This window comes from Oncorhynchus kisutch, linkage group LG17 (genome assembly GCF_002021735.2).
Source record: "Oncorhynchus kisutch isolate 150728-3 linkage group LG17, Okis_V2, whole genome shotgun sequence".
In the NCBI taxonomy this organism is placed as follows: domain Eukaryota; kingdom Metazoa; phylum Chordata; class Actinopteri; order Salmoniformes; family Salmonidae; genus Oncorhynchus; species Oncorhynchus kisutch.
In genome coordinates this window covers 57,402,465-57,474,553 of record NC_034190.2, presented here as the reverse complement: position 1 = coordinate 57,474,553, position 72,089 = coordinate 57,402,465, and the positions used below count along the sequence as shown (strand labels likewise).

Sequence of the window (72,089 nt, the reverse complement as noted above, 5' to 3'; positions counted from 1 at the left end):
AGGGAGCACCCCCCTATCCACATCGACGGGACTGTAGTGGAGAGGGTAAAACGTTTTAAGTTCCTCGGCGTACACATCACTGACAAACTGAAATGGTCCAAACACACAGACAGCGTGGTGAAGAAGGCGCAGCAGCGCCTCTTCAACCTCAGGAGGCTGAAGAAATTCGGCTTGTCACCAAAAACACTCACAAACGTTTACAGATGCACAATCGAGAGCGTCCAGTGCATCACCGCCTGGTACGGCAACTGCTCCGCCCATAACCGTAAGGCTCTCCAGAGGGTAGTGAGGTCTGCACAGCGCATCACCGGGGCAAACTACCTGCCCTCCAGGACACCTACACCACCCGATCTCACAGGAAGGCCAAAAAGATTATCAAGGACAACAACCACCTGAGTCACTGCCTGTTCACCCCGCTATCATCCAGAAGGCGAGGTCAGTACAGGTGCATCAAAGCAGGGACCGAGAGACTGAAAAACAGCTTCAATCTCAAGGCCATCAGACTGTCAAACAGCCATTTCTAACATTGAGGGGCTGCTGCCAACATACTGACTCAACTCCAGCCACTTTAATAATGGAAAAATTGATTTAATAAATGTATCACTAGCCACTTTAAACAGTGCCACTTCATATGATGTTTACATACCCTACATTACTCATCTCATATGTATATACTGTGCTCTATACCATCTACTGCATCTTGCCATCTTGATGTAATGTATCACTAGCCACTTTAAACAATGCCACTTTTATATGTTTACATATCCTACATTACTCATCTCATATGTATATACTGTACTCTATACCATCCACCGCATCTTGCCTATGCCGTTCTATACCATCACTCATTCATATATATTTTTATGTACATATTCTTATTCATTCCTTTACACTTGTGTGTATAAGGTAATTGTTGTGAAATTGTTAGGTTAGAATACTCATTGGATATGACTGCATTGTCGGAACTAGAAGCACAAGCATTTCGCTACACTCGCATTAACATCTGCTAACCATGTGTATGTGACAAATACAATTTGATTTGATTTGATTTGACAGCCTATAGGGAGGAGGTCAGAGACCTGGCCGTGTGGTGCCAGTTTATCATCCTCTCCCTCAACGTGATCAAGACAAAGGAGATGATTGTGGACTACAGGAAAAGGAGGACTGAGCTCGCCCCCATTCTCATCGACGGGGCTGTGGTGGAGCAGCTTGAGAGATACAAGTTCCTTGGTAACCACATCACCAACAAACTATCATGGTCCAAACACACCAAGTCAGTCGTGAAGAGGACACGACAAAGCCTATTCCCCCTCTGCAGACTGAAAAGATTTGGCATGGGTCCTGAGATCCTCAAAAAGTTATACATCTGCACCATCGAGAGCTGACTGGTTGCATCACTGCCCGGTTTGGCAACTGCTCGACCTCCGACTGCAAGGCACTACAGAGGGTAATGCGTATGGCCCAGTACATCACTGGGACCAAGCTTCCTGCCATCCAGGACCTGTATACCAGGCGGTGTCAGAGGAAGGCCCTACAAATTGTCAAAGACTCCAGCCACCCTTAGTCATAGACTGTCTCTCTGCTACTGCACATCAAGTGGTACCGGAGCACTGAGTCTAGGTCCAAAAGGCTTCTTAAAAGCTTCTACCCCCCAGCCATAGACTTCTGAACAGCTAATCAAATGGCTTCCCAGACTATTTGCATTGCCTAGTCCCCCCCTTTACACTGCTGCTTCTCTCTTTTTATTATTTATGCATAGTCACTTTAACTCTACCTACATGTACATATTACCTCAATCACCTCGACTAACCGGTGCCCCCGCACATTGACTCTGTACCTGTAACTCCTGTATATATCCTTGCTGCAGTTATTTTTTACTGCTGTTCTTTAATTATTTGTAACTTTAATTTTACTTTTTTTTCTTAACACAAATTTTTCTTAAAACTGCATTGTTGGTTAATGTCTTGTAAGTAAGCATTTCACTGTAACTTACTTACTTACTGACTTTATTGTCCCCATGGGGAAATTGTGTTGCAGTGTCATGTACACATTTAAAGTGGCGTTGAAATACAAAACTAAATTGACAATACAACTTTCATAACAGTTACATACCAGTAAAAAAAAGATAATAATTGTAATAAATAAATAAATTAAATAAATAAATAAGACTAGCCTGTTGGCCTTACGGAGTCGATAGGAACATTAGCCCGAGCTATTTAGGAGGGATATCACACCTGGCACAAATTGTTGTCTAGGTCTTTCCTGCTGAGGGTTTCCCTATACCTGCGATCAGAGGGGAGTAGTTCAAAGTCCAGGTACAGGGGGTGGTTTTGGTCTAAAATGATTTTGTGAGCCTTTACAGAGGGCCCTGACCATAAAGATCTCATCCAGGCCTGACAGTTTGACTCCAAGGATCTTGCTTGCTGTGGTAATAATCCTTCTTAACATATTTCTCTGGCCGACAGTGACATTGCCAAACCAACAAACAATAGAAAAAGTTAAAATACTCTCAGTAAAAGATTTGTAAAACCAAGTCAATATAGTACTGTCTACATGAAAAGATCCCAGCTTTTTGAGAAAGTACAGTCTCTGTTGGCTCTTTTTGTAGATCAGGTCTGTACATTTACTCCACTGAAGCTTATTGTCCAAAAGGACACCCAGATATTTATATTCCTCTACAATTTCTATATTCTGACCTCTGATAGATGTTGCAGAGGTAGGTGTTATACGCTTCCTGAAGTCTATGCACATCTCTTTGGTATTGTTGGTATTGAGGATCAAGTGTGATTCCTCACACCACTCTACAAAGTAATCTAGGACCGGGCCATGATGTTCCTCGTCATCATGCAACAGGCTGATCAAGGCAGTGTCATCAGCGAACTTAACAAGGTGTCTGTCAGTATGGGAACTAGTACAACTATTAGTGTACAAGATGTACAGGAGTGGGGACTAAACATATCCCTGAGGAGAGCCTGTGTTGGTATTGCGTATATCCAACATGTGGGGACCTATTTTGACTCGCTGTGAACGTTGGCTCAGGAAGTCCAACAGCCACAAAACCAGGCCCCATCTAAGGAGAAGTCCCGAATGAGTCACTGTGCCAGTCAGGTTGTAAAATTGGATTTGATTTGGTTGAATTTATTCTTCCACTGTGTTTTCTTATTGTCTCGGCCTTAGGCCTAAATATCAAGGTCGCAAGGCACATGAACGAACAGGTTATAGAGCAAACAACAAAATTATCACAACACAATATGGCCTTTTTTTCTTCCCCAGTGATTTTACCGCACCACGCACCACTACTGCCAGAGGGAGCATGCAATTGGCATGCTGACAATAAAACTGGTTGGCATGCTGACAATAAAGTATGTGACAATACAAAGTATATATACTGAACCAAAATATAAACGCAACATGCAACAATTTCAAGAATTTTACTGAGTTACAGTTCATATAAGAAAATCAGTCAATTGAGATGAATTCATTCGGCCCTAATCTATGGATTTCACATGACTAGCCAGGGGTGCAGCCATGGGTGGGCCTGGGAGGCCATAGGCTCACCCACTGGGGAAACAAGCCCAGCCAAACAGAATGAGTTTTTCCCCACCAAAGGTTTTTTATTACAGACAGAAAAATCCTTCTCAATTTCATCAGCTATCTAGGTGGCTGGTCTCAGACGATCCCACAGGTAAAGAAGCCGAATGTGGAGGTCCTGGGCTGGTGTGGTTACACGTGGTCTGCAGTTCTGAGGCCGGTTGGACATACTGCGGCTTATGGTAGAGAAATGAACATTAACTTCTATGGCAACAGCTCTGGACATTCCTGCAGTCAGCATGCCAATTACATGCTCCCTCAAAACTTGAGACATCTGTGGCATTGTGTTGTGTGACAAAACTACACATTTTAGAGAGGCCTTTATTGTCCCCAGCACATGGTGCACTCATGTAATGATCATGCTCTTTAATCAGCGTCGTGATATGCCACACCTGTCAGGTGGATGCATTATCTTGGCAAAGGAGAAATGCTCACTAACAGGGATGTAAACAAATTTGTGCACAACATTTGAGAGAATCTTTTTGTGCATATGGAACATTTCTGGGATCTTTAATTTCATCTCATGAAACACTTTACATGTTGCATTTCAATTTTAGCTCATTATATACTGTATAAAATATTTGCCCGTTTAAAAAAACAAAAAGCTCTCAAGTTGGTTGTTGATCATTGCTATGCAGTCTTGCCATAGATTTTCAAGCCTATTTAAGTCAAAACTGTAACTAGGCGGCTCAGGAACATTCAATGTCATCTTGATAAGCAACTACAGTGTATATTTGGCCTTGTGATTTACGTTATTGTCCAGCTATAAGGTGAATTTGTCTCCCAGTGTCTGTTGGAAAGCAGACAACCAGGTTCTCCGCTAGGATTATGCCTGTGCTTAGCTTTATTCCATTTATTTGTATCCCAAAAAGATTGGTACTCAGTGATGTGTTGTGTTGGATTTGCCCCAAACATAACGTTTTCTATTCAGGACAAATAGTTCATTTCTTTGCCAGATGTTTTTCCAGTATTACTTTAGTGTCGTATTGCAAACAGGATGCATGTTTTAGAAAATGTGTATTATGTACAGGCTTCCTTCTTTTCACTCTGTCATTTAGGTTAGTATCGTGGAGTAACTACAATGTTGTTGATCCATCCTCAATTTTCTCCTCCTATCACAGTCATTAAATTGGTCTACACGTACAAGTTCTGGCCTGGTTTAGATCTTATCTGTCGGAAAGATATCAGTTTGTCTCTGTGAATGGTTTGTCCTCTGACAAATCAATTGTACATTTCAGTGTTCCTCGAGGTTCCGTTTTAGGACCACTATTGTTTTCACTATATATTTTACCTCTTGGGGATGTCATTCGAAAACATAATGTTAACTTTCACTGCTATGCGGATGACACACAGCTGTACATTTCAATGAAACATGGTGAAGCCCCAAAATTGCCCTCACTAGAAGCCTGTGTTTCAGACATAAGGAAGTGGATGGCTGCAAACTTTCTACTTTTAAACTCTGACAAAACAAAGATGCTTGTTCTAGGTCCCAAGAAACAAAGAGATCTTCTGTTGAATCTGACAATTAATCTTAATGGTTGTACAGTCGTCTCAAATAAAACTGTGAAGGACCTTGGCGTTACTCTGGACCCTGATCTCTCTTTTGACGAACATATCAAGACTGTTTCAAGGACAGCTTTTTTCCATCTACGTAACATTGCAAAAATCCTAAACTTTCTGTCCAAAAATGATGCAGAAAAATGTATCCATGCTTTTGTTAGTTCCAGATTAGACGACTGCAATGCTCTACTTTCCGGCTACCCGGATAAAGCACTAAATAAACTTCAGTTAGTGCTAAATACGGCTGCTAGAATCCTGACTAGAACCAAAAATGTGATCATATTACTCCAGTGCTAGCCTCCCTACACTGGTTTCCTGTTAAGGATTTGGTCCTGCCGTACATACCTACACGTACGCTACGGTCACAAGACGCAGGCCTCCTAATTGTCCCTAGAATTTCTAAGCAAACAGCTGGAGGCAGGGCTTTCTCCTATAGAGCTCAATTTTTATGGAATGGTCTGCCTATCCATCTGAGAGACGCAGATTCGGTCTCAAGCTTTAAGTCTTTACTGAAGACTCATCGTTTCAGTGGGTCATATGATTGAGTGTAGTCTGGCCCAGGAATGTGATGTTGAACGGAAAGGCTCTGGAGCAACGAACCACCCTTGCGGTCTCTGCCTGGCCGGGTCCCCTCTCTCCACTGGGATTCTCTGCCTTTAACCCTATTACAGGGGCTGAGTCACTGGCTTACTGGTGCTCTTCCATGCCGTCCCTAGGAGGGGTGCGTCACTTGAGTGGGTTGAGTCACTGACGTGATCTTCCTGTCTGGGTTGGCGCCCCCCCTTGGGTTGTGCCGTGGCGGAGATCTTTGTGGGCTATACTCGGGCATTGTCTCAGGATGGTAAGTTGGTGGTTGAAGATATCCCTCTAGTGGTATGGGGGCTGTGCTTTGGAAAAGCGGGTGGGGTTATATCCTTCCTGTTTGGCCCTGTCCGGGGGTATCATTGGATGGGGCCACAGTGTCCCCTGACCCCTCCTGTCTCAGCCTCCAGTATTTATGCTGCAGTGGTCTATGTGTCGGGGGGCTAGGGTCAGTTTGTTATATCTGGAGTACTTCTCCTGTCCTATCTGGTGTCCTGTGTGAATTTAAGTATGCTCTCTCTGATTCTCTCTTTCTCTCTTTCTTTCTCTCTCTCGGAGGACCTGAGCCCTAGGTCCATGCCTCAGGACTACCTGGCATGATGACTACTTGCTGTCCCCAGTCCACCTTGCCGTGCTGCTGCTCCACTTTCAACTGTTCTGCCTGCGGCTATGGAATCCTGACCTGTTCACCGGATGAACAGGTCAGGAGGAGCAGGAGTGGTAGAGATACTCTTAATGATCGGCTATGAAAAGCTATGAAAAGCCAACTGACATTTACTCCTGAGGTGCTGACTTGCTGCACCCTCGACAACTACTGTGATTATTATTATTTGACCATGCTGGTCATTTATGAACATTTGAACATCTTGGCCATGTTCTGTTATAACCTCCACCCCTCATAGCCTGGTTCCTCTCTAGGTTTTGGCCTTTCTAGGGAGTTTTTCCTAGCCACCTTGCTTCTACACCTGTAGTTGATAACTTCACCATGCTCAAAGTGATATTCAGTGTCTGCTTTTTTTAAACCAATAGGTGCCATTCTTTGCGAGGCATTAAAAAACCTCCCTGGTCTTTGTAGTTGAACCTGTGCTTGAAATGTTCTCGACTGAAAGATAATTGTATGTGTGTGGTACAGAGATGGGGTAGTCATTGAAAAATCATGTTAACCACTATAAATGCACACTGAGTCCATGCAACTTAGTATCTGACTTGCTAACCAAACTTATACTCTTGTATTTACTTAGGCTTGACATATCAAAGGGGTTGAATACTTAGACTTAAGACGTTTCATCTTTTCATTTTTTCTAAATTTGTAAAACATCCCACCCCCAAATCCACTTTTGACATTATGGGGCCAGTGTCACAATCTCAATCTAATCCATTTTAAATTCAGGCCGTAACACAACAACATTTTGAAAAAGTCAATGGGTGTGAATACTTACTGAAGGCACTGTAGGTCCATTATTCTTTCTACAGTTTCGATTCGATTTTTTGTCATTGTAAAGTATATTTGAAATGACTAAAGTATAATTATTTTACTTAAACCACCTGTATTAGACAGCTCCCTGAAAATGTGAAACACCCTATGTCAGCTTGATAATGAAGGAAGTTATTTTGTTATTGTCCCGTTCTGACCTTAGTTCGGTAATTATGTCTTTGTTTTAGTATGGTCAGGGCGTGAGTTGGGTGGGTTGTCTATGTTCCTTTTTCTATGTTTTGGGATTTCTGTGTTTGGCCTGGTATGGTTCTCAATCAGAGGCAGCTGTCAATCCTTGTCCCTGATTGAGAACCATACTTAGGTAGCCTGGTTTCACTTTGAGTTGTGTGTGAATGTTTCCTGTTGTAATGTTTGTTTCACATTTCAGGACTGTTTCGGTTTTCATTTGTCATTCACTTTGTTATTTTGTATTCTTTAGTGTTCAGTTTTATATATTAATGGTTAATGTAATACATTTTTACATTTGATTATGTTTACCGGCAAGTTATTACATTAACTGGGTTTATTACACAAACAAAATGTAAAAGTTATTACATTTACCGGCGGTATTTGATTTACTGTTGTTGCCTTTTGACAGGAAATCATTTGACACCTATTCAGATTACTGTAGGTTATCAGGGTTTTAGGGTTTCAATGGCAGGATGATGGGAACTGGGTGCAACAGGAGGCTGGGGTCATCATGGGTACCTATTTCCACCTAGTGGTTAATATAGTCAGATCCATTTGGGGGAGAACATTATCTCCACTGAATGATCATATGAATAGTAGTAGACTCAATCACAAGGAATTTTGCAATTTTATTTGTTAAAAAGCAGCTCAATTCAAATTCCGTGTCCAATTCCATTTTCAGTCTTGCATCTCTAAGACATGTCTCCAATGTGCTTTTTGTCCCCATTCAGAGCCCCTATCAGGGGACAAAGGCAAGGCCTTATGACAACTGATTCACATACACAAAAAAACGTCACTAACTACTAGAAAAAGAGAATACCACACAGTAACTGGTCACATTTGATCCATGATAAGGTGACTGTCTCAATTCCCATTGAAGCTTACAGTTTACATGGAGTTGTATGCTCTGCATGTTTGTGTTTTTCTTAAATGGCTGAGTAGGTGAGCTACTCACTGTTCTGACCTTGCTTGTGGTAAAAAGAGGGGTTGGGGTCAGTTCCATTAAAATTCCAGTCAATTCAGGAAGTAGTAGAATTTGGTTTACTTTCTGAATTGACTGGAAGTGAAAGAGAATTGACCAAAACCCTGGTAAACAGGGGGCACAAGATGTTCAACATGGTGTACTGTTTTAAATGGTATAGTGATGCTGAATAATTCATGGGTATAACACAGTAAACACAGCATTCAATGGTGTTGATAAACTAGAAGACTACAGTATGCCCTCAAAATGAAGGGTGCAATGGGAAAGGGAAGATGAATGCTGTCTGTGGAACCCCCATATATTCCTGTCTCGATCAGTGACTGGTCTCACAATAGTGCCACAATTAGGGGTATCTGTCATTGGGGGACTGTTGCCTTTGCTTTGGGGTCAACTTTTGACCTAATAAGGAAGGTTTTGCTACACAGTACACCTGTGTATCTGGCTACTTACAGTAGGTACAGATGAATGATACAGTACATTCCCACTCAACACTTAATGTCACTATGGGAAACAACTCAAAACCACTGAGCCTGAACTTGAATAGTTTTCATTCACATTGGATATTCAACATACTTCATACACAAATTAGTCGGAAAGTAATTCATAACACATTTCATAGTACATGAGGACCCATACAGTAAGGACATTAAATTAACTTCCTACATAATTGGATATGGTAAATGCATTGGTACAGTAAATCACAAAGAAGGTGATGGTACAAAATAAATATTCACAGAAATGTACATGGTAATCTCGCAGTGCAACCTCCATACATGTCAATGCAACACAACATCACTCTGTTATCTTAGATTTTTCTTCCTCATTCAAGATTTGACACAACAGCCCACAGTAGATGATAATAGATTAGAGGCACATTAAAACACTGTTGCATACGCAGCCTCCTCATGCATTCATTCCCTCTACACAAAACCACACACGTACAGTACACGCACGCACGCACAAATGCAGTAAACCCAGTAAACCCATCCATCCAACTCCCCTCAGCTCTTAAAGGCACTGTGTTGTGGTAAATCTCCATAGCGGAGAAGAGCAGCAGATAGTCCAAGGTGTTCAGATCAGAGTGTCTCCTGACTGGGGGGTATATCATGGTTGAATCAATGAGAGGTAGTGGCCCATCGCTCTCACTGGCATTGCAGCAGACTTTAGCCCTGCGACCTTCTATCATTAAGCGACAGCTCCATGGCAATATATACTCAAGACTGATGTTGGACCAGTTGCACAGTGGGCCTCACAGGCTGCAGGAGAAGAGGGCTACTGTTTGACCTCTCCTTCCACCTCCCAGACCTGGGGGTCTCCTTTCCTTTTCTCCTTCCAGCCGATCAGCAGGATCTGTGTCACAGGTTACATGACAAGTTGTTTATTCCTGAGCTCAAGAAAGGGGAGGATAAGAGAGATAGTGGGAATAAGAGATGAATGAATCAAATATATAGTTTGAATGTATGTGTAAAGATATTGTATTAATATTCATATTATTAAAAACAAAAGTGTCAAGTTTCCTCTTAACTTAAGTCCGCAATCTGGATCTCTGCATGGTCTCTTTGAAGATCCCTTCTCTAGCCTCCGGATTAAAACCCAATTATGAGTGTACCATTATGTGTACCATATTATATACTGGATCTTTAAAAGACACAACTTACACATGACCCTGTAGTTTACCAATAAAATGGGCTGTTGGTGATGTAGGTATACTGGTATTCATATCCCAAAATACATAAATTAACTTACCATAACAAATTGATATAGAAAGTTAACAAAAATAGACAAGATCCTTCAACCATGGAGAGGTAAATACCTGTCTTTATGGAAAAATCACCCTGGCTAACTCTAGTCATATCACAGTTTACTTATAGCACTACCCACACCAGACAACTTGTTTGACAACCATATGAGCCAAAAATAGTTCAATTTATTCGGAATGCTAAGTCAGGCAAGATTAAATGTGACTATTTGTATAATGAAATGAGTTTGGGGGGCTGAAATGCTTCAAAAAGTATTCACACTCCTTGACTTTTTCTACATTTTGTTGTGTTACAGCCTGAATTTAGAATGGATTAAATAGAGATTTTGTGCCTACACACAATACCCCATAATGTCAAAGTGGAATGAAGTTAAGAAATGTTTACAAATTAATTAAAAATGAAAAGCTGAAATGTCTTGAGTCAATAAGTATTCAACGCTTTTGTTATGGCAAGCCAAAATAAGTTCAGGAGTAAAAATGTGCTTAACACGTCACATAATAAATTGCATGGACTCTGTGCAATAATGATTTTTTGTATAAATGACCCCACCTCTGTACCTCACACATACAATTATCTGCAAGGTTCCTTAGTCGAGGAGTGAATTTTAAGCACAGATTTAACCACAAAGACCAGGGAGGTTTTCCATTGGTTCGCAAAGAAGGGTACCTATTGGTAGATGAAAGACATTGAACAGACATTGAATATCCCTTTGAGCATGGTGAAGTTATTAATGACACTTTGTGTGGTGTATCAATACACCCTGTCACTATAAAAAATATAGGCGTCCTTCCTAACTCAGTTGCCAGAGAGGAAGGAAACCGCTTAGGGACTTCACCATTAGGCCAATGGTGATTTTAAAACAGTTACAGAGTTTAATGGCTGTGATAGAAGATAGAGGATGGATCAACAACATTGTAGTTACTCCACAATACTAACATAAATTACATAGTGAAAAGAAGGAAGCTTGTACAGAATAAAACATATTCCAAAACATGCATTTAAACATGCACTAAAGTAATACTGCAAAAGATGTGGCAAAGAATTGCACTTTTTGTCCTGAATACAAAGTTGTATTTGAGGTAAATCCAACACGACACATCACTGAGTACCACTCTTCATATTTTCAAGCAGCATGTTGGTGGCTGCACCATGTTATGGGTATGCTTGTCATTAACAAGAAAAATGTAGTTTTTTAAAAGAAAAATAAACATAAGAGCTAAGCACAGGCAAAATCCAACAGGAAAACTTGGGTCAGTCTGCTTTTCAACAGACACTGGGAGACAAATTCACCTTACAGCAGGACAATTACCAATACTTACCAATACGACATTGAATGGTCCTGAATTACAGTGTTGACTTAAATCAGCATCAACATCTATGGCAAGTCCTGAAAAAGGCTGTCTAGCAATGATCAACAACCAACTTGACATTTAGAAAAAAAGAATAATGGGCAAATATTGTACAATCCGGGTGTGCAAAGCTCTTAGAGACTTACCCAGAAAGACTCACAGCTGTAATCACTGCCACAGGTGATTCTGACATGTATTGACTCAGGGGATTGAATACTTCGCTAATCAAGATATATCAATATTTAATTGTCCTTTTTTTGAAACAATGTTAGAATTTTTATTCCACTTTGACATTACAGAGTATTTTGTAACACAACAAAGTGTGGAAAAGTCAAGGGGTGTGTCACGTTCGTTATAAGGATCGGACCAAGGCGCAGTGTGGTATGCGTACATTCTTATTTATTTAAAGATGGAACACTGAACAAACTCACAAAATAACAAAACGTGAAGCTATACAAACAAGTGCTGACAGGCAACTACACATAGACAAGAACCCACGAACACAAAAGGGAAAATGGCTACCTAAATGTGATCCCCAATCAGAGACAACGATAAACAGCTGTCTCTGATTGGGAACCATATCAGGCCACCATAGACATACAAATACCTAGACCTACAAAACCCCTAGACATACAAAAACTAGCATTCCAACCCTCGTCACACCCTGACATAACCACAATATAAAGAAAACAGAGATATCTACGGTCAGAGCGTGACAGTACCCCCCGCCCCCCCCCCCAAAGGTGCGGACTCCCGGCCGCAAACCTGAACCTATAGGGGAGGGTCCGGGTGGGCATCTGCCCTCGATGGATGGAGCCCCCTCTCCTTACGCTGATCCCTCCGCCTTTGTAGAATCGGACTGTGGATCATCACCGGAGGCCCCGAACTGGGGATCGTCGCCGGAGGCTCCGGACTGGGGATCGTCGCTGGAGGCTCCGGACTGAAGACACGCATCTCAGGGCGAGTGCGGGGAGCAGGCACAGGACGTACTGGACTCTGGAGGCGCACTGGAGGCCTGGTGCGTGGGACCGCTAAAGGTGGCACCGGGCTGAAGACACGCACCTCAGGGCGTGGAAGAAGAAGAGGCACAGGACGTACTGGACTGTGGAGGCGCACTGGAGACCTGATGCGTGGGACCGGTATACGTGGCACCGGGCTGATGACACACACCTCAGGGCGAGTGCGAGGAAGAGGCACAGGACATACTGGACTATGGAAGCGCACTTGAAGGAGAGTGCGAGGAGCAGGAACATGACACACCGGGTTGTGAAGGTACACTGGAGACCTGGTGTGTATAGCCGGCATCAATTGTTCAGGAACTTTAACACAGGTTTCAGGACGAGTACGAGGAACTGACACAGGTGGCATAGGACAGCTAACACGCTCCTCAGGGCAAATGCCGTGCATACTACGCCAAACCAACAGCTCTCTCTCTTCACTCTCCTCCAATTTGATCAACAACTCCTCAAAGGTCTCATACTCTCCCCTCCGTTCACTCTCCTCCAATCTGTCCAATAACTTCCGTTACAGTCTCTGACTCACCCCTCAACTTTGCCGACAGCTCCATGTGCCACCCCCCAAAGAAGATTTTGGGTTTCTGTGGCTTTCGTCGTTGGTATAACTCCACGTAATATCGCCTTCCGCCTTCGCTGCCTCTATCTCCTCCTTAGGAAGGTGATACTCCCCAGCCTGCGTCCAGGGTCCTGCTCCATCCAGGATCTCCTCCCAGGTCCATTCCTCCTGAACACGTTGCTTGGTCCATTTTTGGTGGGTTCTTCTGTCAAGTTCGTTATAAGGATCGGACCAAGGCGCAGCGTGGTATGCGTACATTCTTATTTATTTAAAGAATGAACACTGCACAACCTAACAAAATAACAAAACGAAACGTGAAGCTATACAAATAAGTGCTGACAGGCAACTACACATAGACAAGAACCCACAAACACAAAAGGGAAAATGGCCACCTAAATATGATCCCCAATCAGAGACAATGATAAACAGCTGCCTCTGATTGGGAACCATATCAGGCCACCATAGACATACAAATACCTAGACCTACAAAACCCCTAGACAATACAAAAACTAGCATACCCACCATCGTCACACCCTGACATAACCACAATATAAAGAAAACAGAGATATCTAAGGTCAGAGCATGACAGGGTGTGAATACTTTATGAAGGCACTGTAGGCAGTGCATTCAGAAAGTATTCCTATGCCTTGATTTTTTCCATTTTTTTTTATTTTAGTCTTATTCTAAAATGGATTAAATAAAAACAAATCCTCATTAATCTACACACAATACCCCATAATGACAAATTGAAAACAGATTTTTTTAGAAAAACAGGAATACCTTACTTACATAAGTATTCAGACCCTTTGCTATGACACATGAAATTCAGCTCAGGAGCTTCCTCTTTCCATTGGTCACCCTTGAGATGTTTCTACAACTTGATTGGAGTTGACCTGTGATAAATTCAGTTAATTGGACATGATTTAGAAAGGCACACACCTGTCTATATAAGGTCCCACAGTTGACAGTTCATGTCAGAGCAAAAACCGAGCCATGAGGTCGAAGGAATTGTCCGTAGAGCTCTGAGACAGGATTGTGTCGAGGCAGAGATTTGGGGAAGGGTACCAACACATTTCTGCAGTATTGAAGGTTCCCAAGAAAACTGTGGCCTCCATCATTCTTAAATGAAGGAAGTTTGGAAACACCAAGACTCTTCTTAGAACTGGCCAGCCGGCCAAACTGAGCAATCGGGGGAGAAGGCCAGGGAGGTGACCAATAACCCAATGGTTAGTCTGACACAACTCTAGAGTTCCTCTGTGGAGATGGGAGAACCTTCCAGAAGGACAACCATCTCTGCAACACTCCACCATTCAGGCCTTCATGGTAGAGTGGCCAGACAGACAGCCCACTTGGAGATTGCCAAAATGTACATAAAGACTCTCAGACCATGAGAAACAAGATTCTCTGGTCTGATCAAACCAAGATTGAACTCTTTGGCCTGAATGCCAAGTGTCACTTCTAGAGGAAACCAGGCACCATCCCTACGGTGAAGCATGGTGGTGACAGCATTATGCCGTGGGGATGTTTTTCAGCGGCAGGGACTGGGAGACAAGTCAGGATTGAGGGAAAGAAGAACGGAGCAATGTACAGAGAGATCCTTGATGAAAACCTGCTCCAGAGCGCTCAGGACCTCAGACTGGAGCGAAGGTTCACCTTCCAACAAGACAACGATGCTAAGCACACAGACAAGACAACGCAGGAGTGGCTTCAGGACAAGTCTCTGAATGTCCTTGAGTTTCCCAGCCAGATCCCGCAATTGAACACAGTCTAATATTTCTGGAGACCTGAAAAAAGCTGTGCTGCAACGCTCCCAATCCAACCTGACAGAGCTTAAGAGGATCTGCAGAGAAGAATGGGAGAAACTCCCGAAATACAGGTGTGCCAAGCTTGTAGCGTCATACCCAAGAAGACTTGAGGCTGTAATTGCTGCCAAAGGTGCTTCAACAAAGTACTGAGTAAAGAGTCTGAATACTTAAATAAATGTCATATTTCAGTTTTTTCTTTTAATACATTTGCAAAAATGTCTAAAAACACGTTTTTGCTTTGTCATTATGGGGTATTATGTGTACATTGGTGAGGAAAAAAACAATTTTATCAATTTTAGACTAAGGCTGAAATGTAACAGAATGTGGAAAAAGTAAAGGGGTTTGAAAACTTTCCAGAGGCTCTATACATAGCTACCTCAATTACCTCGTACCCCTGCACATCGCCTCAGTACTGGTACTCACTGTATATAGCCATGTCATTTTTTACTCGTTTGTTATTCATTATTTAAAAATCTTCTTAAAAAAATAAAAATGTCTTTAAATCTGTATTGTTAGAAAAGGGCCCGTAACACTGTTAGTCTAAACCTGTTGTTTACTAAACCTGTGGCTGAAACATCAGTAGATTCATTTAATATTAACCTTACAAATAGCAGTGTTGAGCGATTTGGAAAGCCACAACCAACCAATCAACGATATAAAAATTATCTTAGGAAAAATAATCATCTTTAATTTACAGTCTGTGGATACTATGCAATTAGAAAGGTTCAAAATTCATGTAAGCAAGTTGAGAAATGTATGTCACGTGGAAATCAAAAGAGGGTTGTCTACTGAGATAGGTGGGATGGGCTGAGAGTATCTGAAGGGTGGAATTAAAAAGCTCATGATCGGTAATATTTATTATTGAAAACATAATACGCTGAGTGTACAAAACATTATGAACACCTTCCTAATATTGAGTTGCACCCCCTGTTTCCCCCAGAAGAGCCTCAATTGGTTCACCCCAGACCTGACTGCCCTCGACCAGCACAAAAACATCCTGTGGCGGACTGCAATAGCATCGAATAGTCCCCGTGATATGCAACTGTTCAGGGAAGTCCGGAACCAATACACGCAGTCAGTCAGGAAAGCTAAGGCCAGCTTCTTCAGGCAGAAGTTTGCATCCTGTAGCTCCAACTCCAAAAAGTTCTGGGACACCGTGAAGTCCATGGAGAACAAGAGCACCTCCTCCCAGCTGCCCACTGCACTGAGGCTAGGTAACACGGTCACCACTGATAAATCCATGATTATCGAAAACTTCAATAAGCATTTCTCAACGGCTGGCCATGCCTTCCGCCTGACTACTTCAACCTCGGCCAACAGCTCCGCCCCCCCCGCAGCTCCTTGCCCAAGCCTCTCCAGGTTCTCCTTTAACCAAATCCAGATAGCAGATGTTCTGAAAGAGCTGCAAAACCTGGACCCGTACAAATCAGCTGGGCTTGACAATCTGGACCCTCTATTTCTGAAACTATCTGCCACCATTGTCGCAACCCCTATTACCAGCCTGTTCAACCTCTCTTTCATATCGTCTGAGATCCCCAAGGACTGGAAAGCTGCCGCAGTCATCCCCCTCTTCAAAGGGGGAGACACCCTGGACCCAAACTGTTACAGACCTATATCCATCCTGCCCTGCCTATCTAAGGTCTTCGAAAGCCAAGTCAACAAACAGGTCACTGACCATCTCGAATCCCACCGCACCTTCTCCGCTGTGCAATCTGGTTTCCGAGCCGGTCATGGGTGCACCTCAGCCACACTCAAGGTACTCAACGATATCATAACCGCCATCGATAAAAGACAGTACTGTGCAGCCGTCTTCATCGACCTTGCCAAGGCTTTCGACTCTGTCAATCACCATATTCTTATCGGCAGACTCAGGAGCCTCGGTTTTTCGGATGACTGCCTTGCCTGGTTCACCAGTTACTTTGCAGACAGAGTTCAGTGCGTCAAATCGGAGGGCATGCTGTCTGGTCCTCTGGCAGTCTCTATGGGGGTGCCACAGGGTTCAATTCTCGGGCCGACTCTTTTCTCTGTGTATATCAATGATGTTGCTCTTGCTGCGGGCGATTCCCTGATCCACCTCTACGCAGACGACACCATTCTATATACCTTCGGCCCGTCTTTGGACACTGTGCTATCTAACCTCCAAACAAGCTTCAATGCCATACAACACTCCTTCCGTGGCCTCCAACTGCTCTTAAACGCTAGTAAAACCAAATACATGCTTTTCAACGGGTCGCTGCCTGCACCCGCATGCCCGACTAGCATCACCACCCTGGATGGTTCCGACCTAGAATATGTGGACGTCTATAAGTACCTAGGTGTCTGGCTAGACTGCAAACTCTCCTTCCAGACTCATATCAAACATCTCCAATCGAAAATCAAATCAAGAGTCGGCTTTCTATTCCGCAACAAAGCCTCCTTCACTCACGCCGCCAAGCTTACCCTAGTAAAACTGACTATCCTACCGATCCTCGACTTCGGCGATGTCATCTACAAAATGGCTTCCAACACTCTACTCAGCAAACTGGATGCAGTCTATCACAGTGCCATCCGTTTCGTCACTAAAGCACCTTATACCACCCACCACTGCGACTTGTATGCTCTAGTCGGCTGGCCCTCGCTACATATTCGTCGCCAGACCCACTGGCTCCAGGTCATCTACAAGTCCATGCTAGGTAAAGCTCCGCCTTATCTCAGCTCACTGGTCACGATGGCAACACCCATCCGTGGCACGCGCTCCAGCAGGTGTATCTCACTGATCATCCCTAAAGCCAACACCTCATTTGGCCGCCTTTCGTTCCAGTACTCTGCTGCCTGTGACTGGAACGAATTGCAAAAATCGCTGAAGTTGGAGACTTTTATCTCCCTCACCAACTTCAAACATCAGCTATCTGAGCAGCTAACCGATCGCTGCAGCTGTACATAGTCTATTGGTAAATAGCCCACCCTTTTTCACCTACCTCATCCCCATACTGTTTTTATTTATTTACTTTTCTGCTCTTTTGCACACCAATATCTCTACCTGTACATGACCATCTGATCATTCATCACTCCAGTGTTAATCTGCAAAATTGTAATTATTTGCCTACCTCCTCATGCCTTTTGCACACATTGTATATAGACTCCCCCTTTGGTTTCTACTGTGTTATTGACTTGTTAATTGTTTACTCCATGTGTAACTCTTTGTTGTCTGCTCACACTGCTATGCTTTATCTTGGCCAGGTCGCAGTTGCAAATGAGAACTTGTTCTCAACTAGCTTACCTGGTGTAAATAAAGGTGAAAAAAAAAAGCGTTCCACTGGGATGCTGGCCTATGTTGACTCCAATGCTTCCCACAGTCGTGTCAAGTTGGCTGAATGTCCTTTTGGTGGTGGACCATTTCTTGACACACTCAAACCGATGCACCTGTCACCTACTACCATACCCCATTCAAAGGCACTGAAATATTTTGTCTTGCCCATTCACCCTTGCATATGTGTGAATGGCACACATACACAATCCATGTCTCAGTTGTCTCAAGGCTTAAAAATCTTTCTTTAACCTGTCTCCTCCCCTTCATCTACACTGATTGAATTTTGGATTTAACAGGTTACATCAATAAGGGATCATAGGTTTCATGTGGATTCACCTCGTCAGTCTATGTCATGGAAAGAGAAGGTGATCCTAATGGATGTACCGTTATAAGATCCGTCAATGTAGATTCAAATGGCTACTGATAATGTTCAATATCATAGCTACTAATGGGTCAACATTTAAAAAAAATATATTATCATTATGGTCACAACATCCACTGTTGTTTCTGTCAGTACATTCATTCATACTGTGTTTGGTTTTCTGTAAGTATGTGTATTTGAGCGTGATGTGTCCCTGCGTTTATTTGCCAAGGGTCATAAATGTAATGTCTGCACACAAACCAGACAAGACAGACAGCAGCGCTGCTGAGTTATGACTCAACCAGTATCCATGGAAACTGATCCTTTGTCCTACAATCCTCTCTCCTACATAGTTGGTCTTCTAATCCTGTCTCTTTTTGCGTGACCTTGCTCATTTCTTCAATACTGTTCTATGAAGAACCCGGTGACTATTAAATCCCTCAATGTGTTGGGTACAAAAGCGCCCATGTTTGTCGGCCTAATGTTCTCGGTGCCAGTTTCTGTGTTTTGATCTGTGGAAGAAAAAAACTTGTTTCAGTCATATTCATCGAATCCCCTGGAATTAAAAAAGCGGAAATATTTAGCTGTTCCTATATAGTTGTGGGTTCTGCTGGCTGAGTAAGAGGATGAGAGAATGTGTTTGTTTGAGGAAGACACAAGAGGATACAGAGAGTAAGAGAGATACAGAGAGTAAGAGAGAACTGTGGGACATATGTCACATGCATTTGTCATTTGTTTGGTTATGTGTATATACAGTACCAGTCAAACGTTTAGACAAACCTACTCATTAAAGGGTTAATCTTTATCTTTACTATTTTCTACCATGAAGAATAGTAGTGAAGACATCAACACTATGAAAAACACATGGAATCAGGGAGTAAGCAAATAAGTGTTAAACAAATCAAAATATATTTTATATTTGAGATGATTCAAAGTAGCCACCCTGCTGAAAAACAAATGATAGTCCCACTGAGTGCAAACCAGATGGGATGGCGTATTGCTGCAGAATGCTGTGGTAGCCATGCTGGTTAAGTGTGCCTTGAATTCTAAATATTCCTAGTGTTTTTTGGCACAAGCAAGTCTCTTCTTATTATTGGTGTCCTTTAGTAGTGATTTCTTTGCAGCAATTCAACCATGGCCTGATTCACAGTCTCCTCTGAGCAGTTGATGTTGAGATGTGTATGTCACTTGAACTCTGTGAAAAAATGTATTTGGACTGCAATTTCTGAGGCTGGTAACTCTTATGAACTTATCCTCTGCAGCAGAGGTCACTCCTTTCCTGTGGCGGTCCTCATGAAAGCCAGTTTCATCATAGCCCTTGATGGTTTTTGCGACTGCACTTGAAGAAACTTTCAGTTCTTGAAATGTTCCGTATTGACTGACCTTCATGTATTGATGGACTGTCGTTTCTCTTTGCTTATTTGAGCTGTTCTTGCCATAATATGGACTTGGTCTTTTACCAAATAAAGCCATCTTCTGTATACCACCTCAGCGAATTGCAAAAATCGCTGAAGTTGGAGACTTTTATCTCCCTCACCAACTTCAAACATCTGCTATCTGAGCAGCTAACCGATCGCTGCAGCTGTACATAGTCTATCGGTAAATAGCCCACCCATTTTTACCTACCTCATCCCCATACTGTTTTTATTTATTTACTTTTCTGCTCTTTTGCACACCAATATCTCTACCTGTACATGACCATCTGATCATTTATCACTCCAGTGTTAATCTGCAAAATTGTAATTATTCGCCTACCTCCTCATGCCTTTTGCACACAATGTATATAGACTCCCTTTTTTTTCTACTGTGTTATTGACTTGTTAATTGTTTACTCCATGTGTAACTCTGTGTTGTCTGTTCACACTGCTATGCTTTATCTTGGCCAGGTCGCAGTTGCAAATGAGAACTTGTTCTCAACTAGCCTACCTGGTTAAATAAAGGTGAAATAAAATATAAATACCTTGTCACAACACAAATGATTGGCTCAAAGGCATTAAGGAAAGTAATTCCACAAATTCATTTTTAACAAGGCACACCTGTTAATTGAAATGCATTCCAGGTGACTACCTCATGAAGCTGGTTGAGAGAATGCCAAGAGCGTGCAAAGTTGTCATCAAGGCAAAGGGGGCTACTTATCAAAAAATATCAAATATAACATTTTTTGGTTACTACATGATTCCGTATGTGTTATTTCATAGTTTTGATGTCTTCACTATTATTCTACAATGTAGAAAATAGTAAAAAAATCTATAAAAACCATGTAAAGAGTGGCTGTGTCCAAACGTTTTACTGGTACTGTATGTGGTACATGCGAGAGAGTTTGAAGTGAGCAGACACATCCAATACTTTCAAATACGGATAAAACATCTAAACAAAACAAATGATTCCATTGTTCACCTGTTGTTTAAAAAAAACAGGACATCTTAAGAAACATTTTAATAAAATTCATAGTTTCCATTTCATTTACAAAAGTACCAAAACAAAATCCAAAAGTCTAATTTTACGAAGTGCTAGGGAGTGAGGAGGCATAACAATAAGGAATGTTTGTGATTACACATACTCTGTAATGGCGGTCAAGCCCTGCTCTCCCCAATTGGAGAATGGTGGAGAGCTGATCTGGAGGCATTTGGGTCCATAACAAATGAATACATTTAAAACAAAAACATGAGAAATACAAATGACCAACAAGTTGTAAAGTGTCATTACTGTTACATTAAACAACAAAGACTATATTTTAACACTTTATTGAACAGGGTAGTTTTAGGGGAGATTGTTTATCATGGTAAACTTCTGTGGGTCCATTTTTCAGTGTAAATCATTAACTACAGCATCTTTATACAAATATGTCTGGACAATATCAAATCATGCGGAAAACAACAAATTGAAAGACTATATGAGCAATCTGTGCTTTTAATTTCCATCATAAATAAATGATCTAGATCACAAAACAGAAGAGAGATTGGGGCAATGCTACTTTGGCACACTTGTAGGTTTGGATAAGAGGCTTGTTGTTCTTGTTTTTATGGCAACTCATTCCATTAGTGCATTGTTCCTACAATTTTTTCAACCGGCATACACTGCCAGAATAACTCTCATATAATACCATTGTCTAAATTCATCAGAGCTGATTAGTTTTAAAGTGCAGCAATGTGTCTGGTTGTGAAAAACGGTCTTGGTATTACCCCTTCATACAAAATAGTTGGTGGATAGTGGACAGGATGACATAGCATCATCATCTTCATGGCCTCTTGGGTTTTGTCTTCACTTCTGTTAAATGGCAGCCTGCTACAGGTCATTCAATGTCATACATGTGCTAAAGGCTGTCATAAATAGGTGTGTGCTCTTCCATTTGTTAAAATATATGTGTGTTATGTTTTTCAATAGGTATAGTTATAATAACAGTAAGTGCCTTTAAATACTATTGGTCTATAGTTTTTATATGATATGAAAATTCTGTTTGTCTTTGTATTTCAATTATGTTTCAGTGTAGATTTAAAAAAAAAAGATGTATCTGTGATAGGGCAAGACAACAGGGTTGTTTTACGGGTGTAAATGCCTCTTTCAACACTCATAAGGAATGCTTCATACTCATGGCATGACTTAAGCTATACAAACAGCCCCTATGTCCCATCCTTTAGATCCGACTGGGAAACAAAACAAAATCTTCATTTAAAATTGCGATTTTGGACTGGTTTAAATCCCAAAGGCCATCAGGAGAAACTTCTTAGCTACTTGTCAGATTATCATCTGACCCTATCTGTGACCCTAGTCTTTCATCACATCACATCACACACACCCCAAGTTCAGTGGGCTGGCAGTGGAGGGCAGGCCGATGGGATGAACGTGGGGTCAGTAGGTGAGACATGCCCTGGGGTGATGTGTCTATGTGTTGGGAGTGGCTATGAGACGGGCTGGCAGTGGTGGGGGAAGCAGTGGTACGCCACACACACCAACATACACGTGCGGTGAGATGTGGGGTGATACACACTGTAGTGCAGGGTGGGTGGGGTCTGAAGTCATCATAACCTGGTGTGTACATTGGCGATGATCTCTGGTGGAAGGTCCTTGATGGGGAGGTCCCCCGTCTCACCCCCGCTGTCCCCCGGCCCATGGTCGGTGCTCTCACAGCTGCTCTGGGGCGACTCTGGAGGAGGCTTGTACAGAACACTGGCAAGCAGGAAGAACAGCGTGCCGAGAACCTGACAGAAAGAGGGAGGGAATGAGACATGCACTACAGTTAAAGTAGGGAGAATAGAATTCTCTCTCAGTTAAACAAACATTTGATATGGTTAGAAAATCCTTGAACACAATCCTCCACCTACAACAGGCGTAGATAACAGCACAGACAACTTGTAGGCCTTGAGTTACCTTGTAGATGATGCCAGCGATAAGGGTGTAGCGGCTCATGGCAGAGTTCTGGTAGAGATGGCAGGAGCCCTGCTCTCCACACTGGTCCTCCCACAGCAGGCATGAGATGTCGATCACAGAGCCAAATGCTATCGGGCCTGGGATCCCACCTTCAGGAAGAACATATCACATCATATAATGCTTGTTGTTGGGAATGTCAGGCTACAAGGCCATTAATCAAATCAAATTCAGCAAGAGCATACAGTACCTAGACTTCGCACCACAATCCATTGGATCCCCAGTCCAAAGGACCTCTGGTTGTCTGGAACACACCTGGAGGGGGAGAGCAGTTTAGAGACAGAGTTCACACACAGGTTTCTCTCTCATGCCTTGTTATAACAGGACTATACCACTGAGTTCTCTCTCTCTTTAGTCTGTCTGATCCGTACCCACCTGAGGGTAGCGGTGAGGGCTGGTATACTACACAGGAAGGTGAACGAGATGATGATGAAGAGGAAGGTGAGGAAGGCTGGCATGTGGCTACAGGAGCTGGTGCATTTCCCATCCAATGCCAGGCCCTCCTGCCCCGATGTCACATTCCCACCCACCACACAGCTGCAGCCCGAGTACACCTGCACAGGGACACACCAGACAGAGGAGACAGTCAGTCAAAGTCAACACTTACAGTTGAAGTCGGAGGTTTACATACACTGAGGTTGGAGTCATTAAGACTCGTTTTTCAACCACTCCACAAATGTCCTGTTAACAAACTATAGTTTTGGTAAGTTGGTTAGGACATCTACTTTGTGCATGACACGGATAATTTTTCCAACAATTGTTTACAGACAGATTATTTCACTGTATCACAATACCAGTGGGTCAGAAGTTTACATACACTAAGTTGACTGTGCCTTTAAACAGCTTGGAAAATTCCAGAAAATTATGTCATGGCTTTAGAAGCTTCTGATAGGCTAATTGATATCATTTGAGTCAATTGGAGGTGTATCTGTGGATGTATTTCAAGGCCTACCTTCAAACTCAGTGCCTCTTTGCTTGAAATCATGGGAAAATCAAAAGAAATCAGTCAAGACCTCAGAAAAACAAATTGTAGACCTCCACAAGTCTGGTTCATCCTTGGGAGCAATTTCCAAATGCCTGAAGGTACCATGTTCATCTGTACAAACAATCGTATGCAAGTATAAACACCATGGGACCACGCAGCCGTCATACCACTCAGGAAGGAGATGCGTTCTGTCTCCTAGAGATTAACGTACTTTGGTGCGAAAAGTGCAAATCAATCCCAGAACAACAGCAAAGGACCTTGTGAAGATGCTGGAGGAAACAGGTACAAAAATATCTATATCCAAAGTAAAATGAGTCCTATATCAACATAACCTGAAAGGCAGCTCAGCAAGGAAGAAGCCACTGCTCCAAAACCACCATAAAAAAGCCAGACTACGGTTTGAAACTGCACATGGGGACAAAGATCGTACTCTTTGGAAAAATGTCCTCTGGTCTGGTGAAACAAAAATAGAACCGTTTGGTCATAATGACCATTGTTACGTTTGGAGGAAAAAGGGGGAGGCTTGCAAGCCGAAGTACACCATCCCAACCGTGAAGCATGGGGGTGGCAGCATCATGTAGTGGGGGTGCTTTGCTGCAGGAGGGACTGGTGCACTTCACAAAATAGATGGCATCATGAGATGTGAAAATTATGTGGATATATTGAAGCAACATCAAAACATCAGTCAGGAAGTTAAAGCTTGGTCGCAAATGGGTCTTCCAAATGGACAATGACCCCAAGCATACTTCCAAAGTTGTGGCAAAATGGCTTAAAGACAACAAAGTCAAGGTATTGGAGTGGCCATCACAAAGCCCTGACCTCAATCCTATTTTACAATCTGTGGGCAGAACTGAAAATGCGTGTGCGCACAAGGAGGCCTGCAAACCTGACTCAGTTACACCAGCTCTGTCAGGAGGAATGGGCTAAAATTCACCCAACTTATTGTGGGAAGCTTGTGGAAGGCTACCCTAAATGTTTGACCCAAGTTCAACAATTTAAAGGCAATGCTACCAAATACTAATTGAGTGTATGTAAACTTCTGACCCACTGGGAATGTGATGAAAGAAATAAAAGCTAAAATAAATAATTCTCTCTACTATTATTCTGACATTTCACATTATTAAAAATAAAGTGGTGATCCTAACTGACCTAAAACAGGGAATTGTTACTATGATTAAATGTCAGGAATTGTGAAAAACAGAGTTTCAATGTATTTGGCTACGGTGTAGGTAAACTTCTGACTTCAACTGTATTGTTATGGTCGTTTAGAGATGGAGACCAAGGTGCAGCGTGGAAAGCGTACATCTTACTTTATTTTGATGAACAACAACAACGACGACGACGATAAACGAACGTAACATTCTGCAGGCTACACAGTAACTGTACAAAAACAAGATCCCACAAACTCAGGTGGAAAACAGGCTGCCTAAGTATGTTCCCCAATCAGAGACAACGATAGACAGCTGCCTCTGATTGGGAACCATACCCGGCCAACAAAGAAATAGAACACATAGATTTGCACACCCAAGTCACACTCTGACCTAACCAAATAGAGAATAAAAAAGTCTCTCTAAGGTCAGGGAGTGACATGTATACTGTCTATCATTCATCTTCATTAACTAATGTATCTAATTTAACTAATGTATTTAATGTATCTTCATTCATTCATCTTCTAACACAGACCTGTTACACAGACCCTGCCCATCGGTTTTTACAATTTGACTTCTGACCAAAGTGAGATCTTTGCTGAAGGTTTGGTTCATTACCTGTCTGCCTGTTGAGATCTCTGTGTGGTTGATTGTACTGCATCCTGCATGGCATGGGGAGTAATACATCACACCGTCGGCTCCACAGACCGGGTTATAGAGCTCTCGTAAACAGTGGCAATCTGCATTACACCCCACCGTCAGGTTGCCCCCCAACAAAGAGCTGAAAGAGGGAGAGAGAAATAGAGTTGAAAGGTTATTTTCTATGACATCCATGATTAATATGTGTTGCTCTGTATGCAGTAGTATTTATTCTACTGTGTTATCAATGTTAATTAGCCTGCAAACCAGTCTGTTTAGCTAACGCTTCACTCCTTAAACTCTGTGTCATTGCAAAACTATTCGGCGTTATGTAACCTAAACAGACTTGTACCATGGCTAACTGTTGATCGTTTCGTGGAATGGAACTGGCATAGGACAATAAGGAGCTGGTCTAGTTGTTGACTAGCTAAATATATTCATTTCCTTGAGGGGGAATGTCTTGTCTTTCACATTGTGCAGAGACATGCAGCTGACAAACTAAAAGTTTTAGACTGTAAAATACTTGTCAAACAGCATACCCTCCTCTCCTCCCCTGGTGGGTTGTACAATCCCTCTGCTTCCTCTCTGTTTATTAGTATTCCACAGCCAGAGGGCATCAACTAATGTGTAATCAACTCAGTGTTAATGTGTGCTGCTTTAATGTTGAGTCATTTGTGTTGTTTACTGTGGGCTACTCTGTATGCTTTTTTTTGTTTCTTAAGATTTTCACAATTCAGTTGAGCTTGTCCTGATTTTCATCTAAATATCCTTACCATATGATAATGTAACATTACAGAAATAATGTCAAACAATCCTTATAAAGGACACCGATGGTCTGTCTGTTCATTGCGCCTAGTCTGGGTTTACCTGTTGCGGAGGTTGTTGGCTTGCTCATAGTACTGTTCATTGTACTTCTTGTTGTACTGATGACCCGGTGGCAGGTTGCTGCGGTAGGGAGCGGTCACCCCGGCCATAGGGACATTGGGACAGTGGATGAGGAAGATGAATATGGCCAGTAGACTGACGAGGGCACACACCATGCAGAAACGGATGATGCCACGGCAACGTAGGTTCAGCTTCTTCACGATGTAGCCGCCCAGGAAGGTGCCACCTCCGCCCGCGGGCACCACCATGTAGCCTGGTGGGAGGAAAGGGAAGGTTAATACCCATGTGTATGTGAGGGACGAGGATGGATGAGGATGGAAGAGGATGGAAGCATAACTAGCTAAATGGTAATAGTGTGACTAAAAGAAGAGAGGTAGATGAGGTAGGGTCCTAATATAGTGGAGGGGGTAGGTGGTGTTTCAAATATACAATGTGCTATAAGTGCAAGTTTGTGTATGGGGTAATGTTAGTTGTCTGGTTCAGTAGTCTCTCACCGAACCATGTGGCTGCCTCAGATGCACTCAAGCTGAACTGAGACTCCAGGAACTTTGGGCCAAAGGTGGACATGCCAGCGATGAGGGTGGCCTCTGTGGCCCCCGCCAGACACAGGAAGAGGAAGGGAGGGTTCTTCAGCAGGAGCAACACTGACCTGGAAAGAGAGAGAGTGAGTGAGAGAGAGCGCAAGAGAGTTCTCTTTAGTAAGACCTTATCTTCTTAATTAAAGGTCCATCCCTGACCCTGGAAAAGATAGCCACAGTGAAAATAAATACTTTACTACCATGTTATACGATGTAATCACTGTCCTGTTTCCTCTCAGTAATCCCCTGTTGCCATGGAGAACCAGCTGGCTTTCTGAGCTCAAGTGGGGTACAGGACACATAATAAACACTGTAGCTATGCATGGAGGGATTACACTATTGTATGTATGTCGTATATCTGTGTGAGAGTTATGAAGTAAGAGTGTAGGGCTTTCTGGTGGTCCCTCTAGTGTCCTAGAGTGTATGGTCACCTACCTAGGCATGTCCTTCACTGACTTCCCAAACTGAGGGTCTGATGCACTGGCCTGACTGCCATCTTTCAGCTGGTGAGCCTCAGATACACGCATGGCCACATACTTCTGAGAGCCTAGAGAGAGAAGGGGGAAAATAGAGATATTCATGTTGATGGCAAAGATTGGGGTATTTGCTGATCTGATTGTTTAGTGCTCTGTGGTGCTGGTGAAGTGACAATAAATTGGTAAGTAACCTGGTAGTTGGCGTGGGTAGCCCAGGATGGGCAGGGCGATGACCAGCGCTGCTGCCCCTCCTGCAAGGAAGCCAATCCACCAGGCCCCCACCCACAGAGGGTTCTCTGGAGTCAGCTCCGTTCTACACACAGGGAAGGGGCACAGAAGAAGGAATGAAGAAGATGAGAAAGAGACAAAAGAGGGAGAAAGGGTGTGCTAGGGGCAATAATTAAGTTGAGAGCTTTTTGGGGGGGGGGGGGTTTGAGCAAAGGTTACACTACAAATGGCCACTAGATGGCACTATTCTTTATCTGTAGAAAGATTTTGCTCTGCTGCCATCTCCAATTTTAAGGTGAACCATTTTTGTACAGTCTATGGGTCTAACTGATCTAGAAACGGTAAGTACAGCTACCTTAAGTGGCTAACTCCCTGAGGTTAGTCCAGGTGTATGGTAGGTGGAGACAGAACAACTGAGGTACTCACGTCATGTGAACCTCTGTGTAGATGTTGAGAAAGTGTCCTCCTAGAAGGTACCCTGCTGCTGGACCCACGATGGCTGCTGTATAGAAGATCCCTGAGGAAACAGAGACGAGAGGAGAGCTGCATGCATCAGTTAGGGACTTCCTACTTCCTTTCAACGGAGTAAAAATACCTAAAATGTTCCTGCTTTGATGGTTTGGTTTTCATCTGTGTTGTTTAAATGTGATAGATAAGCTCGCAGAAACAGAACACGTTCACTGAATCCTCGCTGGGGTCAACAAGGTGGAGATTGTCTTCGATTGCCTCTGTTGCCTTTGAAATTAGGAGAGCGGGGGAGAGTTCCAATTCAAGGGCATATTATTCATGTCTGTGGTGAAACTGCTGAATGGAAAGATGGGAAGTCTAAGGGAACCTGAAAAGGTCAAAATTGTAGGCCTCATTCTGGGTGTGACATTGATCCTCCTTGATGGTAGGTGAATAGGGAACGTCAGATGTGGCGGGGGTTTCTGTGGCTTGTCTGCTGAACCTCAGGTGGAGACATAACGTCGCACACATCCAATTTCAACAACTTTCAACTACAATCGAGCTCAATCAACAGGGATGTAAAAGTCTGTTATTGTCTTAGAGTTAAATACTGCCTTTCCGAGCCATTAGATATGACCCTAACTTTCACATCTAAGACCTCGTTTTCTTACTGAGTCTTTCTCCAATATGTGAATTCTCAAAGGTCTAATCTATTCACCTATTACATCAGCGAAGCAGGCTCTGCTCTCATCCTGACTAGTTTTCTGTCATTATAACTTGTCTGACAAGTCTCACAGCATCCTGGTTACTGCTTCTGTGCAGCGTGGGTCATTCTGTGGACACACCTAATGGAGAAGTGACCACAGGGTTATAGATCACACAGGATATCAGTCATCACAGCAGCCACAAATACTGGCAGCACACTTCAAGAGTCGCATGAAGCAAGTCTAGACCCCTCAAACTCAACCCCACTGCATTTTTTCATTGTTCCCCTATAGTCAGGGACTGATTTAGACCTGTGACACCAGGTGGGTGCAATTAATTATCAGGTTGAACAGAAAACCAGCAGGCTACGGACATCATAGGGTAAGAGTTGAGTACCCCTGGTTTAGGCCATAAGCAAATCAAGTAAGTCATCTACAGTTCACAGTTCCTTTGATAGTACATTTAGTGTTTTTAGTTACGTTAAAATCAAATATTGTAACATTATTAAACACAACTAAAACTATTCTCTGATGGATAACAAATATATGCACCAGATAAAATCTGAAAAGTACACTTGAGAAAATACACGTTCCAAAAAAGATTAGATAGAACAATGGTCCTACAGTCAGTGCTTAGTGACTCACCAATGTACACTGGAGCATAGCTGGACTTGACATTCTCATCCAGGTAGGTGACCCCCAGAGTGTACAGGGGAGTGGCTCCCACCCCGTGCAGGAACTGGCCCAGCATGAAGACAAAGCGGTAGCTGGACAGGCCCCCACCCTCGCTATCATGGCAAGGGCTGGTACGGTTCCCTGTGCACACCCCTGTCCGCTCAGGAATGCTGACATGGTATGGGGGAGTGGTGAAGTGTGGCAGGGCGAACACCAGAGAACCTAGCGCCATGACTAGCACCCCCCAGCCCAGCCAACGAGGCTTGTGCCCCGTCCCACCAAAGTAACTGACAAAGGCCAGGCACACACAGGCAGCGATGTCGTAGGAGCTGGCGATGAGCCCGGCCTGGTAGCTACGCAGGTCAAAGCGCCTCTCTATGGAGGTCACCACGGTGTTGATGAAGCCGTTGATGATCATGCCCTGGAGGAAGGAAGCCACACAGAGGAAGAACAGCACCCAGCGAGGGGTGTTGAAGGTCTGGATGGATCGGGGCGTCAGGGCCCCCCAGCCACACAGCCCTTCTGAGTCCGTGGGGATGAATTTGAGGCCTAGGGGGGTCTCTGCGGGCACATCAACCCCATAAAGCTGTCCAGGCAGAGGGGCAGAAGCCCTGGTGAGGATGAGGTGGCAAGCAGGGCCTTCTCCAGCTGGGCTGCCGGGGCCTGAGCCCACTGGGCTATCCTCGTGAGAGTTCAAGGGGCTGGGTGTATCCAGGGATGGGTCCATGGGGCCATTCTGGAGGTCCAGGAGCTCCTGCTTGGAGCTGAAGGAGGTGTCGGCATTAAGTAGGATGGGCATGGCTCCAGGGAGAGGCTCTCTGAGAGGGAGAGAGGGGCCTGGGAGACAGGGTAGTATTTTGGGGGAGGGAGAGACTGTTAAAAGATAAGGATGCTGTTCTCCTGTAGGCTACTGTCTGTACCCACTATGTGCCTATGCCATGGAGCTGTCAAAGTCTCTGCATGTGGAAAGCACAGCTCTGCAGGAGGGCCACTATACCGGGGAATGGACAGGATGTGCCATTCTGGAGCCTCTGGGAAACTTCATCCTAAAGAGAGGAGAGAACAGGACATATTTTGAAAATATGAAAATGTTGGGATAAAAAAAAATCATGATTCTAATATAGCACATTAATTTAAGCAAATTCCTTTGTCTAGTGCCTGCTGACAGGGGACATCTGTCTCTGGTTGGGTTTAGCCAGGTCTCATGGTTTAGCCAGGTCTCTATTATCCTCGTGTGATGGTGCCCAGGGCATTGGAGCGGTCCATAGGACCAGAACAAAACACTAACGGAATAAGCTCTGCATGGTAGCTTTAGCACAACTATCACTGCTTTCTCTTATCTGTCCAGACCCACATGTTTCCCCCCAAAAACACAGCCCAGTCGGCTAAAATTGGTTGAATCAATGCTTTTTCCACATCATTTCAACACATTTTTGTATGTTGCCATTGAATCATCATAGAAAACTGATTGAATTTGCCAAAAGTCTTCAACATATGAGTAATGGAGCTGCATTGGATAGCATTCATTGTACAGGCTACTGACCAATTCTGCTATTTTTAGTGGTTTTTCTGTGCTGATATTAATTGCTTTGGTACATAATGTATCCGCTATGACCGAAAAGAGCTTCTGGACATCAAAACAGTGATCACTAACCTCGATTTGGATGAAGAATTCTACTTCAACGAGTCGGAGGAGCAGGACATACTGCTCACCCTGGAAAGGCCCTAATCCCAGAAACACAGAAAAGGAAACAATTGCATAAGAGAGACCAACTTACGGGCACCCTGACGAAACTACATCGGTGAGTACATAAACCGCCTCTACCCTCCATTCTATTGGCGAATGCATAATCACTGGACAACAACGGGACAGTGGTGGAACAAGGGCATGGATAATATACATCAAGCTATTTTATCTATTCATCGGCAGGACAGAACGGCAATGTCAGGTAAGCTCAAGGGAGGTGGTGTGTGTCTCTATGTTATTCCAATGGCATTGAGGAGTTTACCACATCAGTCACCGGCTTCATTAATAAGCACAACAATGACTTTGTCCCAATAGTGACCTTACGTACATATCCCAACCAGAAGCAATGGATTACAGGAAACATCCTCACTGAACTAAAGGCTAGAGCTTCTGCTTCCAAGGAGCACCACGCTAATCGAGACACTGATAAGAAATTCGCGATGCCCTCAGGACAGGCAAAGCAGGACTAAGATCGAATACAGGACCAATCCTACTACACCGGCTCTGATGCTTGTCGGATCTGGCAGAGCTTGCTATCACAGATTACAAAGGGAAGAAAAAAATAACGGTAATATCTTAAGTTTCACTGAGATGTCCTTGAATAACGAAACAGATAATATAGAGCTGGGTGGTGAAGTCTGGTAAGACGAGGGGCGGGTCTGTGTCTATTTGTCAATAACTGCTGGTGCGCAATGTCAAATATTTTAAATATTAAAGTCTCGAGGTATTGCTCGACTGAGGTGGAATACCTCATGAAAATATCTTGTTACTTTTCTTTAATTTTTTAAAAACTTTAGTTTATTTAGTAAATATTTTCTTAACTCTTCTTGAACTGCACTGTTGGTTAAGGGCTTGTAATTTACATTTCACCTTAAGGTCTACACCAGTTGTATTTGGCGAATGTGACAAAAAGTTTGATTTGATTTGAAACACTGCTCTATTACACTCAGCACTGCTCTGCCCACCTGGACAAGAGGAACACCTATGTGAGAATTCTGTTCATTAGCTACATCTCAGCGTTCAACACCATAGTGCCCCCCAAGCTCATCACTAAGCAAAGGACTTCCTGACAGGCCCCCCACAGGTGGTGAGGGTAGGCAACAACACATCCGCCATGCTGACCCTCAACATGGGGGCCCCTCAGAGGTACTGTTTAGTCCCCTCCTGTACTCCCAGGTTTACCTATGACTGCACGGCCTTGAAGGATTCCATCATTAAGTTTGCCGATGATGGTGGTTGACCTGATCACCAATGACGATGAGGAGGAGGAGGAGACTGTCAGAGAACAGACAGTGTGATGCCAGAAAAACAACTTCTCCCTCAACAAGGCAAAGGAGTTGAGTGTGAACTAAAGGAAACGGAGGGGAGCACGCCCCCATTCACATCGATAGGGCTGTAGTGGAGCGGGTCGGGAGCTTCAAGTTCCTCAGTGTCCACATCACTAAGGATCTATCAAATGACTATAGGATCTAAAATTACTCAAGTAAAAGTGAAAGTCACCCAGTAAAATAGTACTTGAGAAAAAGTTTTTAAAAGTATTTGGTTTTAAATATACTTTAGTATCAAAAGTAAAAGTAGAAATAATGTAAAAAGCAAACCAGACGGCACTATTTTATTTTTTGTCTTTAGGAAAATAGTAAAGAAAAAGTAAAAGTACAGATAACCCAAACAACTACTGAAGTAGTACTTTTAAAATATTTTTGACTTAAGTTCTTTACACCACTGGTCCACACACACCAACACAATTGTGAAGAGGGCACAACAGCGCCTCTCCCCCTTCAGGAGGCTGAAAAGATTTGGCATGGGCCCTCAGATCCTTAAAAAGTTAAGTAACTTTAAGTAACTGCACCTTTGAGAGCATATTGACTGGCTCCATCACCGCTTGGTATGGCAACAGCTTGCCATCCGACCCCAAGGTGCGACAGAAGGTAGTGCGTACAGCCCTGTACATCAATGGGGCCGAGCTCCCTGCCATTCATGACCTCTTTTTATTGTCAATTTCATGGTATCCAATTGGTAGTTACAGTTGTCTGCTCACACTGCTATGCTTTATCTTGGCCAGGTCGCAGTTGCAAATGAGAACTTGTTCTCAACTAGCCTACCTGGTTAAATAAAGGTGTTCTCAACTAGCCTACCTGGTTAAATAAAGGTGTTCTCAACTAGCCTACCTGGTTAAATAAAGGTGAAATAAAATAAAAAAATAAAAAGTCTTGTCTCATCGCTGCAACTCCCATACAGACTTGGGAGAGGTGAAGGTTGAGAGCCACGCGTCCTCCGAAACACAACCCAACCAAGCCGCACTGCTTCTTGACACAATGCCCACTTAACCCGGAAGCCAGGAAACACCGGAGGAGTGCTGTGCACCTGGCGACCGTGTCAGCGTGCACTACGCCTGGCCCGCCACAGGAGTCACTAGTGCACGATGGGACAAGGACATCCCATTGGCCAAACCCTCCCCTAACCCGGACGACGCAGGGCCAATTCTGCGCTAGCACTGCGATACTGCGCCACTCGGGAGGCCATCCAGGACCTCTATTCCAGGCGGTGTCAGAGGAAGCCCCTAAAAATTGTCAAAGACTCCAGCCAACCAAGTCATAGACTGTTCTCTCTGTTACCGCACAGTAAGCAGTGCCGATGCACTGGAACCAACAGGACCCTGTCTGGAACCAAGTCTGGAACCAACAAGACCCTGAATAGCTTCTACCTCCCAAGCCATAAGACTTCTAAATACTATGTTTAATAGTTAACCAAATAGCTACGCGGACTATCTGCATAGACTCTTTTTGCACTATATTTTTTGACTTGCCACATATGCTGCTTCTGTTTATTAACTGTCACTTTACTCCTAGTTATATGTACATCATCGACCTCAATTACCTCGTACCCCTGCACATTGACTCAATACTGGTATCCCTTGTATATAGCCAAGTTATCTTTACTCATTGTGTATCTACTATTACATTTAATATTACGTGTCTTACTTTTTGATTATTTCTCTATTTTCTTTCTCTCTGCATTGTTGGGATGGGCCCATATGTAAGCATTTCACTGTTAGTCTACACCTTTTGTTTACAAAGCATGAGAAAAATACAATTTGATTTGATTTCTAAAGGGAATTTAATATTTTTTCACCTAACTTTGAACCTAAATCCAATGACAGATGCAATTTTTTGCTGATTTCATGTTGAAATTCACATTAGTTGACAACTCAAACGTGTAAATCAAAATCCCACATTTTACATGAAGACATATCTAGGGTTGCAACCCGTTCATCTATCAGTTTGGTTGCCAGATTCGCGACCCAGTCATTTAGTCTTTTTGTTCTGTATCTATGGACGCGACCCAGTCGTTCGTTCTAAATGTTCCATTGCCATACTGGCTGGCAACGTTCTTATCCCTTGCTTGCTAGCTAGCCAACTAACTTACAGTAACGTCAAACAGTGCAGCCAGAATAACAGCAAGGTAGCTGCATTTGCGTTTGTTTAATCAGTTTTCTAGTGACATTTATTTGGATAGATCCATAACAATGAGCTAATGATGAACGATTTCGCCTGGCATAGAAAATGTACTCTGTCGTCAGGACACCATTGTTCAGAGGAGCTAGCAAACAGCATATCTAACACAATCACTTCAAATTGAATCTGGAAAGACCGCAAACTAGCTGCATTTCGTTTTCTATTGACATTTCGTTGTATATATATCCATAAAAATGACCCCAGCTGATTCATTATTTCGACTGGCTGAGAAACGTTGCCTGCCTGTCTGTCTCGTCCCGACTCCTGAAACGTTCATTACTATGGGACATCTGGAGATGGAATTTCAATATTGAAATAGACAGCTAGGTTTATACAAATCTCTGCTTTTGACAATCAAAAAGAAATGGGAGATAATGTCAAGATGCTTTTTATAGTGGAGATCAAGTTTATAAATTGCCTGGCTGGGCTGAGGATGCAGTGGATTGAGCAGTGAGATGGATCAGAGTAAATAGGCATTTCAACGTCATAGCTTTTGCCGGTGGTAACTTGTGGAATATATACCAGAATGAATGCGATAAGCATCCAGGATTAGATCCACCTGGGATTAAAGTGCATTATAAACTGGGTGGTTCAAGCCCGGAATGCTGATTGGCTATATCAGACCGTATACCACGGGTATGACAAAATATTTATTTGTACTGTTCTAATTACGTTAGTAGTGGAAGTTACGAATGTAACTATGGTTCCACGAATACCTGAAAGACCGTCAGTACAGTTGAAATGATGGATTATATCCCTCGCATTCCGCACAGGTCAAGTAATAATAACAACAAAGTCACGGAGGTGACGTGACAGCATGGGAGGACCTGCCCCCCCCAGTTCATATAAAACTGTACGTCAAACCACGCACTGTCTCAGAGGATCTTCTCGACCAAAAGATTCAGAGTGACAGGAAAGTACTGACGGTCTTCCAGGTATTTGTAGAACCATAGTTACATTCTAAACTTCCATTCTACTTCATACCTTTCAGACCCTCAGTACGGTTGGAAGTACGGATGAATCATACCAACAAGGGCACAAGGAATAGCACTACTAATGCACCAGTGCCACTGGAAGAATGGCAGAGCCCATGGTGTGGAAGGATGTGACGTTGACCTTGTAAAATCTTGAGAACATGCAGGGCGACGACCAGATAGCAGCAGCGCATATCTCATTCAGGGGGACGCCTCCCAGGACACTTCTGGTTGAAGCCCAGGACACTTCTGGTAGAGCGATATATCACAGCTTCTGGGACAGGGAGCCCTACCTTGTAGGCCTGAGCGATGACATCCACAACCCACTGTGAAAGCCTCTGCTTGGATAATGCAAGGCCTATTGACTTCCCACCAAAGCACAGAAACAGCTGCTCTGACTTTCTGTAGTGTTCCGAGGCTTGTATATAGTGTATTATGGAACGGACTGGACACAAGAGATTTGATCGCTCCTCCTCCGCATTCTGGAAAGGAGAGGGGCAGTAGGCCACCAGTTCAATGGCTTGATTGATGTGAAGGGGTGATAAACCCCTTAGGCAAAAAGGCTGGATTAGGCCATAAGGTCACACCTAGGTCATCTGCCTTCCATCGTAGGCAGACCGGGCTCATAGAGAGCTCACACACACATTTTGTTGTTGAAATAGCTAAGAAAAAGGCAATTTTCAGAGAGAACCATTTCATGCCCGGCTCCTCCATATGCTTGAAAGGAGGTTTCATCCGATAATAGCAGGATCGCAGCCAATCCGTAGAGGGTCTGGCTCTTCAGAGGCCACACCCATAGCTGAAGTTTCTCTTTGCTGGGATGCCATATCCTGCATTCCAACTGTGAAAGCAGGTCCTGTCTGCGAGGCAGCTGCCATGGCACTCCCTCCAGAAGACTGAGGAGGGTTGGAAAACAGGGTCTCGCTGGCCATCTGGGGGCTACAAGCAGCAGCCTATGCTGAGCCTTGGAGACCCAGTGCAGCATTGCTAAGATCGCGGGGGGGGGGGGGGGTTCTCAGAGGTAAAGCATACAGAAGGCCCTGGCCATGTGTGGGCTAAGGCATCCATGCCCTGGAGAACCAGAGGGAGCAGTAGGATGTTTTCGCTATGGCGAACAGGTCCACATGTGCTGTTCCAAACCTCTGCCATATCATCACTACTTGCGACAAAAGGTCTGCCACCTCGTCCACCTGGCCTGGGACATGAATGGCTCATAGGAAGGCCAGATGTGGTAGGGCCCATATCAAGAGTTGTTGGGCCACCTGTAGGGACCATACATTCCCCCTTGATGGTTGATGTGGAACACCGTTGATGTACAATGCCTTGCAAAAGCATTCATCCCCCTTGGCGTTTTTCCTATTTTGTTGCATTACAACCTGTTATTTTATTGAATTTTTATTTGGATTTCATGTAATGGACATACACAAAATAGTCCAAATTGGTGAAGTGAAATGAAAAAAAAAAAACTCTAAAATAAAAAACGGAAAAATGGTACGTGCATATTTATTCACCCCTTTGCTATGAAGCCCCTAAATAAGCTTTGGTGCAACCAATTAACTTCAGAAGTCACATAGTCAGTTAAATAAAGTCCAGCTGTGTGCAATCTAAGAGTCACATGATCTGTCACATGATCTCAGTATGTATACACCTTTTCTGAAAGGCCCCAGAGTCTGCAACACCACTAAGAAAGGGCAGCACCAAGCAAGACCAAGGAGCTCTCCAAACAGGTCAGGGACAAAGTTGTGGAGAAGTACAGATCAGGGTTGGGTTATAAAAAATTATCTGAAACTTTGAACATCCCACACAGAGCACCATTAAATCCATTATTAAAAAATTTAAAGAATATGGCACCACAACAAACCTGCCAAGAGAGGGCCGCGCACCAAAACTCACTGACCAGGCAAGGAGGGCATTGATCAGAGAGACAACAAAGAGACCAAAGATAACCCTGAAGGAGCTGCAAAGCTCCACAGTGGAGATTGGAGTATCTGTCCATAGGACCACTTTACGCCATACACTCCACAGAGATGGGCTTTATGGAAGAGTGGCCAGAAAAAAGCCATTGCTTAAAGAACAAAATAAGCAAACACATTTGGTGTTGGCCAAAAGGCATGTGGGAGACTCCCCAAACATATGGAAGATGGTACTCTGGTCAGATGAGACTAAAATGTAGTTTTTTGGCCATCAAGGAAAATGCTATGTCTGGTGCAAACCCAACACCCTCATCACCCCGAGAACCCCATCCCCACAGGGGAGCATGGTGTTGGCAGCATCATGCTTTGCTGATATTGTTCATCGGCAGGGACTGGGAAAATGGTCAAAATTGAAGGAATGATGGATACCACTAAATACAGGGAAATTATTGAGGGAAACCTTTTTCAGTCTTACAGAGATTTGAGACCGGGACGGAGGTTCACCTTCCAGCATGACAATGACCCTAAGCATATTGCTAAAGCAACACTCAAGGGGTTTAAGGGGAAACATTTAAATGTCTTGAAATGGCCTCAAGCCAATTGAGAATCTGTGGTGTGACTTAAAGATTGCTTTACACCAGCAGAACCCAACCAACTTGAAGGAGCTGGAGCAGCTTTGCCTTAAAGAATGGGCAAAAATCCCTGTGGCTAGCGACATACACCAAGAGACTTGCAGCTGTAATTGCTGCAAAAGGTGGCTCTACAAAGTATTGACTTTGGGGGGTGAATAGTTATGCACGCTCAAGTTTTCAGTATATATTTTTTTTCTGTTTGTTTCGCAATAAAAAACATTTTGTATCTTCAAAGTGGTAGGCATGTTGTGTAAATCAAATGATACAATCCTCCCCCCCCCAAAATATATATTTTAATTCCAGGTTATAAGGCAACAAAATAGGAAAAATGCAAAGGGTGTGAATACTTTCGCAAGCCACTGTATTGTCTGATTGTATCAGGACATGTTTGTGTTTGAGAACAGTCAAAAAGTGACTCAGAGCTAGGTAAACTGTGCTGCCACACTGCTCCCCAGCTTGTTAGCAAAGCGTCGGTCGTCACTACCTACTGCCTTGCCGGAATTGATCCGAGAGGGACACCTGTAGATAGGATAGGCTCTCTTCCTCTACGTCTGTAGAGTAGAGTAGCACACCCTTATCACCTGTATTTTGGTGTTTCTGTCCCACTTGGGGTCCAAGCGGAGGTCGTTGAACCACCCTTGTTGTGGACATAAAGACAGCTTGCCGAACGGTGTCACCGCAGAGGCCTCCGTGAGCATGCCCATCTGTTGTTGGAAAGTTTGTACCTTCACCAATGCAATCAATTGAAATTGTTGCAGAAGAAGAAGAATGCTGTCCACGAGCTGAGGTGTTATACATGCCCTCATTGTGTGAGAGTTCAGAGCCATGCCAGTAACTTGGTTCAGAGTCAGTGCTGTTCCCTCAGCTGCACACTCGCGAAAGGGGGCCCAGATGAGACAGTCGTTGAGGTAAGGAAGGATCTTGATCCCTTGTAGGTGGAGGGAGCTCAAGGCTGCGCTCACGCATCTTGTGAAGACACGAGGAGCCAGGGAGAGACCGAAGGGTAATACTGGACACTGGTATCCCTGGCCCTGGAATGCGAACCGCAGAAAACGCCTGTGTTCCGGTAACACCGGAATGTGAATGGGACGTGAACCATTGCCGGGTAGTACTTTTTGGAAAACATTGAACCTTTTTAAATCCAGAACTGGACAGAAGCCTGCATCTTTCTTCGGAACCAGGAAATAGGTTGAGTAAAAGCCATCTTGCTGTTCTGATGCTTATAATCTTGTGATTGCACCCTTACCAAGGAGGGATGTGATCTTCTGGTTGAGGGTGCAAGCTTTCAGGAGTCATTCTGATCCCTGAGAATGGTGGGGGTCGGCGTCAGAAATGCAGCCTGTACCCCTGTGAGAGGGTCATCACCACCCATGGGTCTGAGGAATGGGATGCCCAGTAGGTCAGGTGCTGCTGGGAAAATCGGCCTACGACCGAGCCCTGCCATTCAGTTTCTGCCTCCACGCCTGTTTGTGTGGTTAGGGTGGCACTGACAACGACCACGGCCTGGCCTCTTGGGGGTTGGGGGGTGGCTGCATCGCCGTCTGGGGCTGGCGAGCACCAGTGTTAGGCTGGTGGTAGGACCAAGGGTGTGTGTACGGCTGGGCCAAGTGAGAACGGCGAGGTTCACATGCATCACGCCTCCCTCTGCCACGACTGTGATGCCTGGTTTCTGGCCTGGGGGTCCCACAGTGGTGTAGCCTAAGTCATCTGTTTTCTACGTTCGATGGACGCTCAGCCGCAGGTCCGAAAAGCAGTCCGGGGAACACTGGGAGCTTTCTCAGCGTTTGTCTCAGAGTCATCAGACATTGGGGCTTAGGCGAGCCAGACCTGGCGACGAGTCACAACAAGGGTGGACATCAGTCTGCTTAGCTCTCTGGTCATGAACGCAGACGCATGAGATGTCATGTCATGACGCTTGAAGAGATGTAACATTGCAAAAATCAGAAACTTTCTGTCCAAAAATGATGCAGAAAAATTTATCCATGCTTTTGTCACTTCTAGGTTAGACTACTGCAATGCTCTACTTTCCGGCTACCCGGATAAAGCACTAAATAAACTTCAGTTAGTGCTAAATACGGCTGCTAGAATCCTGACTAGAACCAATTTTTTAAATCATATTACTCCAGTGCAGCCTCCCTACACTGGCTTCCTGTCAAAGCAAGGGCTGATTTCAAGGTTTTACTGCTAACCTACAAAGCATTACATGGGCTTGCTCCTACCTATCTCTCTGATTTGGTCCTGCCGTACATACCTACACGTACGCTACGGTCACAAGACGCAGGCCTCCTAATTGTCCCTAGAATTTCTAAGCAAACAGCTGGAGGCAGGGCTTTCTCCTATAGAGCTCCATTTTATGGAACCGTCTGCCTACCCATGTCAGAGACGCAAACTCGGTCTCAACCTTTAAGTCTTTACTGAAGACTCATCTCTTCAGTGGGTCATATGATTGAGTGTAGTCTGGCCCAGGAGGTGAACGGAAAGGCTCTGGAGCAACGAACCGCCCTTGCTGTCTCTGCCTGGCCGGTTCCCCTCTTTCCACTGGGATTCTCTGCCTCTAACCCTATTACAGGGGCTGAGTCACTGGCTTACTGGGGCTCTCTCATACCGTCGCTGGAAGGGGCGCGTCACCTGAGTGGGTTGATTCACTGATGTGGTCATCCTGTCTGGGTTGGCGCCCCCCCTTGGGTTGTGCCGTGTCGGAGATCTTTGTGGGCTATACTCAGCCTAGTCTCTGGATGGTAAGTTGGTGGTTGAAGATATCCCTCTAGTGGTGTGGGGGCTGTGCTTTGGCAAAGTGGGTGGGGTTATATCCTTCCTGTTTGGCCCTGTCCGGGGGTGTCTTCGGATGGGGCCACAGTGTCTCCTGACCCCTCCTGTCTCAGCCTCCAGTATTTATGCTGCAGTAGTTTATGTGTTGGGGGGCTAGGGTCAGTTTGCTATATCTGGAGTACTTCTCCTGTCCTATTCGGTGTCCTGTGTGAATTTAAGTGTGCTCTCTCTAATTCTTTCTTTCTCTCTTTCTTTCTCTCTCTCGGAGGACCTGAGCCCTAGGACCATGCCCCAGGACTACCTGACATGATGACTCCTTGCTGTCCCCAGTCCACCTGGCTGTGCTGCTGCTCCAGTTTCAACTGTTCTGCCTTATTATTATTCGACCATGCTGGTCATTTATGAACATTTGAACATCTTGGCCATGTTCTGTTATAATCTCCACCCGGCACAGCCAGAAGAGGACTGGCCACCCCACATAGCCTGGTTCCTCTCTAGGTTTCTTCCTAGGTTTTGGCCTTTCTAGGGAGTTTTTCCTAGCCACCGTGCTTCTACACCTGCATTGCTTGCTGTTTGGGGTTTTAGGCTGGGTTTCTGTACAGCACTTTGAGATATCAGCTGATGTACGAAGGGCTATATAAATAAATTTGATTTGATTTGATTTGAACAGCGACAATAATCTGGCGGAAGCTGTACAGCCGCCTTAACAATCATTTTGAGTGAGCCTAGCTATGACCACAGGGGCTGGAGCAGGAGAGGTAACATGTTTAAATGTAGGCTTATTTATCCGAAAAACACACAAAGGGAAGTTTAGGGAAGTTACCCATTTGAGTTTTAAATAATCGAAGGATGACTAGTGCCCGGTGGCCTCGATAACAAGCACAGCAGTGGAGGATATCTTGACATGGTTAGCACCGGACTACTGTGGTCAGCACGAGACAAGGAAGCCCGATATCCTTCAATAAAAGGGAGCTGTCACACAGACTTGGAGGGCGAGTTTCGTGCTCGGACCCAGAGGTCACAGGCTGTTGGTGACAGACTGACAGTACACACAACTCACACAGAGTTTAGCTTACCCTCCTGAGACCTGGGAAGATGCAACCAAAAAAAAGGGAGCAGCAGAGCAGTCAACTTGTGCGATACGGCTAAGCTAACATTGCGAGAAGAAATAAGAAACAGAGTGTGGTCTGATGTCCTCCCATGCTGTCACGTCACCGAAGTCACTTTGTTGTTACTAATACTTGACCTACGCGGAGCGCGAGTGTTACGGATACAGGTATCCTGTGGGTGTGGGTGTGTGTATGTATCCTGTGTTCTTTTCTCTCCTTCTCCCCTCACAGGTGAAAATCATCACTCCCCAATCAGTCACCAAACAATCATCAATCAGAAGACACACCTCCTCCTGTTTCCTACCCAATCACAGTTCCTTTCCCTTGGTTTAAAAACCCTGTCAGTTGTTTGCTCTAGAGCTCAATCTCTCTGTAAATGCCATATGTCTGTAGATCGCTCTGTTTCACCCTCTCCTGCTAGGTTTCTCTATCGCTCTTTATGTATTGAGCTCTCTTTTGTTTGAGCACCTCCATATCACTTCATCCTCACCTGTGAGTATTGTTTTTGGTTATTGTGTTTGTTTGCTGGTGGGAAAAGGGGGAACCAAGACAAGTCGCCCATGGGCATACACTACCCGTGGGTTAAACTTTGTTAAAAACACTAGTTAGAACTGGGCGGACCACCCACTGTGTTTTTGGTTAGCTGTTGTTGAAATAGGCTAGTCTAGTTTAAGAGTGTTTTGGATGCTTATTGTTTCTTTCCTTGGGTCCAGCTCAACACCCCCCCCCCCCCCATTACTGTGCGTTTTCTAATAAACCATGTGTTTTGACGGTAATTTAGTTGTCAGTGGTTATTTCGTTCTCAATTTGACTTTTTCGCTATTATAATTTGCATGAGTTATGTTACGGGTCTCGTTACCATCTCCCCTAGACTGTTCCGGGTCTCGTTACCATCTCCCCTAGACTGTTACGGGTCTCGTTACCATCCCCCCTAGACTGTTACGGGTCTCGTTACCATCCCCCCCTAGACTGTTACGGGTCTCGTTACCATCCCCCCCTAGACTGTTACGGGTCTCGTTACCATCCCCCCTAGACTGTTACGGGTCTCGTTACCATCCCCCCCTAGACTGTTACGGGTCTCGTTACCATCCCCCCCTAGACTGTTACGGGTCTCGTTACCATCCCCCCTAGACTGTTACGGGTCTCGTTACCATCTCCCCTAGACTGTTCCGGGTCTCGTTACCATCTCCCCTAGACTGTTCCGGGTCTCGTTACCATCTCCCCTAGACTGTTCCGGGTCTCGTTACCATCTCCCCTAGACTGTTCCGGGTCTCGTTACCATCTCCCCTAGACTGTTACGGGTCTCGTTACCATCTCCCCTAGACTGTCGGGCCAAAAGGGATTCGTAACCGTGAGGAATATAATCCCTACTTTCAACCGTACTGATGGTCTGAAAGGTATGAAGTAGAACCCGTTTTATAATAGCAATAAGGCACCTCGGGGTTTGTGGTATATGGCCACTATACCATGGCTAAGGACTGTATCCAGGCACTCCGCAAGAACAGCCCTTAGCCTTGGTATATTGGCCATATACCACACCCCCTCGTGCCTTTATTGCTTAAATAACTCACGACTAGGGGCTGCTTTGACCCAGTCATTCATTCTAATAATTCTATTCATTAGACATTGCTAAGATAAACAAATCATTGGAATTTTGATAGCTAGCAGAGATTCAATGATGAGAGAAAATAACTTCAATAAATAAAGGCCTACATAAGCAACAACTATTAGGGTTGGCAAGTCTGAGCTAACCAAGTTAGTTGGTAATGTTAATAGTGCCGTTGATGGCACACGAGTGGAAGAACTGTCCATGGGCCTGGCGCTGGTTGGTGACAGCCAGTGCTTACCTCTTCTTTGGCTGAAAATGGGACGCCCCACTCAAATCGTGCTAAAATGGCTATCCAGCACTTTCTGTTCTCTATGGTGCAGCCAATAACTATTGAGTGAGCTCTCACACCGATGACCATTCACAGCCATTATTTCCCTTGCCTCCAGGCCCGCACCAGAACTTTTGCATTCTGAAGTAGCTACCCAAGCGGGCTGGATGTTTAGTTATTTTGCCATGTTTTGACCCAGTCGTTAATTCTAATAATTCAACATTGCTGTGCTAAACAAATCATTGGCATGTAACTAGCTAGCAAAGATTCAATGATGAGACGAGAAGAATTCCTCTAACAAATAATGATTTACAGTGCCTTGCGAAAGTATTCGGCCCCTTGAACTTTGCGACCTTTTGCCACATTTCAGGCTTCAAACATAAAGATATAAAACTATTTTTTTGTGAAGAATCAACAACAAGTGGGACACAATCATGAAGTGGAACGACATTTATTGGATATTTCAAACTTTTTTAACAAATCAAAAACTGAAAAATTGGGCGTGCAAAATTATTCAGCCCCCTTAAGTTAATACTTTGTAGCGCCACCTTTTGCTGCGATTACAGCTGTAAGTCGCTTGGGGTATGTCTCTGTCAGTTTTGCACATCGAGAGACTGAACATTTTTCCCAATCCTCCTTGCAAAACAGCTCGAGCTCAGTGAGGTTGGATGGAGAGCATTTGTGAACAGCAGTTTTCAGTTCTTTCCACAGATTCTCGATTGGATTCAGGTCTGGACTTTGACTTGGCCATTCTAACACCTGGATATGTTTATTTTTGAACCATTCCATTGTAGATTTTGCTTTGTTTTGGATCATTGTCTTGTTGGAAGACAAATCTCCGTCCCAGTCTCAGGTCTTTTGCAGACTCCATCAGGTTTTCTTCCAGAATGGTCCTGTATTTGGCTCCATCCATCTTCCCATCAATATTAACCATCTTCCCTCTCCCTGCTGAAGAAAAGCAGGCCCAAACCATGATGCTGCCACCACCATGTTTGACAGTGGGGATGGTGTTCAGGGTGATGAGCTGTGTTGCTTTTACGCCAAACATAACGTTTTGCATTGTTGCCAAAAAGTTCAATTTTGGTTTCATCTGACCAGAGCACCTTCTTCCACATGTTTGGTGTGTCTCCCAGGTGGCTTGTGGCAAACTTTAAACGACACTTTTTATGGATATCTTTAAGAAATGGCTTTCTTCTTGCCACTCTTCCATAAAGGCCAGATTTGTGCAATATATGACTGATTGTTGTCCTATGGACAGAGTCTCCCACCTCAGCTGTAGATCTCTGCAGTTCATCCAGAGTGATCATGGGCCTCTTGGCTGCATCTCTGATCAGTCTTCTCCTTGTATGAGCTGAAAGTTTAGAGGGACGGCCAGGTCTTGGTAGATTTGCAGTGGTCTGATACTCCTTCCATTTCAATATTATCGCTTGCACAGTGCTCCTTGGGATGTTTAAAGCTTGGGAAATCTTTTTGTATCTAAATCCGGCTTTAAACTTCTTCACAACAGTATCTCGGACCTGCCTGGTGTGTTCCTTGTTCTTCATGATGCTCTCTGCGCTTTTAACAGACCTCTGAGACTATCACAGTGCAGGTGCATTTATAGGGAGACTTGATTACACACAGGTGGATTGTATTTATCATCATTAGTCATTTAGGTCAACATTGGATCATTCAGAGATCCTCACTGAACTTCTGGAGAGAGTTTGCTGCACTGAAAGTAAAGGGGCTGAATAATTTTGCACGGCCAATTTTTCAGTTTTTGATTTGTTAAAAAAGTTTGAAATATCCAATAAATGCCGTTCCACTTCATGATTGTGTCCCACTTGTTGATTCTTCACAAAAAAATAGTTTTATATCTTTATGTTTGAAGCCTGAAATATGGCAAAAGGTCGCAAAGTTCAAGGGGGCCGAATACTTTCGCAAGGCACTGTAGCTAATATCCAATAAGTGTGCGCTGGTTAATGAATGAATGGAATTCTGAGTGTTTATGGTTTCCATGGTCAATTATTAGTTTCACATTTATTCTTGGAACAGGAGAGATCGCATTTGTAAAATGATACATTGTTGCACCGGTCATGGGCAGACAGGTAAATGAATACAATCCAAACCAAAATATTTTATACTTGGGCTGCAGGACCGTAGAATGATGACATTAACACGTTGTGGTATTTTGCGGGAGCATTGTCCCACAACTCCCATATACTGTATCAACCAATTAGTGTCCAGAATCCAAGCAACCCATTTCATGAGACAATATACACATGGCCAGTACATTCATAAGAAGTACCATTGTTTGTCATTACCTAGCAACACACTACTACCTTTACAGATCCACTGTCTCATCTGCCAAGCCATGCAATTTATAAATGTGTCCACTGGTTAAAGCATCTAGACATTATGTCCAACATTTGTAACATGGTTGCAATATTGAAATTCAATCTCCACTGCGTCCCATAATGAATGTGTTGGGAGTCGGGGCAAGACAGACAGGCAGCTTTTCTCAGCCAGTCAAAATCATGTATCAGCATAATTTTTATGGATAGAAAGAATTTTCTATAGAAAAACTGGTGAAACGAAACAAAATGCAGCTAGTTTGCTGTCTTTCCAGCTTCAGTGGTTGTGTGGTAGCTGTGTAGTTTGCTATCTAGCAAGGGGGAAGAGCCTCCATTGCAACCATTTTTGCTTGCCATAGCAACCTGCACATTTCTGGAACTATCAACCAGCGCTTGGGTCGTTTAGCTTTACATGGCAGCCAATACGAATAGAACTAATGACCAGAAAGCCCCTACAATTGCACTTGAAAACCAATGTTAGTGAATGTAGCATCACATTTTGTAGAAACTGTATGGTTTGGGAAAGAATCTTGCTTTTTAATGCTGGTAACCAATAATATGAGAGGCCATGTGTTATGACATTTTTATCATGGCTGCGGTGGTCTACGGCTTCGCCTTGGCTGTAACAGCCATGATACAATTGTCATGACATGACCTCTCATGTATTACTGCTTAAATCAAATTATACAGCTCAGACTCCATCTCATTAAACCTATTCCAACAGCAACGAAAAATAACTGAAAGCCTTTAGTCAGATAACACTTGGATATTTCTATGACAATCATTATTTCAAACATAAAAAATACCTTATTAAACATACTCCTTGTTGCTTGGTTTGTACAGACCATTTTTGGTTTACATTTTTGAAAACATTCTATTCTAACTGCTTTAGAACTTTCAGGATACCTGCAGAAACAGTTTGGCCTGCCAACTTTCTTCAGAGCCATAAACATGTGATGCTTTGTTGAATGATCAACTAAACCCTGGTGAGCAAGTACTAGGAAAGAAAAGGTAACAACTGTTTCAAGTATGCAATTAAAGCATATTGCTGTTATCTGTTATTTTGAGACTGGAGAAAATCCTTTCTTCCTCAGCTTTGGAAGCTACGCAGGACCTGTAAACTATTTACCAACTTTTAGCATAATATGCTAACCCTCCTCTCCTCAGTACAACATAATTTAGTTAACAATATAATCAGATTGAAGATTAAACTCGCATAAAATAAAATCCTCAGATTGACCATACGGTTTTCTCAATTACTCCCCAATACCAATAATGAAGCATTACAATAAATACTCATTAGAAAGCGAAATATTAAGCATGATTTGCATCCTACCTCCACTGTTCCTCACAGGGTAAGGGAAACTGAGTCAGGGAGAGAGATAGAGACGGAGGTATCCCAGGTTCTAACCCAGTCTCTCCAAGCCTCTTAAAGGCTAACACAGACAGCTCAACGCCCAATTCTGACGTACAGATCCTGCTGATGACAGCCATGTGGGACAACCCACCACTACAGTACCTAATCCACCTGGATAATTGGCTAGGGCTTACCACCACTGCCCACTGGCCAACCATGACACGCACACACACACCACCGCTGTAGAATACAGTATAACATAATATATATGATATAATATAACTGCAGTATAACCTTGTTTTAGATCACACATCTGTGGTTATAGCTCAAAGGGTGAATCGTAAACAACGGTAACTACTGTAAATGCAAACTCATTATTTGAACACATTCACTAGAGCAGCAAATGAATGTGAATGTTGTGTGTGAACAGGAGAATGAAATGGCCTAGTCTGACCGCCGGCCACACAGCCATTGTTTGTGTGGGGTCGTTTCAGGACAAGTATATAGGGAAACGTTATCCTAACCGTGAACCGAATAGCACTTCAGCTCTTCTGAAGTGAATTATCACAGTGTTGTGTGTTTGAGGTGTTTCTCTCTCTCTCTCTATCTCTCTCTCCCTCGCTAAAATATAACACACACAAACAAATACACCCTTTACCTCATCACCTTTATGATATACCATCAGGTTTTGCCTGATTTTCCCTGAGGGCCACTTTACAGGTTAAATCATCTGCTGCTGCCTTCAGGATCCTCAACACGAGCAATTATTTGCCAGAACCTCTGCGCTCAGTCCACAAAGGTAACACCAAAAACCTGATTTTCACAGCTTTGAGGATGTTTATGACATCAGGGTTTTTGGCTACATGCCATATACAGTAGTAGTAATATTGTCCTCATAATTCTGCATGAAAATGGCACTGGTCTGTTACTGCTGTTAAAACAACAGAGAAAGACGAGTATTATCTGGCTTCAGCACCAATGGTCATGATTGCAGATATAAGAGTATGCGGTGGTGAGCCAGACCAGAACATTTGATTAAATCCTAATTAAATTGTATTGAGCAGTTGATTGATGGCCAAGTGGAGATATCCCCATTACCCTCAGATAGTTTGAGAGAGAGAGAGAGAGAAAGACTCTAGATTAGACTATGGGAACTAGTCTGGAGCTGGAAGGACGCACTTGAGCCAGGGTACAATGTTCACAATGAGCCATGGGGTGATGTCTGTTATTTAGTTGTTTGCGTATCCCAGTGCAACGGATATATGAAGAAAAACAAGGCCCAAACACAAGATTTGGCAAACCTTCTAGTGTTTTACAGACCTGTTCCATTTATATTGGGATCTTCGAGTCTTTTCATTTCTATATCAAAGTGAGATCAAAATGAGGGAGCTCAGATGAATAAGCAAAGGGGCTACCGGTCCTCATTCTTATGAATAGCAGCTCATTCTTATGAATAGCAGCAGTGTTTGCTTTGGAGTGAGGAGGGTTTCCTCCTCTTTGGTAAACAGTTTCCTTTGATGTGTTGTTGGAGGCGTTCACATGGCTATTGCATGCAGAGGTAGAACCAGAGCCATATCTTTAGATTTGGGACAACTTTTAGAATTTTTTTATTTTGTTCTTATTCTAGACATTCAGTTCCATAGCATTGTTTAAATATCCCCCGTGTCATTTTAATGGGGAGTTAACGTGGCTGCCATAGAATGTTGTAGTGTCATGCAAATGCATCTGTTACGGTTTTCTAGGTGTGAAGGATAGTCGGACCAAAATGCAGCGTGTAGATTGCGATCCATGTTTAATGAATAACATGAATAACGTGAAACACGAATAAACACAAAACACTACAAAACAAAGAACGTAACGAAAACCGAAACGGCCTATACTAGTGAAAACTAACGCATAGACAGGAACAAAGACACTAAGGACAATCACCCACGACAAACTCAAAGAATATGGCTGCCTAAATATGGTTCCCAATCATAGACAACGATAAACACCTGCCTCTGATTGAGAACCACTCCAGACAGCCATAGACTTTGCTAGATAACCCCACTAGCTACAATCCCAATACATACACACCACAATACAAAAACCCCAAGCCACACCCTGGCCTGACCCAATACATGAAGAAAAACACAAAATACTTAGACCAGGGTGTGACAGCATCATAATTCAGAAACCTCAAAGGCCCAACTCTTGAAGAGTACATTCGTAAATTTACCCTGGAAAGTCAAGAGTGCATTCTGGGCCGTTCCTAAATTCAGAGTGTTGTCAGTTTGTAAATTCATAATGCACACTGGACGCTCTGGCCGAGAAGTAGAGTTGATCCGAGCAATCTGACCTCACAGCAGCAATCATGCACCCAAGCTAACTGGCTAATGTTGATAAGCTTGCTAGCTACTTTCAGTCACAAATGAGAGAACACCTCACTTGGACCATTTCACTCACCCTAGCAGAGCTGGTTATACTGTTTTCATGTTATCTTAAGGTTTAATGACAGTTTTTTTTTGCCAATGTTTACTGAAACCTGTCATAACCACGGTGCTAGGCTGTTTGTAAATTCATCAATTATTCTTCGCTATGATACTCTGAAACCAGAGTGCTCTGAACTTTCGGGAGTAGATTGCCAGAGTGAATTTACAAACGCACCCTAAATACGTGGCTCTGGGTAGAACCACTGACTCACATAAAATAGCAGGGTAGGGAAGCCACCCTACTAATTTCTCACCTGTTCCTGGAAGGGAAGCACTTTCAATAGTAAAACTTCATTCAACCTCCGTTCCTCAACTACAACAGAGGATGGAATATGGCTGTAACACACTTATTATCAGGTTTAAGTTCGGTAATAAGGTACTGTAACTTGACGCTGACAAACATAATTTTTAGGGAAAATATTAAACTAAACATATTTGAAAATCAATAATTTGGGAAAGAACTGTTTCTGTATCTGTCTTGTGACGGATTGGTCCAGAGCACACAGAAGATTTGGTTTTGCCTGCTGAGATCAGACAATGTATGGTCCGATTGCAACGTCATAGATGTCCGAAAGAAAAACTAAAATTTAACCAATCACTACAAAACGAACCAGGGAACAGCCCACTAACATTGTTGTCTTTCAGCCCCCGTTGGCTCAATGTTCCTGGGAGGTTCAGGCAACAGCAAACATACTATTTCCATTAGAACAATCTCCGATACTGATCTAACCATTGTGTCTAGTCTACAAAGTACACTATTAAAACCTGACATTCCTTCATCTCTGTTTGGCCCCAGGGTAGTATTGTTCTCCATACTGTTTATCTTTATACAGTTACAGTACATCCATACTGTATGCCCTCAAAAAAAGAATATCAGGACATTTTATGAGGTGGTCGACACCCATTGCATGTGCTGTGTAGGCTAATACCACCCAAGTTGAGCACTTACAGTAAGTTGTGGGCAGCAGCTAGCCTAGTGGTTAGAACGTTGGGCCAGTAACCGGAAGGTTGCTAGATTGAATCCCTGAGCTGACAAGGTAAAACATATGTTCTGCCCCTGAACAAGGCAGTTAGTTAACCCACTGTTCCTAGGTCATCATTGTAAATAAGGATTTCTTCTTAACTGACTTGCCTAGTTGAATAAAAAAAAAGTTCTGACTCATCACAAACATTACACTGGCTTGGTATTCACCCCCCTTGGCATTTTTCCTATTTTGTTGTTTGTCTCTATAAGCTTGGCACATCTAGTCACTTGGGTTTTTGCCCATTCTTCAAGGCAAAACTGCTCCAGCTCCTTCAATTTGGATGGGTTCTGCTTGTATACATCTTTAAGTCATACCACAGATTCTCAATTGGATTGAGGTCTGGGCTTTGACTAGGCCATTCCAATACATTTGAATGTTTCCCCTTAAACCACTCAGTGTTGCTTTAGCAGTATGCTTAGGGTCATTGTCCTGCTGGAAGGTGAACCTCTGTCCTAGTCTCAAATCTCTGTAAGACTGAAACAGGTTTCCCTCAATAATTTCCTCTGTATATAGTGCCATCCATCATTCCTTCAATTCTGACCAGTTTCCCAGTCCCTGACGATGAAACACATCCCCACAGCATGATGCTGCCACCACCATGCTTCACTGTAGGGATAGTGTTCTCGGGGTGATGAGAGGTGTTAGGTTTGCACCAGACATAGCGTTTTCCTTGATGGCCAAAAAGCTAAATTTGAGTCATCTGACCAGAGTACCTTCTACATGTTTGGGCAGTCTCCCACATGCCTTGGGGCGAACACCAAACATGTTTGCTTATTTTTTTATGGCCACTCTTCTGTAAAGCCCAGCTCTGTGGAGTGTATGGCTTAAAGTGGTCCTATGGACAGATACTCCAATCTCCGCTGTGAAGCTTTGCAGCTCCTTCAGGGTTATCTTTGGTCTCTTTGTTGCCTCTCTGATTAATGCCCTCCGTGCCTGGTCCGTGAGTTTTTATGGGCGGCGCTCTCTTAGCAGGTTTGTTGTGGTGCCATATTCTTTCCATTTTATAAGAATAGATTTAATGGTGGAATGTTCAAAGTTTCTCATATTTTTTTATAACCCAACCCTGATCTGTACTTCTCCACAACTTTGTCCCTGACCTGTTTGGAGAGCTCCTTGGTCTTCATGGTGCAGTTTGCTTGGTGCTGCCCCTTGCCCAGTGGTGTTGCAGACTCTGGGGCCTTTCAGAACAGGTATGTGTGTATGTGTGTATGTGTGTATGTCACTTAGATTGCACACAGGTGGACTTTATTTAACTAATTATGTGACTTCTGAAGGTAATTAGTTGCTCCAGATCTTATTTAGGGGCTTCATAGCATTTTTTAATTTTTTAAATAGGAAAAATGCCAAGGGGGTGAATACTTTTGCAAGGCACTGTATCTGTGTGCATCACATGACTCTGATCATGATGTGCACTGAAGTCTAACATCATATATTCAATCCATTACAGCCAATATGTTTACATACTGTAGGAGTACCAGTATGTCATAGATGAGCAGCATCGTTCTGACTAGTGCATTATGATGAATTATGAGGTGATCAGTGCACATTATGGACATCATGATCAGAGTCACGTGATGCACACAGTCACCCCAAAAGCACTAGCGAGACAGAGGGGTACACTCCATACATAGCAGCCACAAGAAAACGACAACTTACATCATACAGTAGACAGAGCTGCAAACAAGAACTGACAGACAGAAAGACAAGGCACAGCAGGTATAGAACTGCCAGGGACAGACAGACATACGGACAGACAGCCGGGCCCTCAGTGAGTAGGCGTCAGCAGGTTGTCCCTCAGGCCAGCAGAGATCTTGACTGGGGCTGAGGCTGGGCACTATGACATTGCCAGAACGCCAGGCCCTGGACTCAGCATGGAGACACAGTGTCTGTCTGTCTCTCTCCAACATCCAGGCCGTAACGCATCTCATACAGCTACACGCGCTCAGTCTAAACAATACGCCACACTGTAGGTCCCAGTTCTCCATCTTTAACTGACTATCTGTCACACACTCCCTATAGTATGCCTATGCATCAGTCCCGTGTGTATGTTAGTGGCTAGTTTTCCCTCTGGGTGCCTGAAGCGTAAGGCAGGGCCAACTTAAAACACATGGGGCGGACAGAACTCATACGTTTATGATCCTGGTTATGGCAGCAGTTTTCTGTTATCATTGTACAGATGCCGTTATCATGGGACATTACCTCCCAATTAAACAGGTAGTTACTAAGCTTCCCTTCATGATGCGTCTGCAGGCTATGCATGATAAGACCGGTGAAGAATTTGAAATATTACGATTTCGTTTTCACAAGGTAGGAAATAGGTCCTACATTTCCAAATGTGCAGTCCATCTCCTTAGCTACAATTTATACAAATGTACTCTGGTTACGCACGTTACATTGTACCCTACCACATGTAACAGTGAGAGTAGCTGTAGTGACACTGGGTCCAGGGTGCCCTTTGGAATCCTACTCACAGTAAGTTGATGTTATTACACTTTACTGCTCTATTATGGAATGTATATACAATACAACTGTGCCATTAAACTAGATACCTTTCATATTTGTGCTTGATACAGGTACCTCAACCACAGTTGATTCAGCCAAGTGTATTCTGAGATTTCCATTCAGAATTTTGGAAAATGTAAGTAAGGCCTATTCAAAAACTGTTTACTGTACATACCAAGTGAGAGTAACTGATCTTCCGTTTTACTTTCCTTTTACTTTAAATTATTTTCCTCCTAAAGATGTGCTGACTGTCTTTTTGTTTCCCTTCTGTTGACATGTATTCCATACAGCAGATGAGACCAGTTCTGTCAGGTGATCCATTTGGTACATCCACTAGTACAGTATCTAACATACTGTATCCACTGAGCTAAAATGCATTTTAAATCCCCAAAGCTTCCCTACCAAAGTTTTTCACTAACAGCAGCAGTTTTAACAGCCTGTATCTCCCTACACAGCAGTTGAGCAGAACATTGCGCTCTCTTGATATCAAACCGATGCCCTGCCCAGTCTCCCTTGGGATTGGCACGTTCAGTATTTTGGATGAGGACATTCCATCCTATTTGAAAGAAATGTGAACTTTGAAACCTCTTGGCTGATCTTGAAGCCTAATCAGCACTTCCTGGTACTGCCTCAGAACAACAGGTGAGTCAGATGTGTAACTGGGCTGTGGGGAGACTCCAGGAACAGATATCCCCAGTGTGGTAAAACTGTATTTAATATCAATAGCTTTCTTAATGGATGGATTCCATTGACACCCATAATGTGCCAACCAGAGTGTGATGTCCTCCTGTACAGAAAGGTATGTGTGGAAAAATCCCTCAGCCTTCCAGCTCATTGCAGTAACAGTACACCCCACAGGGCACAACTCACTCTATTGGAGCTAATGAGACTGGACAAGGCAGGCACTGACCCAATAATGGCTTTCCACTTGCTGCTCACAGGGCTAACATCACCCTGCGGCCAATTCTTTATTCAATTTCTTGCAAAAAATAAATCCCACATTGAATAACAGAAGAATACCTTAAATGTACCTTATGCAAAACCATATCAGAGACCCAGGGTTATTTTTTTTAAATCTCTTATATTTGGTCAAATGACCTATGATTCATTACAGTGGAGGCTGCTGAGGGGAAGACGCCTCATAATAATGGAGTGAATGGAATGGCATCAAACTATGTGTTTTGATTTATTTGATACCATTGATATATTCCACTCCAGCCATTAACACAAACCTGTCCACCCCAATTAAGGTTCCACCAACCTCCTGTGATTCATTAATTCTTTACAGCTAAATAATCGAATCTATTAAATTAATAGTGTAGTTCCAAAACGATATAAAAACACTTTGAAGCTTCTATATTGCAATAGTTAACACACCATATAAATACAATGGATTTTACACAGCATACTACGATTTCACTTCCCAGGGTGCAATGCTCCCCCCAGGGCTGTTGGCTGGCTAGTGGTTACTGATAGCAAGTCTAGACAAATATCAAGTTGTCTAAATATTGTGAATTTCACGTGACTTTAGGGTTGTGTAATTACATTTTTTTTTTTACTTGTCATTTTTAGCAGGCTCTTATCCAGAGTGACTTACAGGAGCAATTGGGGTTAAGCGCCTTGCTTAAGCCCACATCAACATATTTTTCACCTAGTCTCAGGGATTTGAACCTGCGACCTATTACTGGCCCAACGCTCTTAACCGCTAGGCTACCTGCTGCCCTCATACTATAATGCTCAAATGAATGTCATACTGAATATACAGTATGATCATGTCATTGTCAATCAAAAATAATTATAATTTAGTACAATAACGACAATGATGCAGTGCACTGTACTGCTGTGTGACCCCTTTTACATCGTTGTTTTGGTGGACTGGCCCTCGTCATCTGCTCTGTAATCAAAGTATTCCCTTCCCAAAGTTCGCTTCTGGAGCCAGTTTTGTCAACAAGCTACATGCATGGAGGTATGATGTTTTTCATTTTCTCTCTCCTCTCACTTGCTTCTCAAAAGTGGCTTGCGCTGTGTCAGCTGCATGACCAAGCCAAAGTAGCCTGGCTAGCTACTGCCACCATGAAAAGATTCAGACAAATTACTAGACACTCGATCCTCTCAATCGGTATATGACATGAGACACATTTGACCAAAAGTAACACAAATTCTAGTTTGTGTTACTTTTGTTTTTTATGTTCTAGTATCAAAAAAGTAGTGAAGTTTGGGTATCCTACGAAACACTAGTAGGAGAGGGGACGGCTCTTTCTACTCTCACCTCCCCTGGTTGCACCCCAGCACTATGTCTTTGGCGGGCTGAGAGTCATAAATGGGGACACCAATGCATCCTTCCTCAGATGTTATATAGTTTATCATATACATATGCAAATCTACATTTATGAGTTGTGTGCATACACGTGTGATGAATTAAATCAAAGCCAACCAAAGCCAGAAATGATGTATACTGGGAGGCTTTAAAGGAGGACTGGTCCCTATCCCTCTGACTGTGGTTTGAGTGGTGTAATGTGCTGCCTCAGGCCTATAGGGGTGGGGTGATTTTGATGGGATAGGTAAGAGTTTGTTGAATGGAGGAAAATGATGTCCATTTACTGTACAAATCACTGTTAAAGGTCCGATTCCATCCAAAATAAGACTCATACCGACACACACAGATGAACCTTCTGCCCTACTTTTCCAGGCAGGCTCGCTATCTGCTGTTGATGTGTCGGATCGCAGGTGAAACCGACTGGAAGAAATGACCTCCAGTAAGCCAATCAGACATCTCCAAGCCAGATTTACCCTTATATGAGCATTCTTGAGGGGTGAGGAGAGGCCACCATGTAGATGATGCTAATTAATTACCCGTGTCTGCTGACCCTGATGCTCACTGCCTGCCGAGGTTGGGCTTGCCTCAACTTCAGAGATGAAAAGAAAGACTGAAAAAATAAACACTGCGCTACAAATGAACCAGACCTCACAGTGAAGCTACAGGAACACTCAGAGCAGGATATAGGTCAACCAGTTCAACCACATGGAGAGTGGAGGGCAGTGGGAAACAGTGAGGGCCTTCTACGCCCTCAGTGAACGCCTAAGGATTCCTAAGGATTTTTTTTAACTTCCGCCTTCTTGAAGGCCTTGACACGTCACTCCTGAGAGCGCATGCAGTAGCCTAGCTTTCCCACGGTTTAGCTAGCTTTTGTTGTAGTGTGTGGTGCCTACAGACACAAGTGTTATTGTGAAGGATAATTTTGCTAATTTGTTAACATCGCCCTGAGTTGAGTGCCACGGTGGTGTGCATTGTACACGGTCTAATTTCCTTCATCTGAACATCAGTGTCAGCAACAATCATGCATCTCAGTTCATTACACACAGCATAACACATACAATTAAATATTTGAGAATATATTACATAGAACAGACATGCTTCGGTATTAGGCTGTATCTAACTCTCATTTCAGTGTTCGTCTACACCTGTGGTGTACAATGCATGTGACAAATAACATTTGATTTGATTTATTACAGTGCTAACAAGTCTCACATCAGCTCAGTACTGTAAAATGTATCTAACATGTGAGTCAGTTTGACAGTCGTCTTTCAATGTCAAGCTATTTAAAGTTATTTAAATTATTTTCTTCATGCAAATGAAGACAGGGAAGAGTGGTATCTATCTACAGTACACTAGGCATTGCAATAACTTCGCTAGAGTATTTGACAAAGCATTGCAGATAACAGCATTGCTTTAAAAGGGGATACAGTACGTTTGAAAATAACATATAATGAACAAATTCGTGTCTCAACCAAACTAGCCACTATCCAGTGTTAGGGAGTAGTGAACTACATGTACAGTTGAAGTCAGAAGTTTACATACACCTTAGCCAAATACATTTCAACTCAGTTTTTCACAATTCCTGACATTTAATCTGAGTAAAAATGTCCTGTTTCAGGACAGTTAGGATCACCACTTTATTTTAAGATTGTGAAATGTCAGAATAATATTAGAAAGAATGATTTATTTCAGCTTTAATTTATTTTCTTCACATTCCCAGTGTGTCAGAAGTTAACATACACTCAATTAGTATTTGGTAGCAATGCCTTTAAATTGTTCAACTTGGGGCAAATGTTTTGGGTAGCCTTCCACAAGCTTCGCACAATAAGTTGGGTGAATTTTGGCCCATTCCTCCTGATAGAGCTGGTGTAACTGAGTCAGGTTTGTAGGCCTCCTTATAGGATTGACGTCAGGGCTTTGTGATGGAGACTCCAATACCTTGACTTTGTTGTCCTTAAGCCATTTTGCCACAACTTTGGAAGTGTGCTTGGGGTCATTGTCCATTAGGAAGACCCATTTGCGACCAAGCTTCCTGACTGATGTCATGAGATTTTGCTTTAATATATCCACATAATTTTCACACCTCATGATGCCATCTATTTTGTGAAGTGCACCAGTCCCTCCTGTAGCAAATCACCCCCACAACATGATGTTGCCACCCCCGTGCTTCACAGTTGGGATGGGGTTCTTCAGCTTGCAAGCATCCCCCTTTTTCCTCCAAACATAACGATGGTCATTATGGCCAAACAGTTATATTTTTGTTTCATCAGACCAGAGGACATTTCTCAAAAGTACGATCTTTGTCCCAATGTGCAGTTGCAAACCGTAGTATGGAAGCAGTGGCTTCTTCCTTGCTGAGCGGCCTTTTAGGTTATGTCGATATAGGACTCGTTTAACTGTGGATAGCGATACTTTTGCACCTGTTTCCTCCAGCATCTTCACAAGGTCCTTTCCTGTTGTTCTGAGAATGATTTGCACTTTTCGCACCAAAGTACGTTAATCTCTAGGACACAGAACGCCTGGTCTCATGGTGTTTATACTTGCGTACTATTGTTTGTACAGATGAACGTGGTACCTTCAGGCGTTTGGAAATTGCTTCCAAGGATGAACCAGACTTGTGGAAGTCTACAAAAAAAATTCGGAGGTCTTGACTGATTTCTTTTGAATTTCCTATGATGTCAAGCAAAGAGGCACTGAGTTTGAACGTAGGCCTTGAAATACATCCACAGGTACACCTCCAACTGACTCAAATGATGTTAATCAGAAGCTTCTAAAGCCATTACATAGTTTTCTGGAATTTTCCAAGCTTTTTAAAGGCAGTCAACTTAGTGTATGACCCACTGGAATTGTGATACAGTGAATTATAAGTTAAATAATCTGTCTGTAAACAATTATTGGAAAAATTACTGGTGTCATGCACAAAGTAGATGTCCTAACCTGTCACGAATTCCGCCGAAGTTGGCTCCCCTGCCTGTTCGGGCGGTGCTCGGCGGTCGCCGTCACCGGCCTACTAGCCGCCACCACTCCCTTTTCGTTGTCTGTTTGATTTGTCTTATTAGTTTCACCTGTGTCCTGTTGTATGTGCTTGATGGGCTTCCTTATTTAAAGGACATGTACCCGCCCTTGTTTTGTGCGTGATTGTATTTTTGTTACGTGTGTGCGTTAGGTAGAGGTGTTCGTGTTCTGGACCTGGCACCCTGTGGTTTGGGTGGTCCATATTATTATCCGCGCCCTGTGTTGTGGGCTTGTTCTTTTGTGCCGCATTAAAGTGCACCTTTTCCCTGTGGAACTCTCTGCGCCTGATTCATTCCTCACCCACCTAGTCCCGCGTGACAGAATCCCGCACCTCACATGGACTCAGCAGGAGCAGCTGCACCACCTCTCCCATCGATGGAGGAAAGGGTCCTCCATCATACCAGTATTCTCCACCGGATTGGATCGGCGATGGCTCTGATGATGGAGACGATGGATCGATGGGAGAGGAGTGGCCTTTCCACCTCATCTCCAGCACCCCCTCCACCAGCATCTCCTACCACATCCGGCTCCGGGGCTCTTCGGCTGGCGCTCCCAAGGGAGTATGATGGAACGGCGGCTGGGTGTCAGGGGTTCCTCCTACAGCTTGAACTATACCTGGTGACCGTTCGTCCTACTCCCTCAGGAGAGGAGAGCGTGAGCGTCCTCGTCTCCTGTCTGACGGGACGAGCCCTAGAGCGGGCAAACGCAGTGTGGAATGGGCCAGGCTCGGCGAGGGATCACTACCCCGAGTGAACGGCTGTTCCACCTGCGTCAGGAGACTAGGAGCGCGCAGGAGGGCAAGCGGAGCACTACTCGGTCACCCCAGGTGAGTCAGCACCAGACTCACCCAGAGCTTCCTGTCGGTCATATGTATGTGTTAACCTCTTTTCCTGGGTTTTCTCCCTCTCTACAGCATAATGCGCTAGTCGATTCAGGCGCAGCTGGGAACTACATTGATCGTGAGCTCGCATTAAGGCTAGGGATTCCCTTTGTGTCGTTAGACCTACCTTTCCCCGTGCACTCATTAGACAGCCGACCATTAGGGTCAGGAGTGGTCAGGGAGGCCACTGGACATGGTAACGCAGGGGAGTCATAAGGAGCAGATTAGTCTGTTCCTTATCGATTCACCTGCGTTTCCAGTGGTGTTGGGAATTCCTTGGCTAGCTCAGCACAACCCAGAGATTTCCTGGCAATGGGGCTCTTATAGGGTGGTCAGAGGAGTGTTCAGGCAGGTGTATAGAAGTTGCCGTTGGTGCGACTACGGTGGAGAGTACAGACCAGGTTTCCACCGTGCGCATTCCCTCTGAATATGCCGATTTGGCTATCGCCTTCAGTAAAAGGAAGGCGACCCAATTACCACCCCATCGTCGAGGGGACTACGCGATAAACCTCCTGGAGAACGCTGCACTTCCTAGGAGTCACGTGTACCCATTGTCCCAGGAGGAGACAGTAGCTATGGAGACATATGTTGCTGAATCGCTGGGACAGGGGTACATTCGGCCCTCCACATCACCCATCTCCTCAAGCTTCTTTTTTTGTGAAGAAGATTATCGAGGTCTAAATTCTATCACAGTGGGGCTTAGTTACCCACTACCTCTCAACAACCCATCGCCATATGGGTTGAAAAATGCTCCAGCCGTCTTCCAATCCTTCTTAGAAGAGATTCTCCGAGACCTGCTCGGGCAAGGGGTGGTAGTGTACATCGATGACATCTTGATCTATTCTGCCACACGCGTGGCGCACGTGTCTCTGGTGCGTAAGGTACTTGGACGACTGCTGGAGCATGACCTGTATTGCAAGGCCGAGAAATGTGTGTTCTTCAAACAGGCCGTTTCCTTCCTGGGTTATCGTCTTTCCACCTCCGGGATGGTGATGGAAAGTGACCGCATTACAGCCATGCGTAATTGGCCTACTCCGACCACGGTGAAAGAGGTGCAGCGGTTTTTAGGGTTTGCCAATTACTACCGGAGGTTTATCCAGGGTTTTGGTCAGGTGGCTGCTCCCATTACCTCACTGCTGAAGGGAGGACGGGGCGCTTGCGTTGGTCAGCAGAGCAGAACTACTGGAACTACAAGCTACTTTTTTTTGCAGGAAGAAGACATAGGTGAAGTAGGCAAGAAGTTCCTTTCTCTGTCGACATCAAACATGTCTAATTCTCACTTGCATTTAATAAATTACACATTCTGTTAACACCTGACTCCAGAGTGATCTGTTCTTGCACTTTGTAGTCTATGACATTTAAGATTTAGATATGATAATATAATATATCACAAAGTAGTTTAGATGTAGTGAACTTCTTTTGTGAAGTAACTTCAGTTGAGTAAACTATATATTTCTCAAGGGTAGCTTTAGTGTAGCTCAAGTTCTTCTGGTGTGAAGTAACTTGTAGCTTGGTAAACTATATAGCTGAGTACAGAGTATCTCTATTCTTATAAAGTTCACTCAGTCATGTTTTATTTTAGATTTCATGTACATTACATTACATACGAACTTGACCTACCTCTCTCTCACACACACAGTATTGGATAGCATACCACTGATAAGTGGTTTGTTTTGGTGGCTACCTCTCCTTATTGTGTCAAACGGAGCTCACTCAGGCAATATCCGTTTGCCAGGCTCAAATGGGGAGCAGGTGGCACGGAGAGGGAGGAGGCTGAACCTCGCTAACCAGAACTAGGCTGGGGATGCCTAACCAGAGTCCAGACCGTATACAGTTCTCTTTGCTATTGCATGGGCTTATGGCAGGCATGGTCGTGCATACACAGTATAACAAGAAACATGGGGATATGAAGCATATAGGTCTTATTCTTTCCTTTGAACTCCTCACTAGCACACATTCAATCATATCATACTTACACACACGCATACACACACTTAGGTTTACACTACCTTATTCTATATGACCCTAACAGAGGATACTCTCTCCATCCACATAGTGGCATACAGTAGGATTGGTCGGGGAGGGTATGGGGGGGGTCTAGGGACCGTGATTGGTTTAAGACCTTCAACACGTTGCCCTCTGCAACCACTGCTGTCACTCGGTCAACAGGACTAATTTTTCATGTGGTTTTTAAAGTGAGTAGTGGTCTCATGGGGGAGTGGGGATGCACACCAGAGTAAATGGGCACTTAACAATGGACAAGCTCACATGGGAGACCCCTGTCAATTATGTATAAGGGACAAGGGATCAAGTGTTACTGAGAATCACTCTTAAAATATCAAAATGTTACAGGCATGGGGAAACAGAAGGGTTTTAAGTGTGTAAAAATGCAATGTGTCAAGCCTGGTCTGGCAGTGGTTCAGATTTGAAATCAAATTCTCAGACTGTTATAGTGTAATGACAATATATCCCCATGCATACAAGATATAGGGGACATTTCTTTTTTCTTTTTTGTGGTCAACATTTCTGTTTTATTCAGTATGCTATAGGTTTATATGCAAATACTGGTTACCAAAGGTTACAGACCATATGATGTACATAATGTGTACCATGAGTAAGCATAAGGTTTATCTTTTAGTAGGTTGGTATGCATTCATTGGGCCAAAGCCTATTTCACGTGCTTTTGTAAAAGAGCAGGTGCTTAATGCAGGCACGCCACTCACACACAGTAGCGTTTGGAGACTGCATGGAAGACATTTTGCCATGTTGACTTAGCCTAAGTACGAGGAAGCAACACGAGAGACGCAGGTGTCACTTTTTGACCATAGCGACGCAGGTGTTACTGTTTGACCATAGAGACGCAGGTGTCACTGTTTGACCATAGAGACGCAGGTGTTAGTGTTTGACCCTTTTTAATAATAACCTGAGTGAATACAATAACATGCATGAAACTGTGTTGCGCGCTGCATGGCTTTGTTGCGCGACTGCATAGACAAAGGATGGGAGTATGATCGGAAACCCAGTAGGCCTATGCAGAAGATACGTAGGTCTCTTATATATAAACACCCTGCATGTCGATTGCTCAGATATGTAGGCTATTCGGGCTACAACAATGAGACCAAAAACACATCGCTGCTGTGGCACTGTTATAACGGAATAATAATACCAGGGGAAATTATGCCACCAAGTTTAGTTTCGCCCTATATAATATCTATCTCGTTTTCTTCCATTGTTTTCCTCGGTGTCACGCCTCAACACTTCCTCTTGTCATGATGGGCAAATCCGGCAGCAAATTAATGCGCTAATAACCCAAAAAGTATTCGAGTGAATCCTCTCATACTCCTGTAAATAGAATATATGCTAAGGCATATACCAATGGACAGGTAGTCAGTTAAATCCACCTAATTGTAAAATAATGGTCAATAATAATCAAACAGTCGGTTATCAGCCCATCAGTCCGTATGGTGACTGTATTGTATGAACTAACTCATTTACAGCCTATACAGAATGCCTTTGTAATGCTTCCTACGCAATGTAAAGGATTAAATAGGCTAGATACGACCAGATGTTGTTGATGCTGTAGACGCTTTTGTTTATCTATCAACCATCATTAAGCCCGATGTGACTGAGGAACAACAATGATTTAATCAGTTTAGGCTATGCAGAGCTGAGAGTAAATACTGTATTAATGACTTGGAGTAAAACATGTGTGCCACTGGGTAACGGCATCCACGTTCGTTGGCTTTACAGTAATGACAGCCATAGACCACGAACATGCTGGCCATCGGGATACAGAATTCCTGAGAGTATCCCTAAACGGAACTGGAATGACTGAGGTATCGGATACAAAATGTAAAATACTTACATGTTAGTGTCCTTTTAGGTTGCTACCCGTTGTCTCGACCATGCCATTGGGCGGATGACAATTCCATTGGGTGGATGAAATAATGATTCAAATGTTACATTGATACGTAACGACGTCCTTCCTTGTTTGTTGGTCCTCCCAGTTGGCGGCAGCGTCGGGTCTCTACGCCTCGATTAGACAGTCAGTGATGTTTCGGTTAGACCGACAGTGTTTTTGCGTTTTGGTACACAATATGTAGCTTACATGAATTTCCAATAGAACCCTGCATTTGTCTTGCAGCATTGCAGAGGCAGTGCGTTCTGTCTCTTACAAAAAAATATTGCCGTTTTGAAACTGCAGTCAAAGTGGAGTAACTGCAGTCAACTGTGATATTTTGGACGCAGTAATTGCAGAATATCTGCAGTGTACTGCAGTTAAATTGCTGTTTTACTGCAATAAAACTGCAGTAAAAGAAACGGTGTTATTTTGGACGCAGTATTAGCAGCACACTGCAGTTATACTGCACTCTAACAGCAGTTATACTGCACTCTGACAGCAGTTATACTGCACTCTGAATGCCATCCTTTTTCGTAATTGGTGTGGTGCAAATGTAACCCAATAGTACTTTGTAACGGGAATAAAGGATAAATCACTGTGTACTTAGATTCATTCGTTTTATTCTTCTTTTTAACCAGGTTTCCATCCAACCATTTCATGTGGATGAATTACCTGAGCTGATGCATGAAGAAAGTTACAACCCAGCTGATGGAAACGGGATATGTCAGTACAATCTTATAAATGGAGAGAGACAATTTGTTTGTTCGTCATGGTGGGATCTTTTTGTTTCTGTCAAATTAATTTCACGAGAAATTGCGGTGGAAACGCTTTTATATTGTGTTGTCCTCCCACTACGACTCAGGAAACTATACAGTTTATAGTCCGCTAGAGTGAACAGGTCATAATACCCATAAAACCTATCTGTCAAACACGGAAATGGTTCCAATCATCTTTCCACCATCATTTTACTATGCTTAAGCTAGCTAGTTAGGAGAGCAGTAGGTACAAATTATTTTGTATTACTTAGTCTACATAATTGTTTGTACAGTATGGTGTCTATTTCAGACCTTTTTGCATTTTTCAAGGATGAGCATGTGGCAAAGTGCAGCTATAGTGAGTGGATACTTACCGGTTTGGTCAGGGCCAATATGAGGGTTAAAGTTAATCCTGTGTCGGTGAGTGTATCTATTAAGTTAAGTTTGAGCATCTTAGCAATACAATGTGTTCTATACAGCTGTCAACATTCTACAAGGAAAGAGACACTTAATCAATAATATAATCAGTAGCCCTTTCCTGCAGTCAAATTACCTCGTGGCCTCATGGGTAGAATGCTATGATAATTGAGAATTTCAATAAGCATTTTTCTACGGCTGGCCATGCCTTCTACCTAGCTACCCCTACCCTGGTCAACAGCCCTGCACCCCCCACAGCAACTCGCCCAAGCCTCCCCCATTTCTCCTTCACCCAAATCCAGATGGCTGGTGTTCTGAAAGAGCTGCAAAATTTGGACCCCTACAAATCAGCCGGGCTAGACAATCTGGACCCTCTATTTCTAAAATGTTCTCCCGAAATTGTTGCAACCCCTACTACTAGACTGTTCAACCTCTCTTTCGTGTCGTCTGAGATCCCCAAAGATTGGAAAGCTGCCGTGGTCATCCCCCTCTTCAAAGGAGGAGATACTCTAGACCCAAACTGCTACAGACCTATATCTATCCTACCCTGCCTTTCTAAGGTCTTCGAAAGCCAAGTTAACAAACAGATCACAGACCATTTTGAATCCCGCCGTAACCTCTCTGCTATGCAATCTGGTTTCAGAGCTGGTCATGGAGGCACCTCAGCCACACTCAAGATCCTAAACAATATCATAACTGCCATCGATAAGAGACAATAGTGTGCAGCCGTATTCATCGACCTGGTCAACGCTTTAGACTCTGTCAATCACCACATTCTTTTCGGCAGACTCAACAGCCTTGGTTTCTCAAATGACTTGTCAGGATTTGGCCAGGATTGTTCCGGTTTTGGCCACTAGATGCCCCCATTGTGCTTTTTTTTGGACCCGGTCGAGTCCAAATGTACTCCAGGAAGGTAGGGGCTGTAGCGGATTGGCCCACCCCCAAGTCCGTTAAGGAAGTTCAGCGTTTCCTGGGCTTCACAAACTTTTACCGCAAGTTCATCAAGAACTTCAGCTTGGGTGCAGCCCCTCTCTGCGCATCCTCTCTGCTCCCATCCTGACACTACCGACTGCGGATGAACCTTTTGTGGTGGAGGTAGAAGCATCAGAGGTTGGTGTTGGAGCTGTCCTGTGTCAGAGGGGTGAAGACAAGAATCTCCACCCTTGCACCTTCTTCTCACACTGGCTTACCCCGGCCGAGAGGAACTAAGATGTGGGGGATAGTGAACGCCTAGCGGTTAAGATGGCATTGAAGTAATGGAGACACTGGCTCGAGGGGGCTTCTCAACCATTTCAAGTGCTTACGGACCACAAAAATCTGGAGTATATCCAGCAGGCGAAACTCCAGACAAGCTCGATGGTCTCTTTTCTTCAATCGATTCCAGTTTATCCTCACCTATCGGCCCGGGTCGAAGAATCTCAAACCGGACGCCTTGTCCAGAGTCTACGCTCCTGCCATTCGAGAAGATACTGACATGCCTGTCCTTCCTGCCGCTAAGATCGTGGCCCCGATCTCGTGGCAAGTTGAGGATACCGTGAGACGAGCTCAAGCTATCGAACCGGGTCCAAAAGGAGGTCCTGCCAATCGGCTGTTTGTCCCCAAGGCAGCGAGGACCCAGGTCCTTCTGTGAGGGCACTCATCTCGCCTCACCTGTCACCCAGGCGTAGGTCGCACCTTGGAGTTCATCCCGCGAAAGTTCTGGTGGCCCACCATAAAAGAAGACGTTGCCACTTTCGTCAAGGCCTGTCCCATGTGCTGCCAGGGCAAATCTTCTCACCTCCGCCTTCAAGGACTCCTTCACCCTTTATCTATTCCCCACTGACCCTGGTCCCATATCTCGTTAGACTTTATTACTGGCTTTCCTCCATCCCATGGTAATACTACTATCCTAGTCATCATCGACAGGTTTTCTAAGGCGGCCAGGTTCGTCCCCTTGACTAAGTTACCTTCTGGCAAGGAAAGGGCTGAGTTGGTAATTAACCATGTGTTCCGAGTCTTCGGCATTCCTCAAGATATGGTTTCCGACAGAGGTCCCCAGTTCGCCTCAAGGTTTTGGAAGGCCTACTGCCAACTCATAGGGGCCACTTCCAGTCTATCTTCAGGGTACCACCCGGAGTCCAATGGCCAAACCGAGAGGATGAATCAAGAGCTGGAAACCGCCCTCAGATGTATGGCCTCCAACAACCCGTCCACATGGTCGTCCTTCATTGTTTGGGCCGAGTATGCGCACAACACCTTGCGCTCCTCCTCCACTGGTATGTCCCCGCAAGAGAGTCAGTTTGGCTATGCCCCTCCATTGTTCCCGACCAGGAGGCAGAAGTCGGAGTGCCTTCAGCCTTCAAGTTCATCAGACGCTGTCGGCTTACGTGGAGGAAGACCCATCTTAATCTTCTGCGTTCCTCACAGTGGAACCAACGACAAGCCAACAGACGTCGCCATCCCGGGCCTACCCTGCACCCCGGCCAGAGAGTCTGGCTCTCTACAAAAAACTTACCGCTACGGGTGGAGTCTCGCAAGCTGTCCCAGAAATACATCGGTCCCTTTAAGGTGGCCAGGAGAGTGAACCCCGTTACATATCGCCTGCACTTACCCAGATCCCTTAAGATTAATCCCACGTTTCACATTTCCTTATTAAAACCTGTTGTTTTTTCTCCCCTTGTCCAGGCAGGCAGACCTCCCCCTCCACCCCGTGTCATCGGAGGCCAGCCGGCTTATACCGCCCATCGGATACTGGATTCCCGCCAGGTGCAGCGGTCCTGGCAGTATCTGGCGGACTGGGAAGGCTATGGTCCCGAGGAGCGCTCCTGGGTTCCTGCCAAAGACATACTGGACCCTGATCTCATTCAACAGTTCAGGGCCCTCCACCCTGAGAAAGCTGGAAGGAACGTCAGGAGCCGTTCCCGGGGGGGGGGGGGGGGGGGGATTCTGTCAGGTTTTGGCCACTAGATGCCCCCATTGTGTTTTTGACCCTTTTGGTTTCCCTTGTTTCTAGTTATTATTTGCACCTGTGCCTCGTTTCCCTTGAATGTATTTAAACCCTTAGTTTTCCTCAGTTCTTTGCTCTGTGTTTGAATGTTAGCACCCAGGCCCAGCGATGCTGTGAACATTTGTTGCTCCAGTTGGACTCTCTTGTGGTACTCTGTTTTTGTTCTCGTTTATTTATTTTTGATTATCTTTTGAGGCTTTTTCCTGCTGTACCTACCACCTTGTGGATTTACCTTTTGACTTGGAGGATTACCTTTTTCTCTTGGAATTACTTTTGACGTTGTGGATTTATATTTTTGCCTGAAGAACTTTCCTTTTTACTTTATTAAAACACCGTCTCAAGTACTGCTGTGTCTGCCTCACTATTGCTGGGTTCTGCCGACTATTAGTGGCTCAGTTTGCTAAGTGACACCGGAGACCCGAGTTCGTAACCGGGTCTTGACATGACTGCCTCGCCTGGATCACCAACTACTTCTCTGATAGGGTTCAGTGTGTCAAATCGGAGGGCCTGTTGTCCGGACCTCTGGCAGTCTCTATGGGGGTGCCACAGGGTTCAATTCTCGGGCTGACTCTCTTCTCTGTATACATCAATGATGTCGCTCTTGCTGCTGGTGATTCTCTGATCCACCTCCACACAGACGACCCCATTCTGTATACTTCTGGCCCTACTTTGGACGCTGTGCTAACTAACCTCCAGACGAGCTTCAATGCCATACAAATCTCCTTCTGTGGCCTCCAATTGCTCTTAAATGCAAGTAAAACTAAATGCATGCTCTTCAACCGATCACTGCCTACACCTGCCCGCCCGTCCAGCATCACTATTCTGGACGGTTCCGACCTAGAATATGTGGACAATTACAAATACCTAGGTGTCTGGTTAGACTGTAAACTCTCCTTCCAGACCCACATTAAGCATCTCCAATCCAAAATGAAATCTAGAATCGGCTTCCTATTTCGCAACAAAGCATCCTTCACTCATGCTGCCAAACATACCCTCGTAAAACTGACCATCCTACCGATCCTCGACTTCGGCAATGTAATTTACAAAATAGCCTCCAACATTCTACTCAACAAATTGAATGCAGTCTATCACAGTGCCATTCCTTTTGTCACCAAAGCCCCATATACTACCCACCACTGCAATCTGTATGCTTTCGTGTCTGTCGCTGGGCAATACGGACTTTCAGCTCCCTCCAAAGATTTTCTATTGGGTTCAGGTCTGGAGACTGGCTAGGCCACTACAGGACCTTGAGATGCTTCTTACGGAGCCACTCCTTAGTTGCCCTGGCTGTGTGTTTCGGGTCGTTGTCATGCTGGAAGACCCAGCCACGACCCATCTTCAATGCTCTTACTGAGGGAAGGAGGTTGTTGTGGTGTGGGGGCTGTGCTTTGGCAAAGTGGGTGGGGTTATATCCTTCCTGTTTGGCCCTGTCCGGGGGTGTCCTCGGATGGGGCCACAGTGTCTCCTGACCCCTCCTGTCTCAGCCTCCAGTATTTATGCTGCAGTAGTTTATGTGTTGGGGGGCTAGGGTCAGTTTGCTATATCTGGAGTACTTCTCCTGTCCTATTCGGTGTCCTGTGTGAATCTAAGTGTGCGTTCTCTAATTCTCTCCTTCTCTCTTTCTTTCTCTCTCTCGGAGGACCTGAGCCCTAGGACCATGCCCCAGGACTACCTGACATGATGACTCCTTGCTGTCCCCAGTCCACCTGGCCATGCTGCTGCTCCAGTTTCAACTTCCACCTGACTGTGCTGCTGCTCTAGTTTCAACTGTTCTGCCTTATTATTATTCGACCATGCTGGTCATTTATGAACATTTGAACATCTTGGCCATGTTCTGTTATAATCTCCACCCGGCACAGCCAGAAGAGGACTGGCCACCCCACATAGCCTGGTTCCTCTCTAGGTTTCTTCCTAGGTATTGGCCTTTCTAGGGAGTTTTTCCTAGCCACCGTGCTTCTACACCTGCATTGCTTGCTGTTTGGGGTTTTAGGCTGGGTTTCTGTACAGCACTTTGAGATATCAGCTGATGTACGAAGGGCTATATAAATAAATTTGATTTGATTTTGATTTGTTGGCCAAGATCTCGGCGATACATGGCCCCATCCATCCTCCCCTCAATACGGTGCAGTCGTCCTGTCCCCTTTGCAGAAAAGCAGCCCAAAGAATGATGTTTCCACCTCCATGCTTCACGGTTGGGATGGTGTTCTTGGGGTTGTACTCATCCTTCTTCTTCCTCCAAACACGGCGAGTGGACTTTAGACCAAAAAGCTTTATTTTTGTCTCATCAAACCACATGACCTACTCCCATTCCTCCTCTGGATCATCCAGATGGTCATTGGCAAACTTCAGACGGGCCTGGACATGCACTGGCTTGAGCAGGGGGACCTTGCGTGCGCTGCAGGCGGCGTAGTGTGTTACTAATGGTTTTCTTTGAGAGTGTGGTCCCAGCTCTTTTCAGGCCATTGACCAGGTCCTGCCGTGTAGTTCTGGGCTGATCCCTCACCTTCTTCATGATCATTGATGCCCCACGAGGTGAGATCTTGCATGGAGCCGCAGAACAAGAAAAGAGAAAACCCTCAGCCGTGAGGTCACTGAGGAGGACCAACAGTGATGGGGAAAGGTACTGACATGCAGGGATGGAACACAAGGATTTTGGGCACTGGCCAACAGACCACAATTTCTACTACACTGGGTAAAATTCGGGTGCTAAATCTGTGCCATGCGATGTTAGAGAAGGCAACGTTTCACTTCTGTGCCAAGCTTGTTTGGCACTTTGTCTACTATCCCAGTCTGAAAAGCACTAGCCTCAGGCAAGCTTAATTTCCATCCCTGCTGACATGTATAACTGACTTCACATGAACTCACCTTTCGTGTTGTCACACTTTTCCATGTGGTGACATGCTAGCTAATGTTTGTCCACAAGGGCAGGGATATTTAGATACCGTTTAGCTAGCTAGTCACGTTAGCTCATCGTTCGTGTAGTCAGACGTTTCCCCACCCCATAAGTGGTGTCATGCTAGCTAGTCCACCACGGCAGTGATATTTAACATTAGCTAGTTAGCACTAACTGCTAATGTTAGTCACATTCGCTAGCATGTCACCGCCTGTTGGGAAAGTCTGACTACACCACGTGAGATACTGTGCAACGTTAGCCAGCTAATATTATCTAATGCAGCAAACTAGCCAACCAAGGTGCCTAACTAGCTAGCCCACCAGGCAGTTTTTAGCAAGCTATATCCCTGCCCTGGTTAGCTAACATTTCAAAAGTATGACTACACAAACTGTGAGCGGAAGTTAAATAGTTGGCTAGCTCACAAAAGACTCACAAAAGGTCACAACAGTCATTATGTTAGTCTATGCTGGTTTTATTTTTACTTATTAGAAAAGTAATGTGTGTTATACACTTAACTACAGTCAATGGCTATCTAGCTAATTTTCTAAAACATCTAGCTAACCACAGATATTTGACCTAACCAAAATAGCTTGTTAGCAGCTAGCAAACATGGCTTACCTTATCACACAGTGTAACGTTCAATGAGTGAATAGTTGTGGAGTCAGGCGCAGAGAGCAAAAGGATGCGGGAAAAACACGCTTTAATGTCCAGGGAAAAATAACATGAACAAAACTGGTAACAAAATAAGAAAATAAGGGACAGCGAGAAACCCGAAATACAAACATAAATCACTCTAACACCTACAGACGAACAAGCCCACACAACCAGAAGCGGGCTGAACAAACTTATATAACCCCACCCAAACAACCAAACAAGAAACAGGTGATACCAATTAGACAAGACTAAATGAACACAGAACAAAGGATCGGTGGTAGCTAGTAGACCGGCGACGACGACCGCCGAGCGCCACCCGAACAAGAAGGGGAGCCACCTTCG

At 44.1% G+C, this 72,089-nt stretch overlaps 1 protein-coding gene across 8 annotated transcripts; it reads right to left on the bottom strand.

Annotated features, from left to right (window-relative positions):
* Positions 1-20,936: 20,936 nt before the first annotated feature.
* On the bottom strand, positions 20,937-64,127 carry slco4a1 (solute carrier organic anion transporter family, member 4A1). 8 transcript variants are annotated; one of them, XM_031794142.1, is made up of 13 exons: positions 64,007-64,127; positions 31,360-31,430; positions 29,676-30,751; positions 28,306-28,396; positions 27,843-27,964; positions 27,611-27,722; positions 27,092-27,246; positions 26,580-26,850; positions 25,692-25,854; positions 23,316-23,494; positions 23,131-23,195; positions 22,884-23,032; positions 20,937-22,714 (listed from the first exon to the last, which is right to left on the bottom strand). In XM_031794142.1, the coding sequence occupies exons 3-13, from the start codon at positions 30,502-30,504 to the stop codon at positions 22,535-22,537; spliced, it is 2,316 nt and encodes a 771-aa protein (XP_031650002.1). In that variant the 5' UTR covers positions 30,505-30,751; positions 31,360-31,430; positions 64,007-64,127; the 3' UTR covers positions 20,937-22,534. The 8 variants fall into 8 exon arrangements, with proteins under 8 accessions (XP_031650002.1, XP_031650004.1, XP_031650003.1 ...); XM_031794144.1 differs by having other exon boundaries at positions 31,360-31,419; positions 64,007-64,119; XM_031794143.1 differs by lacking the exon at positions 64,007-64,127 and adding an exon at positions 54,105-54,281.
* Between the last annotated feature and the right edge of the window lie 7,962 nt (positions 64,128-72,089).

What these genes read in the sequence shown, in the direction of transcription:
- slco4a1 (XM_031794142.1), bottom strand. Translation starts at nt 30,504, where the DNA reads ATGCCCATCCTACTTAATGCCGACACCTCCTTCAGCTCCAAGCAGGAG. An exon ending in TCAGTGAAGGACATGCCTAG is followed by an intron (nt 27,247 to 27,610) that starts GTAGGTGACCAT and finishes CTCTCTTTCCAG; the next exon opens with GTCAGTGTTGCTCCTGCTGA. An exon ending in TGAGGCAGCCACATGGTTCG is followed by an intron (nt 26,851 to 27,091) that starts GTGAGAGACTAC and finishes TCCTCCCACCAG; the next exon opens with GCTACATGGTGGTGCCCGCG.